The 72,089-nt window shown below is 38.7% G+C and overlaps 1 protein-coding gene across 1 annotated transcript; it reads right to left on the reverse strand.

The window, feature by feature from the left end:
- Positions 1–5,822: 5,822 nt before the first annotated feature.
- Positions 5,823–14,594, reverse strand: fzd4 (frizzled class receptor 4). Its single transcript, XM_079246381.1, has 6 exons — positions 13,974–14,594; positions 11,300–11,437; positions 10,317–10,697; positions 10,018–10,163; positions 8,874–9,121; positions 5,823–8,695 (listed from the first exon to the last, which is right to left on the reverse strand). The coding sequence occupies exons 1-6, from the start codon at positions 14,232–14,234 to the stop codon at positions 8,277–8,279; spliced, it is 1,593 nt and encodes a 530-aa protein (XP_079102507.1). The 5' UTR covers positions 14,235–14,594; the 3' UTR covers positions 5,823–8,276.
- Positions 14,595–72,089: the final 57,495 nt, after the last annotated feature.

Genomic DNA, 72,089 nt, shown 5'->3' on the forward strand with positions numbered 1-72,089 from the left:
GATAGCTTTTTAGTATGTGTATGAGGGGGTCCTCAATTAAAATAGGTTGGGAACCACTGCTGTATGCTGTAGTAACCATTACAATCACATAATTGATAAGGCCTACCAACTGCTTTGACTGACCTGGACAAAATTCATTGTGAGAACATGCCAGGATGTACTGAAAAGCTTTTTGGACCTGTAGGCTAAACTAAACAGGAAGTCAGACGTCTCAAAAGTGACATTTTTTTGGGTCCTTATTTACCTTCTTTTTTTTTTTTTAACTGCATTTAACAAACTCCCCGAACAGATTTATTGTATTTATGACAAAAAATGGTTTGAACACTCTGGAGGCATGTGTATGGATCAAAAGTTAACAAAAACTTTCTCAAAGTTGAGGTTATGTGTTGGCACCTCCTCAGAATTTGCTACTTCATTATTAAGCATGGTATCCACTAACTCTTACATTTAACACTCAGTCCTCGCCAGTGTTCCATGTTGAACACATCCATATGTCCAGATCTTGCCAACACCACCTCTCTGCCTCCTGGCAACAGGAAGTGACTCATTTTAAAACCAAAATGACCTAAATACATAAAAAAGAAACCCCTCCTACGACACTAAAACTTTCTTTTAGGAGAAATTAAGTTTTTTTTTTTCATTATCTCTAAAAGTTTGGAGTTTTAGACCCTTCCACTTTTGTAAGCTAGAGATCTGTTTAGTAATCTGATGTATATCGATGCACAGTATGTAAATGGTAAGAACCTTGTTGTACTTCAGGGTTGTTTTTTTTTATTTTTGCTCAATGTATGTAGTTACCATGGTTTCCCTGACCATCCAAGGAGGAACATGATTGGTTAACCACTGAGTTTGAATTCACAGTATGTGTGAGGCTAAACAATTGTCTGTTTTATGATAGACTGGTGACTTTTCCAGGGCGTACCCACCCCTCATCCAGTCTCAGCTGGGACAGGCACCACCATGCTCCAGTGCAGGAAAAAAAAGAAGAAAAAATAGGCAGCTGATGCACCATCGGAAGCCCAGATGCAGCCTGCATTTACAGAATAGTTGGGGGCCACCACTAATTTATCTAGTTTTATAAAGAGCCCCAAGGATCAGTCTCCCATTTCTCTGTCAGAAACTCAAGAAACCACAAGTTAGGTTGAACTTTGAAAGCCCCGTGTGTAGTGGTCTGAACAAAGTGTGCCATCTAGTGTTAACAAAGGTTAAGTAAGTAAGTAAGTAAGTAAGTAAAGTTTATTTATAAAGCGCTTTTCACAGATAAAAATCACAAAGTGCTGTACATAAAAATGGGTACAATAACACAATCAGCAACAATCAGCAAAAATTAAAATCATCCAAGAATCAACCAAAAGCTCTTCTAAACAGTAGAGTCTTTAGCTGCATTTTAAAAGAGTCCACAGAGTCAAGCACACGAAGGGACAGAGGCAGCTCATTCCAGAGTCTGGGAGCAACAGACTGGAAAGACAGGTCACCACGAGTTTTAAAACGAGTTTTTGGAACCTTCAGGAGGTTCTGGCCAGAAGACCGAAGAGAGCGTCCAGAAGAGTATGGACATAGTAAGTCGGTGATATACTGAGGGGCCTGACCATGTAACGCCTGAAAGGTCAATACTAAAATTTTAAAATCTATGCGAAATTTAACAGGAAGCCAATGAAGACGTGTCAAAACAGGGGTGATGTGGGCTGTTCTGGCTGCACCTGTCAAAAGTCTGGCAGCAGAGTTCTGCACAATTTGAAGCTTATTTAGAGTTGTCTTATTTATGTAAGTGAAAACAGAGTTACAGTAATCAATGCGACTCGAGATGAAAGCATGGATGATCATTTCAAGATCTGATTTTGACAACAACCTCCTTACTTTAGAGATGTTTCTTAGATGATAGAAACTGTTTTTGGTCAGTTGTCGGGTGTGACTCTCCAAAGACATGGCCTGATCAAACACAACCCCAAGGTTTCTGAGACTGGTTTTCACAGACGATCCCAGAGCACCAAGATAGTTTTTGATCATAGGTATCTTTTTATCAGGGGCAATGATCAGAGTTTCTGTTTTGTTAGAATTTATCTGAAGGTAATTTGAGGAGAGCCAGTTTTTAATGCAGGACACACATTCTAACAACATAGATAAAAAATAAAACTCTGAATCATTGAAGGAACAGTACAACTGAATATCATCAGCGTAAAAGTGATAAGATACATTTTCAAAACCACAAATAAGTCGGCCAAGAGGCAATAAGTACAAAAGAAACAAAACAGGTCCCAGGACAGAACCTTGGGCCACTCCACACGACAGTTTAGACACATGAGACATTATATTGTTTACCGCAACATTAAAGGTTCTACCTTTTATGTATGAGGAGAACCACTGAAGAACAGTCCCAGAAAAACCCATCTCTGATTTAAGTCGATAAATCAATAAGTCATGGTCCACTGTGTCAAAGGCAGACGTTAAATCTAGTAAAACCAAAACTGTGTAGCGACCAGAGTCAGCGGCCATCATCACATCATTTGAAACTCTCAATAAGGCAGTTTCAGTGGAGTGCTTTTTGCGGAAACCTGACTGAAATTTGTCGTAAAAATCATTTTCTTCCAAAAATGTAGTTAGCTGTTCAGCCACTACTTTCTCTAAGATCTTAGAAAGGAAAGGAAGTTTTGATATGGGCCTATAATTTCTTGGTTCCGCAGGATCTAGATTTGTTTTTTTAAGGGTGGGATTTACCACTGCATGTTTGAAGTAGTTGGGGACTGAGCCAGATTCCAATGAAAGATTGATCAATTTAACAACCCAAGGACCAACTACATCAAAAACCTTCACAAACAAAGATGTCGGTAGAATGTCTGCCAGACTTGAGGAAGGTTTCATCTTGGCACTGTAAAGGCACTGTAGTGTTGCAGTACTGTTTCAGCAACAGTTCATTTGGCATGAGAGCGTCCCATGTGAAGAGATTTGAGATGGCAGCGTACAGTGTCAGTTGTTTGAGCCACATGAAGCTTATAAAGTAATCTGACATTGTGAGGAATGCACAGCTTTAGTAAAGACACAAGTAGATAAGCATAGGACATTTTGTTTTTTGTATCATGGAGCAGCAAACCTCAAACTCTGCAGACTGGTTTTCTTCTGTACAGCCAGCGAGGTACTGAATGATTTAAATTAGTGTTTAAATACAATCAGGATTTTCCTGATTGTAACTGATCGGTTCACTACCTATGTCAAAACATACCAAAGCTTTCTCAAAAATCTCACATGACCTTCAACACTGAATACATCTTTATTTTCCACAGAATAAATTCAGTCTTTTACATACTCTGCCATGCATAAAGAGCTCTCTGTTTTAGCTTGATGGCGAATAATTCTCTAATCTCTCCCTTGGCCAGGCTTTTGGAATTCAGTCTCAGCTCGTTAACATGTTTGGCCTGAGAACCGACATTTTCAAATCCTTCTTGCACCAAATTGGCTCATAGGCCAAGACAACTACGTCACCCAGAATCCCTAGTGGCGGCCATTACTCCAAACTATCCATACAACATAGATCCTGAGCAGAATGGTTAAACGATTTCAACATTTCCGAGAAGGAACAGCTGCAGCATTCTGCTGCTGGACGATAACAGATTTCCTTTTCTTTCTTCTCTCCATGGATCCCTTTCACTTTTCTCTCTGGCCTCCATGATTTCATTTTTCTTCCACCGCTTGTCTTTTTCTTCATTTTCTCTGTCCCATGGTACACACCTCCACCTATTTTACACTGCCTCATCTACTCTGCACTTGAATCTCTTAGCTCCCCCTTGACACACACACACAACAGTACAAGCAACAACACACCTATTGCATGCTCACAATTGTGCAATAAGGAAGCTCTGCAAACAAATACCCCAGAATATTAGTCCAAGGAGTTTTAATAAGGCACTTTCACATTTCAGCTCTTAAAAAAATGAACATGTTATGCTGTCACAAAGTGGAAAAAAACTGTAAATGGGTTTGCATTCACTGCATAAAACTGCATTCAGTTTTACGATTGGTTTTGTTCAATCGAAGTGGATATTCAGAGGTATTATTACAAAGCTGTCACTTATTTCTTTTTTAATCTTTAAAGTCAATTAATTGTTTTAGCTCTTAGTTGTTAAAGACTTGCATATTACAAACTACTGTGTCTCCAACTAACCACAGAAACATCAAAATCACTGTAGAACCCTAGAGATTGAACAACCTAAAACTTCAGAAAAAAATTGGAAATTTGGTGCTTAAACACGCAGTAAAACGAAGTAAATACGCATAAAGTTACAGAAAGACATAACAACAAAACAGTGAGCAGGTTCAAAATGTTAGAACTGTTGTAACTTCCTCTCTTACTGCATGTGTGTGTATAAATGTTCCTGCCAGTTTGTGAACATGTTTCCCAAGCCTGTACTTTCTCTGCAAGAGTCCGTGTGTGTTAGTGTTGCCACATCTGGAAACAATAGACTTGTAGATGCTGTCACTTTCCCTTTACCTCAGGTTTTTTGAGCGTACCCTTAAACAAACACTCAATTTACTCAGTAAATTGCGGGAAGGCAATCGGAGCTGCACACTTAGAAATTATGACTCCATCTGCTCTGGAAGCACAGACACACACACACACACACACACACACACACACACACACACACACACACACACACACACACACACACAAACATGGGTAGAATAATGTCTTTCTCCAAAACATTTCCCTTCTATGTGTACATTACAGCCTGACTAATTTGAAAAAAAAAAAACCAAAACAAACACACATCTAAATACCTCAATGTTGAGATTTTATTATGCATACTGCAAGGTCGAAGTGATAGTTACTATTAGTGGTAAACAACCGTTTACATGGTATAATATCCATATTTCTACAGTTAATTCAAAGCAAATTTAATATTACTAGAACAAGACTTATCCTAATTTGGAGGAACTGAAAAACAAAGGATCCTTTTATATAAAATTTATCTAAATGAAGCCACAGCATTTTAAATATTCAACATTGGCACACTTATGAGAGTTTGAGTATGTGCAATCTGATGTTTAAAAACAGCTGTTTAATGAAGCACCAAAACCTAATTTGTCACCTCAGACAAAAGGTGGCAGCATTGTCAAGCTGTGAAACTGAACACGCTCTGGGGTTGCAGCAGTACATATATTACACTTGGTTCCTGTTCCTTACTTCCTGTTCTTAACTGCCTTTTGTAGCTTTTAAAATAGAATAAAAGCTTTATTGTCCTTGTACAAGAATACAAATAAATTCTGTCGGCATCTCTTATAGCATCTACACAATAAAAATATTAAAATAGTATAAATGAATCCACACCTCAATGAGGCAGAAATCCTGATTATTTCTAGTTTCTCTTGAAGGGAAATAATTTTTAGGTGATGTGTAGTTTTAGCTTTTAAAATGTGAGATCTTTTGCCTTTTTACTATTTAATTGGAAATTAATGACTTGATTGATTTAAAGGTTTAGGGGAGTGGTAGGCCAGTGGTTAGAAGTGGACTTGTGGTTGGAAGACCCAAGTTCAAGTCCATGAACTGGCCATAGATTGGTACTGGGAGGCTTTACTATCATTATTAATGGTATGGTCTGTATTCTGAGCTCTACGACAGAAGTGCTAGACTGTACTACAGTACAAATGCAACAATTTTATGGTTTTGCATTGATTAAAACTTTAAAGTTTCCACAACAAAAAAAACCAAAACATACATTTATGAATTGCCCTAATTTAGTTTCTCTCAACAAAAACAACACACACATGTACACACCCCTTCTCCAGTGCACTTGAGGATCATAGATGTAGAATCAAACAAACAAACAGGAAATCAAAAAAAGTTTTATTCATCTTCTGATACAAAAGTGTTTTAAATAAACAAGTTTTAAATTTTTGTCACTTTTTTTACAAGGATAAATTAGGTTTTTTTTTCTTTTATAATACACAAATGAAGTTGTCAGGGAACAGGAGTGTTCTACATGAGGGAGCAGTCCAGACCTTAAAGGCTACAATCCGCCCTGGCTTGCTCACGTCTGGGCTTCTCAAAAGCATTTACAAATCTATGCTGGCAGTAATGAAGGCGTTGCACACATTCGCTGTGTTTCAAGGCACATTCTGTGATTGTTTGGAAATGTCACCTGAAGCTCAGTGTGGTCATAAAATGAGAAGACAGCCAAAACATGAAGACAGTTTAAGAGGGAAACAACATTAGCTCAGAGGGGAGGTGGTCAGAGGTTAATTTAATTCACTTTAAGTGAATGTAATGTTTGTTTGACTTTGGAAATTTAATAAGTGTTCTGAGGTATGCTGGTTTTAGAAATGGTGTTTTTTTTTCCAGAGTTTTAGGTTTCACAAGAACCACCATTGCCGGATACATATTTAGGGGTAAATGTAGGATTGGAAAAAAAAACAAACCCTAAGTCGCTGTGTGAGGCACTATCTTGGTACACGCATAAGTACAAAGATTCATATTATTGCCCAGAACAAGACTTTTGAATATTCTACAAGAATATAAAAGGCCTAGAGTGACACATACCATGTAAAATACATACAAATGCTCACACACTGGACTGCAAATGTTCTGCTGTATAGATTGTCAGGCAAGTAGACAGGAGCAGTTTCAGAGTTTGGTAACTGCAGGACAGGATGAGTCAGGACCAACAAACTTATTGTATTTAAAGCTTGCACTTATTGCAAGGAACTGCTAAATTAAAATGGTGATAAAAGTCTACTATTAAAACCAACTGCCAGAGACAATAAATGGTAATCTCATCTCTAACGTCCATGAAATTTTACAAAGGTACAAATATCTCTTCCAGGGAGAACTCGATTGTCTGGGAAATGAGCCTTCATGTATCAGGCAAGGTCAGAAAGACACATGCTGGCATGTGACCAATGGCAGCAGCAGACAAACAGGTTAGCTAATAGTGGTGTCTTTTGGTGCCATCTCTGAGAAAATGCATGTCTATGTCTTCATCTTCAGAGAAAAAATACATTTATCCTCCCTTCCTCCCACTATACTGTGTGTATCAGCAAATGCATAACTCATTTTTTTTTTTTCTCCTTTTTGCATAATGTGTATTTTGGCAACTGATTGTCCCATGGCTTCTTATTCTTAAACTTGCCGAGAATGTTTGGAAAAGGGCAGGGGTAATAATTAAATTTCCTGGATTTCATGGTAACCCAAGAGGATATAAGGTACAGAGCTTCCAAGAAAACTACACACATCATTGGAAGTTAGCTGAGCTTCTCACAAACCACTGAGGTGAAACACAAAGGCATACATTTCCCAGAAGCTTTGAAGCCCTAATTTTGGGGGCCAGTACAGGCACACCATGTACTTAAAGGTACGTATATCTGCAACTGTGTTGCCTTCACAATATTTATGAGAAATGTCTACAGCGCTTATAATTACAAAAAAAAACCAAAACAAAAACCTCCCTAAACTATCCCTGGTAATGGCTCTGTGAACATCACTGTGCTGTAAAATGATTTAACAGTCCTTCCACTGCTGCTCCATCACTACACATATTAAACAATTATAGTGCATTACTACAGCTCAGAGCTCGTGTCCCAAATATTCATATCAATAAAAAATCACCTGTACTTTTTGTACTATAAAACACATATAATTCCGAAAAAATTAACATGTAAACAATTTGAGGATGCAAGGCAGTAATTAAGATTTTCATTACAGCTAATCTGCCGCTTTGATGTCTACGTTTTAATCGGGGTATCACTTGCTTTTGGGAAACTCACAGCCTACACTTGTATAAAATCAGCTCCAGTGTAAAAATTTTAAACTTCAAAAGCCCCTTAAGACACAGCAGCATTCAGGTTGACTGCGCTCCGCAGGGTCAGTCCCTTCTGCAGAGGATTCTGGAGATAAAGAGACAGAGAAGCAGGCATGGTGCCGATCAGCTTATTGGTGTGCCCTGTCTACATATTGATAAGTCTGTTCTACGTTTTCAATCTCTTTTTCCTTCATGTTTTTTGCTTTCTAACAGAGGTAGAGAAGCTACTCTTGCTGCTAGTGTATGACTCAGCCTGTTCTGGCCTTCATAACCCCTCCCAGATACACGGTGAAGAACAGTCAGGGAGCTCATGTGATGCTGTCATATCCAGTGGCTTCTTAGAGGAAGTCCGGCTACATTCCCGTGTCACTTCTGAGCCCACTCTCATCTTTTCAATCTCTCCATTCTTCATTTAGCAGAGTGAGTTTCTGTACAAGAGAAGCACGCAGAATGTCATTCCTGTCCAGTTGCATTCTGACTTTCTTTTCATACCACCGTCTCGTTGCCTTTCCCCGGTTTGATCCAGCCCTCGCCCGGTGCCCTCTTGCCACCTCGGCTCGCTCGGCTGTCTCTGAGCAGCCGGGCGGAGCAACGCTGCCAGGTGTGGAGAGTCTTTGCTGACCAGATCCACATCCCGGATGTGATGCCTACAAGCAGCGACATAAAGATTCGAAGCATCTCTGATGCAACGTATGAGTCCCGAGTGCTGGCCCTGAACTCTCCCCAGTGAGAGAGCTGGTAGAGGTAACAACCAATGACGGTGGATGCTGGGACGGTGTACAGAACAGAAAACACCCCAATTTTCACCATTAGACGCTCCAGCTTGTCCGTTTTGGCACCGTCCTTCTGCAGATTAGAGCGAATCTTGAAAAGAGCCACAAGGCCAGCGCAGATGAACAAAGTACCTGAGGGGGGAAAAAAAGGGAAGAAGTGTGATGTAAAAACAGAAAAACCATAATCAAGCTCATGAACTGAAGAATTAAAATTGGAGACGCTGAAGAAATATGATGGTAAAAGTGAGAAAAATGTCATGATGAGACATGAATAAACTATGAATAACTTATACCAGTGTGTTGTGATTACCTATGAGAAGGTATGTAGCCAAGGGTGCCACCACAAAGCCAGTGAGTGCCTCCTGCTGCTGGTTTCCAACATAACACAGCCCAGTCAGATCATCTGCATCCACCAGTCTCATGATGAGAATGACGATGGTTTTAACCGCTGGGATGGCCCAGGCTGCTATGTGGAAGTAAGAGCTGTGCATTTCAATCGCCTCGTGGCCCCACTTCAGTCCAGCCGCCAAAAACCAAGTGAGGGTTAGGATCACCCACCTGAAAGAGGCAGTGGAAAAGAGAGTGAAACAAGCTCAGGCCTACAGTCGAGTATAGTGTTATTTCAGACAGATCATGAAGTCAGTGTCAGTCCTCAATCCATGTACATCAGCTGATAGCAGCTGATCTTGATTCAAGCTGATTTGCTTCTACACAGCCACTGGTGCAGGCGGCTTGCCCCCCCGCTGCTTCCTCCACCTTCACCTTAGCTCCTCCTTCTCGCATTACTTCACATTTTAATGCCATGGCTCTTCTTTCTGCTGTCCACCCAACGACAGGCTTTCCACGTATACCCTCCCAAAACACTGCAATACATCCAGAGATGAGTCGTCACAAATGGCCATAATACTCTTCTTCTTATTTTTATAGTGAATATAAATCATGTGTTTCAGGAAACAAGACGCTAAAGCAGACTTTTAGGTCTCTGATCCCTGCTGGAGCATCTCAAAATGTTGTCATAACCAATCAGGTGGGCGCAGGCAGTCCTCTGTTGTAATTAGGTTATCATGACAGCAGATGTCACGAGCTACATAACCGGGGGCTGTTATCATACTTTGGGAGAGTGAAGTCCTTGGCCTGTTACTTATCCCAATGAGGAAGACAAACAGGAAAACAAGGGCTGAGTGAAAAGGAAGAAAAAGAGCTGCGACAGCAGTGTGTTTCCACTGCAACGTCGGTCCAGCACGCACTCGAATAGTGGCGCTTTTAGAAAGGGTACTTCTGCCTGTGTGGAAACAAATCCAACTCGTACAGGGGTTATGAGATGGGATAGCTTGATTTTAAAGAAAACAGGATGCCAGTCTCGTGTTCCAATTGTTCCAGCATTTGCCATTCACAACAGCTGATTACAACGGGAAAACTGGGACAAAGAGACGGAGGAGTGTGTTTGAACGAACCACAGAGAGGAGGCCATCCCAAAGAAGTAGAGGAGGAGGAAGACAATGGCGCAGCCCGTGCTTTTTAATCCCTCTTGTACCAGAATTGGTGCCGTGGCAACATCCAGGTCACAGGAAACACTCTCCCTCCCGAGAGTCAATCGCACCTAAAAATGAAGGTGTGGCTCAATTAATAACAGGAAAAGGCTGAGCTTTACTAAGCAGATCTTTATCTTCATTAAAAGTTTTTCTTTAGTTTTGTTTTAGCCATTTTGAGCTTGTCTGATTATTGCCAAAAACACACCAGATCGCCTACTTACCAGGTAGGCAACACTGTACAAATTACAGCACATGGAGAGAAAGATGATGGGCCTCTCGGGGTAGGAGAAACGCTGGGAATCCAAGAGAAAGGTCAGCACGGTCAGGGTGGTGGACAGGAAGCACAGAACGGCCCACACCGCCATCCAGGCATCTGTGAAGACTTTAGCCCCTCGTCGGTAGAGCCCGCTGTCGTAGCCGCACTGGAGAGCGCAGCTCTCAGTCTGTTTAAGCCAGGTGTACTGGTCGGGTGCAGATCCCAGACACTCCTCCTGATGGGGAGGGTGGCGGACTGGCTGGAAAGGAGTGTCCTCATCTCCTGGACCCTCCATACACATGTGGTTGTGGTCGTTTTGAGGTGGGAAGTGGCTGCAGTTGAGCACCTGGTGAGAAAAAATGATGGAAATGAACTTCAAATCATAAAAAAAAAATCCTTTTCATTCACATGGCTCAGCTTGCTTCAAGATCATAAAATAGAAATAAAACAGCCAAGCATAAAGATATTGTTTTCTTCTCTTTTGGTCCATTTTATGGCAGTAATACTTTTACAGAAGCAACAGTGTTTTTCTTTTTTTTTTTCTTTTTTTTTTTTAACTTTTGTATCTGGTTGAAACCAAAATGATCCCACAGTGGTGCTGTGATGTTTGGCTACGGAAGTCAACACACGGGGATTAATGTCAAAGAGGCTTATTAAAGTTTAGCTGGTCAAATAATACAAATGCCTCAAGATAAACAGCTGCTGCTGCTTATGCTCCCCTCATGCTTCACTAAACAGAAGGGAATTCAGAATTAAAAGAGCACCATACAAACCTCAAATGTAGAGAGACTGTGTTTGTTTGTTTCAGCATCGCTGTTTTATGCAGGGGATTGGAAAAATTCATGCAGCAATGGTACGAAATGATCAAAAACCTGCGACCGGGCCCATCAGCCAGACCTTGAAAACATTTTTGTGTTTTTAAGCGGTTCTCATGATGATGCTACTCACCTCCGGCCATATGAAGCCAAACTCATGGAGCACCGGGAGGCATTTTCTCTTGACAGATAGACACATGCTGCCACACGGCCCGATGGGGATGGGGACCTTGTCTGTGCACATGGGCACATAAACTGAGCAGAGAAAAAACTGGAAAGAGATAGAGATAAAATATTAACGTGCTTAAAATGTTACTTGTTTCTCTATGTTGCAAAAATGGTTGCATTCTGACAAGCTTTTTTCACTCTACATACCACAGTAGGTTTATATCAGGTGGGTTTGCATGTGGTTCCATCTACTTAAGAACACTCTCACTATCTGCTTTATCTTTCATTACAGTGTATCTTTATTTCTACTTACAGGCTTTTCATCTTTGCTTCTGGTGAGAAACCTCAACCATCACTAACCTGGTTCAAGGTTACATGTACAGCTTGTCATCTTTAGGATGTAAATTGCACATAATTACACTGAGGGTATGCGCCCTGTTGTGCTTCACAATCCCCTCAACCCCTGTGAAATAGATCCTCCAGATGTGCTTATTAAGATAGCGAACAGTTGTATGTGACTTTTGAGATGCGAGTGATGTGGGAGATGAGCCAGTCTGGGGTTGCAGAGGTCAGAAATTCTGAAGTAATTTCATGAATCCACTGTGAAATCTACCAGAAGCCGAAGTGTTAAACTGTGCCAGGCTCATGATACAGAGAGTCCGCTGCTCTTAGATAAAGCACACAAACAGATGTTTTATGTGTTTATTCTGGTGTTGGGAGGAAGGGGTTTTGCAATTCAAAACTGACTAAATATGTATCAGGTCTCGATAAAGAGTTAAATGTTAAGGGCTTGCAGCCTTGGTCCAGTGATAGACAGACTGCAGTCCTTGAGCTGAGCCCAAATGAAACATGAATCCAAGAAGTGTGTCAAGGTTGGGTAATAAATACACATGGGATGTTAAACAACACTGACTGTCTATGAGAATTAGTTTGCAAAGTAACCTAACATCGGTGATCTCAGCAGCAGCTTGTGTTTCTAACACTAAACACACAATGAAATGAGTGTATGCTGAATAAATTGAACCACTGAGCTCCTGTTATGTTTAATATCTACAAACTGATTATGCAATGAGGGGGGGGGGGGTGTTGTCATTATTAGATGTGATAAAAGCAAATACTTACTGTGTCACAGACTATGAGGAACTATCCAATGACAAAACCACTCCAACTCTATTTAAACCTGTTTTTAATCAGTGTCTGGGTTGCTGCAGAGTGACTGATCTGGAGACAGTATTTGATTTCCTTCCACAGATAATGACTATAAGTTGCCCCAAACTTACTATAAGCTACTTGTTCTCGGCCATTTATGACTGGAAATGAAATCATCAGTGTTTACAAATGAACCAAGCCGCCCCGCGTTTGAGTCTGTGGGCAGCTTTTATGTGTCGGCTTACACACTCACAAAGGTTTATACAAGCTGAGGATATTGAATTACATGCAATAGAATTTCTAATGCTTCTCACGGTGGGTTATGCATACCCAAGCAATGATGGCAATGTAACACATTCTGGGTGTTTTCCCCCCTGTAACCTGAGTGCTGGCACTTCAGTGCTAAAAGCTGCTCCGGTTACCAGTCAGGAAGCCTCCCATTAGAGCAAATGTTAGGCGATCCCATCTCTCTTTCCCCCCCTTTCTCCCTTTTTAGCTGTGTGTATGTGAATGAGAGAGAGAGAGAGAGAGAGAGAGAGAGAGAGAGAGAGAGAGATGGGTGTCAGCTAAACTTACTGGACAATTTACAACTGGTGGAAGGCAGTCTGATTTTATGCCACAGTTGCTCCTTGTTCTGCCTTCTTCTCTCACACATTGCATGTCTCCTAAGAACTATGTCAATTCAACATGCCAAAACATTAGTTACCACTGTTTCACAACAGCTGCACACCCAGATACGGCTCTAAAAAAGCTGCAGTAATGATGTAGTAGTATGTGTTGTGTGCAAATGCACTTGTCTAAATGTGTTAGTGTATTGTAATACTAACTTCTCATTTTGTCCCCAAAGGAAAAAAATTAATAAATCATGTTATGTCACTAGTTTTTCCAATTATAGTCTAAAGTAAAATCTCAGAAATGCATAATTGGACCGATCATTTTTTTCCCTACGTGAGTGCATGAGTCAAACAAGCAGCATTTGTCTTAGGACACTGAGGGCACCATTGTTTTCAAGAAGACAGTGCAGCGTAAGGCACTGAAGATTCAGCTGTTGCTGTGTGGGGCATGAACTCAGAATGTCAACAGACAGAGGGGGCATTTTCAATGAAATTAGCATGGCAGTCTGGCAAAACAGGAGAGAGGGCACGCAAGGATCCCCCCTCTCACCCCACTTACGATCTATAATATGGTTATTATTACTGGCACCATCAGTCTGAGCAGAATAGGCTGTAAAGTTATTGCTGGTAGCTTCCTGTCATGTGCTCTGGGACCACACTCTGCTCCAATGTCTCTGTGCGCACACACACACACACACACAAATATAGCACACTTTCTGGACTCAAGACAGGCTTTTAAAAAATTTTTTTTTTTTTTTTTAAGAGACCAGAACCTACATTCCTACGGCTGAACATGACAGCATAATCTTTCACGTGTACTTTACAAAGGAAAAAACACACAATATGCTGTAATGTGTTAGAAGAGCAGTCCGGTACCTTGAGCTGACTGGAGCAGCCGTACTGGATGAGCGGGGTGAACGTGGTCAGCTGCAGCTCCGCGTCCGACTGCAACACGTTGCCGACCAGATTGGGCATCTTGGTGACGTTATAGCCGAGACCTTGGCACATGCTGATCCTGATCGGGTCGCAGGTCATCTCCTCCATCTCGTCGCCGAAAGTGTTGACCACGCAGAGCGGACAGACCAGGAGGAGCACGGCGGCTACGGTGAGCGACATCCCGGGCGAGCCTCCCCCCATACCGAGCGGGTGCCCTCTCTCTCTCTCTCTCTCTCTGGAAGTTCTGGCACAGTAGTAATTATCTCCACAAACACGATGAGGTCGCCTTGGAAACGGAGACACGTGGATACGGTCCAACAGGAGTGGAGCGCGTGTAGTCCGTCCGTGCGTTAAGGAGGAGATGATATCCCACTCAGAGCCATTCAAATATCCAGAAAGCTGGGAGATCTGTATCTGCTTAAATAGTCATCAGCGTTTTCTTTAAACAGCTACATAGTGGATCGATCTTCCGTTCCTTGTTTCCACGTTCAGTCAGTCCGTGTGTTGCGGCGCAGCGCAGAACCTAGTCACATCTGCGGCTCTGATTTTGCGCCCACTGCCTGCAAGCGTCCACTGGTGAACTTTATTGTGTCTGTGAAGGGAGACTATTTTCCCTGTCCAAAAGGAGATCCGACCAATCCACGCGCAGGAGTTGGATTTCGCTGACCAACCCCTGGCCAGGAGGGCGGGAACCTAAAAGAATAAAAGAAGAGCCAGCATCGAGCTACTCCCCCTATTCTCTATCCCCTTTTCCTTTCCTTCTCTATTATTTTGCCTTCTCCTGTCTCATTTCCTTTTCATGTTTTTCCTTTCTCATTGTATTTGCTTTGTTTTGCTCTTCCTGCAAAGAGAATCATTCAGCATTCCCAAACAAATTCTGACTGAGTGTCCAAAACGTGTATGTTTTGCTACCTAATGTGGTGGCTTACATATATTTTTAGAAAACATCTATATTTATGCAGTATGTATTTATGCATGGTTATTTCATTTTATCCGCAAAGTCCCTAATGGCTTTTTAAGGCTGTCTGGAACTTCACCACAGGTTCAACTCCCCCTTTCTAAAAGCCCGTCAGCTCTAAGTGCTCATGACATTGTAATTGAAAGTAGGGCCTTAAGTGATGCTGAAGCATTGGAAATCTGTTTTGCATCGCAATGAATGCACATACTGGATAGGTTTTGTTTGCTCGTGGCACCCTGGGAGAAGGCCTCTCTTTTACAGCATGAAACTAGCAGTGAAGAGTGTTGTTTTGGCTTTTCAGCACTGGAAGTGGACTTGGGTGAGAAAGTGTTTGGGGTGGATCTGGGGGGTGGGAAGCTTGAAGGGCACTTGATTTAAGTGATAAGTACAGTTCTGAGACTCTTCAAGCATCTGCCAGGTGTAATCAAACTCAAGAACTCTGCAGAGCTTTTAAAAACACAACAGATATCTGACTTTCAAATGAGCTGCAATCTCAACCTGAAGTGAGATGCACGTAGAAAGCAGATTCTTAATATTTGAGTAGATACAAAAGTACTTCATATGTCCAAACACTAGTTACTTAAAATGAAATGTTTGATTCTTTGACCCAAATGAATATACACACTATATGTGCAATAAAGCAGAAGTTCACCTTGACTCTGAAATATATGCCCCTTTAATTTGAAGTCGAATCAGAAACATGAGCAACAAAAAAAGAAAGAAAGAGTGGGCAATAAGAAACTCCCATTTAAACAGAGTTCATAAGGAATCATCTTAATTTCATCCCAAAAATGGTTTAAATATGCTAGAGATAGAAACAATAAGCTAAAAACTGAAAATCACGAGTTTCTATTTTTCTGGGTTTTGTTGTTGAGAAGTGACTTAAAACATGAGCACATGAGTAGTGGAGTTGGGAGCTGCTGTGCTCTGTTTTCAAGATTACCCTGATTTTACGCCAAATTCAGAGTGACAATTGATTGGCAGCAGCAATGACCTCTCTAGCAGGCCACCCCAACCCCCAGCACACTATCATCTCAACACACATATATATTCGAATGACCACCATCCCCCTCCGCTGCTCCTCAACTGAACCTGAGGTCAAGACCTGAAGTAATTAGCACTGAGCTGAAACAATGGAGTGTGCCTTGGAGCTGATGGTTATCAGGGTAGCGGTGTGTGTGTGTGTGTGTGTGTGTGGGAGTGTGTGGCATGCATGCAAGGAAAGACGTGAATTGATGATAAAACATTCAGACCAAGACTGTGGCATTTAAGGTCAATACAAAGCAAAACATTGTGTGTAAAAGCAGAGAATTTGTGTTTCTGCAGCAGATTATCAGCAAGACTCACCAGCACACTCCATCCTTACATGTTTACCTTCACAGTAGAGTGTGACTAGCAGGGGGGGAGTGATACAATGTGTTGGCATTGACAGACTAATGATCATCACACTGAGTAGATAATGACCACAGTTACTGTTTTTGCTATAAAAGGCTGAGTTAGTAATAAGCGAGAATTCAAATAACATTTCTGAAATGACATTTAGCTGCTAAACAAAAAACAATGCTATGAAATTTGTTCATAGCTAAAACTGCTATATTCAGTTATAGGTAACAGTTAGCATTCATTACCAGGTAATTACATTTGGCATTTGAGTGGATGTATTCATTCTCCCCCAGTTCACTTTAAATCAGCCCAAAGAAATCAGATATAGCTGAAGGTTATAAAGGGATGTTTTTCCAGACGATATTGTCTATTACAACTCATTATGCTTTCTTGTTACAGTAGTCCATGAGATTGTTCCTGTCAGTAAAAATGTGTCCTATCGAAGGTACTGAGTTAGTGAGGGTGACCATCTTTCTTCTTGCAAAAGAAAACAAGTCAGACATCTTATTTTATGGTATCATGCTGTTAGAAAGTCTCTAGAAGGGTAGACCACCATTCTTTCATAAGACATTTCTTTTGTTGGTGTTATGATGGTGGTGTACAAAGATATCTACATTAATAGGACCAAAAAATCTCCAATAGTTTGTTGTAGTTTGTTTGTATATGTTACATCATATACATAAGAGATATAACAGGAAACTTTGATCCTGGTCCCAGAGGGCCGGTGTCCCCTCTGCAACACACCTGATTCAAATCAATGTGTATTTAGCAGACTTGTGCAGCGCTTGTCTGAGTCTGAGCTCAGGATTTACCCTGCTTGTAGTTATTTCACCTACTTCACACATTTGCTTCATAAAATAGTGTTGACCCTGTGATGGACTGCCGACCTGTCCAGGAGGTACGCTGTCTCTTACCAGGTGATTGCTGGGATAGGCCCCTGCTTTCTCGCAACCCTGAGTTGGACTAAGCGGTAGACCTTTAGAAAATGAATTAATAGTCTTGTCTTTTCTGTTTTTATATAAATGTAGGCTAAAAATCCATTGCTTGTCATTTAGCAGCTGGACATTGCCTGAAAACTCTTTACACTTAATAAGTGAACTTGTAAAATGCACTTTGGGGGTGCATTATTTTTCCAGACTGAGACTGCACTACTCAAATGAATAGGACATGTTTAACTGTCCGCTACAGCTGGTGCTGTACCAATTGCTGAAGGAGAAGATGAGACAAACAACAAAGAAGAAAACTTGTTCATCTATTGTTTAATGCCAAAAAACTGTTTTTTAGTATCCTAGCGGTCTTGAGTTGATCAGATTTCGATCAAAACTTTGACCAAATTTTTATCTGACCACAAGATATTTCTCCCATCCATAGCATATCGTCTCACATGCGCTTGTTTTGGTTGTATTTACTCGCATAGCCGTGTACTTAACCCACAATACACTTTGTTTTGTAGGCTGCCTCCTTGTGTTTGGTCTGGGACTGAGTTTGCTTCTTTGATCTGAATTAGAATTAGTTTTTACATTCACAATACCCCAAACAAATTTGACTTTTGGAGCAAACAGACTTGAATTTGAATAAAAAATGCTGGTATGGACGTGCCCAAACGGAGTACTTCCAGCTGAAACTGGACATAAAAGAATCTGTCAAAGTCAGACAAACCCACCAAGTTAAAACTGATGAAGGCTGAACAACTCTTATATGTAGTCTGCACTTTATTTTGCAGAATTTTTAATAAAACTGCTCTCATTTCCATATTTTCTTGCTTTTTTATTTTCCAAATATCCAAATGTAAGATATTGTGACTGAAAAAAGAGCTTATTAAGACCCACTGCTGAAAAGAGCTTTTTTTTTTTTGCTCTAAAAGAAAATCCTAATTTTATTACTGCAATGTCATCTGACAAACACCTCCATCGAAATTACTTGGAGATAATAACAATTTTCAGCAAATTTGGCTGAAGTTACATGTACTGTTTTGAAATATACAGCAGAGCATACAGGGTTACTCAATCTGGTCCTACAAGAGTCACAATCCACCAGGATCCAGCAGCACTTGAATCAAATTACATGGAATGAATGAACAGCCTATCAGCTGCTCAGATTTTGCAGCTGTGAAAAAGTGCTGAAACATGTAAACAACTGTCTGATGCAGAAGTGACTCGGTGTAATAAAAGGTTCTTGTTGTGGAACCTTTGATAGTTTGAGTAGCTTTAGCTTCAGTTTGCCTATTAGACAACAATTTGCCTGTCCAGCATAAGAACACATATGAAAAACAGTAACTACTCAAAAGTCATTCTTCAACATACTGAAATACTTAAGGTTGGCTTTGTAAATAATCAAGAAATATTTGATGAAAGAGTTTGCTTTTAGAACTCCAGGCAGAGTTGTCTGCAAATCCTGAAAAAGAGGGAATTAAATAGACCAGAGCTGAAATAGTTTGTTTCAGACAGATGATGAACTGCAGAGCTGCATAAAGGCCAGTAAAAGTAAAATATGTAATTTTTTAAAGCTGTGAAGCATGCAAAGCTACTCTAGTGGAGAATGGGAATAAAGATAAAGCATAATGTAACGCAATATGTGTTTGTTCCCTTTAATTTGTCACCCATCTGCACACATACATGTATTTAAGACCGCAGACATAAATATTGATAAAGCTCATATATTGCATGATGGTCAGAAATCCTGTATTTCTCTGTCTTTTCATAGTAAATTATTTTACTACTTTCATGCTGGCTTTCATTATCCATATGGAGTGCATTTTCTGGCCAGCCTACTTCTGCTCTGAAACCACTTTATAACCAAAGCAGCAATCAGCAGTGAGGAAATGAGGCTGCCAATATTTGAGTTAGCCCTGGTATAACATAAGCATTTACACTGACTAGTTATTGGATGCTGACAAAATGAAAAACAGTATTTAAAGACTTCAGTGAAGAGTCTTTTACATATATTAGGTTAAATATATTGAAAATGGGACGTCAAAGTGAGAGGTTAAGAACGTCTGATGGCAACACCAACCACCCTGAGAGCATGTTTACAAGGTGTAAAAGGGTGACTCTTTGAATATTAGTTTCTGAAAACATGCATCACAATACCTCTGTGTCATAATTTATTTCACAGTCTGGTTGTTGATTTCTATTATTGTGGGGAAAATATCTCATCGTAATGAATCTTTCTAAGCATCAAACAAAATTTTCAAATCAGTGTTGTGGTAGAAAATCTTCTATCCTTGTAATCACATCCAGTCCACGTTTCCTTGACTCTTTCCGAAATATTGTTGCAGGCAAGGCTCAAAATGATTACTCTTTTAATTGTTGGCCATCGTGGGTTGGAGATTCCTGCAGTTACCAGTCAATCAGGATTTCCATTAGGCACATTTTTTGGGGATAAAATGATTCAGATTGTAAGTGCAACTCAATGAATTTCATCATGCATTTTAAAAAAAATATTTTTTTTTGATGTTTTTCGTGAAAATGATTAATTAAAATAACAGTTAAAATAGTTAAACAGCCTGGTTGTTCACATAGTTCAATTATTTCCACAGTTTTTTTCCCACTTCTACATGTAAACGGATTGTATTTATGCAGAACTTTTCCAGTCACACGTTGACCACTCAAAGCCTTTCAGGCTACGTGTCACATTCCCCTGTTCACACATTCATACAGGGCTTCTATTGTTCAATACTAAGTGCTTTTTCCCATCACCTGCATTCATATCTTTATAGAGGCATCAAAAGACAAAGTGGGGTTCAGTGTCTTGCCCAAGGACACTTTGGCATGTAGTCAGGGGAAGCCGGGAATCAATCCACCAACTTTCCAGTTGGCAGGCTGCTTCTCCTTCTAAACTACAGCTGCATCCAGCCACAACTTTCTTTATTTTAATTTCACTTCTCATTCAATTGTGCTTTCTTCATGGAGTATGTAGACAACACTATGCATACTAATGTAAGCAGTGGATGTATGATTATGGAATGTTGATTTTCTTTGTTCATCACAGTGATGGGAGGTCTCACTCTTTTCAAAGATTTGGCTCACTTAGAAAAGCTGGCTTTCACAACTTCAAATAGCTCTTTATCTGGATTTAATTAAAAATTTAATTCTTGCCAAATTTAGCCTAATTTAGCAATTATTTGTGTCACAGTAAAATGTTATCTAATTTTGGTTTCAAAAGAAAGAGTCACTATGTGACATTTTGATCAAACCTTTAAATGAATAGCTAAACACAGGGAAAAAAAAATCTAATAAATAAAAGACAAAATACGAACAGTATGACATCAATACAGGTAAAGCGACAGCCTGTTTTTAATTTGAAAAATTCTGCTCTCAGCTTTGCAATCTCCAGTATCAATATAACACAGCAAGGGTTGCTCATGTTTAAGTTTTCATTTATTGAAAAACCAGAAACCCCCCCCAAAAAAACCCATATATTGTGTGTGTGTGTATATATATATATATATATATATATATATATATATATATATAGTACATAAATATCTTGATATGTGCGTTATGAGCATTTAAATCCAACTACCTGTTTCTGTCTTTAGTTTTGTACCTGATCTTACCATTGTCTTTGTATTTGTTCGCCCCCTTTACTCCTTTTATTTAGTGGTATAATCCAAATCTTCCCAGCATGTGATTGGCTGCACGGTGTGCTATCAAAGTAAAGACCTCCTCCTGCCTGCTGAGCGGCAGCAACTGAAGATTTGGCTCGTCCCTGAGGGAACTTGGCTCTTTACTTCAAAGACATGTCACTAGTTCAACACCTGCGGAAGTGGCTTGTATGTTTTTTTTTTTTTTTATGCCTACCAAATTTAATCTTCACCTGCCTTTAATAGAGTTGGCTGCTGGTTGCAGATGCATTTTATGCAGTAATAAGAGTGACATGCCGGTTTTCACTGCAGGACATGAGAACCAGATTTACTCCCCCCCACCACCACCAATTCAGAACATGTCAGAAAAACAAACAAACAAAAAGACAAGCAAAAAACAAAAGCAGGTGGACAGTCCAGCAAATACAAACACAAGCAATCAAGACGTGATTTACTTTTATTTTTGAAAGAGATCAGGAGGAAGTCTAAACTTATTATTCCTTTCCACATAGTACACACAGACAATTAGGCTTCCAACAAGCCCATTAGCTACCTACTCAATAAATGTACATAATATAAATACTAATACGACTATAATTAGTATACATAGGCCTACATAAACAAGCATACCCCGCCAGTCAAAAGCATCAGAAATACATGCAGAAAATGACAGTCAGTGATCTAAACTGTTTCAAGGTTATACTTTATTAACTCCACATTCATACTGTTCCACAGTTCAATTCCACAAACTAAAACACAAAAACTCCTTTTTGTTATGTAGGCATGCAGAGGTTTTTGTAAGTTTACTCTTTAAATCATGGCCCTCTTCTACAATAAACAGGATTAGTACAGAGAAGGCAACTTGTTGCTGGCATTTAATCAATGCACTGGTTTGGTGAAGTTATGGTCAGTAATGTATGTTCTTTCATGGTGGTATTGTGTTGACTTAGGCAGATTTGTTTTGGCTGAAAGAAAGAAGAAATTGCTGTTGTGGTGTGAAAGTTATGATTTACAGTCTGAGGTTGAACAACTATGTCATATGAAAATGTCTTGAAATCCTCTGTGAAAGTGGAGATTCTGAGTGGACAGCTCCCAACTCTTTAACCGTCACGTACTGTCGGCTTTCGCACGGAGCACATTGACACGTTATATATGCAAAAACAATCATGTTTGATTGGCCACATCTCTGCATAGGCAAACGTGGTCTTGCCACGGGAATGTAACCATTCTAACCTTTCAACTTGGCAAGCAGAGTGAAAGGTAGCACCCTGAGGACAGAAAGGGAGACACAAGTGCGTATCTGTCACCAGATAGCATCTTATGGCTCAATGCCCAATCCTGTAGTCCTTGAAGTGTGGTATTAATAGGCCTGCCAACTCCTTGGAATGGTGAGAGTATGCGTAACTGCACATGTTGTGTGTACACCAGTGTGATGGGGATGTTGGATAGCTTAACCTTCATGAATTTGGTATTTTAAATTTCTATGCATACAAATGTAGGTGGAGAAAAGGTGTAGGGAGGGTTTATTATGCATAAGTTGGTTTCAGAGCTTACGTTGTTTTGGGTTTGAGGGAGTTTAAAATCAGAGAGTAGGTCTTTGTATTGGTTACTCTGCTGTGAAGCAGCTTAAGCATATACACGTACAACAGAACACCTATATCTGCTCTCCATCACAATTTGGTATTTTATACCTATAGAGTCTTATTTATGTCACTGCATCACTGCCACTGCCAGCTTTCTACTGTCAGTCATCTGCTCCTCCCATTTGCCTCCCATAACTGAATCTTGCAACTGTGATTAGAGACTGTGATAAGACTGGAATTCATGTTGAATTTCAGCTAAGCAAAAATTGTCCAGTGGGCTTTGTGCTTGTTTTTACTAAAAACACACTGCACACTGGTTTTTACCAGGCTCCAAATTATATGTGACAGTAGATAAAAGCATGAAATTCTCCATCAGGACAACCTTTGTGCCAACAGTTATATCTACAAGATAATTGCTGACTCTAACTGCCAACATCTTCCCTTGCACATGCCAGTGTGTTTACATGTGTAAAGCTGTGGAAGGCTTTCGAATTAGCGTGTAATTGTAACTCAATCAAATAAAATTGTAGCCAATCAAATAAATGTCTGTTTGCAACATTGTACAAGGTAATCATATAATAAGTGGAGACCCAGTTTCCAAATATAAGGTGCCTTTTTTGGACACTGCCTTCATTAGCAGTGTGGAGATATCACTGCTTGTAAATAAAAATAGTTAGCTTTTGCTTGCCAGTGGTTCAGTTTGTAAGGTGGACTGGACATACAGTACCAGTCAAAAGTTTGGACACATACTGTATACCCATTAGATTGGTATGTGGGTCCAAACTCTTCAACAGCCTGTTAAAATTTTGCCCCAGCATGTTGATCCCGGTGCTGCCAATTTAGCAATTTTGTCGCTATATTTAGCGAGTTGTCAGACCCTAGAATTTTTTTTTTTTTTTTTTTCAAATGCAACTAGCAACAAATCTAGCAACTTTTGGGGACTGATGGGAAAGTACACATTACCTTTTATGCTACCTTTAAGTAAGTATAAAATATTCAGTCCTTGCACACCAGCAGTTTGTTTTTCATTTTGCTTACAATATATCTAACATACTAGGAAGAAAACACCAAACAAATGGTCATATAAGTAAGGGATGAACACAAACGTTTGTGACTATAGGATAAAATGAATAATAAAAAGAACTGGAATACATTTTTCTGTTTTGTTTTTCAGCTGTGGACAATTTAACCATATAAAAGATCTCAAATGGAACCTTTTGACAGAAAACTTAAACTTGTTTGTTTCTTTAATCAAAAGTTCACAGAAAAATATAAAGAAATAGCTTTCTACAGTTACTGTTTTATTCCAAATAAAATTAATTCAGTAGCGTCACTATTATGATCCCTCATTGGCAGGTCACTACCATGCACCAGCAAGTGTCATGTTCGTTCATGTTTATTATATAAAGTCACTTTTATTAAGTGGTGACTTTGGCTCAAGGCGGCTCTGTTTGGCTTGTTTGGTGACAGGCAACAAAGTGCTGATAGATGGTTCCTGTCCATGGCTGTAAATCGGCCTCTTGTTGGAGAGTTAACCCCTGTAACCCCGCTCATCTGTAACAGCTAGAAGACTCCCGTCTCTCAGCCTAGGGCAGCTGATGAGTTGTTCCCAGAAAACTGATGAGCAGGTGGTACAGCGGTCCAGTTGGGTAGCGGACGGATGTGTTTGCTTCGTAAACTATGCCCCCATTGCAGTGTATGTCTGTGTGGGAGAGACTCTGGCTCATTAAGGGCAAAAAAAGGAAAATCATCTCTCATCATGTGAACATCTGTACAACCAGCTGAAGGCAGCTTCCTGTGATTGTAGAAATAATTCATGGAGAAAGTCAAGAGTGTGTTAGTGGATGTGTCTCCTTTTGCTTTGGGTGGTTATCTTTTACAATTAATCAGAAGGAAAATCTATTGTGTAGAAGCTAAAAATCCAATAGAATGTGACCACATGCTTGCTCACTGAGAATTAGGGAGTAATTCTCCTCCTCCTCCTGACCTTCTGTAGACGCAGCTGTTTCTCCTCTCCTCTGACTTGTGACTGGGACGAGTTTTGTTAATGTGCTGTAACTAAGTAACCACATAATATGGATCTCTGTAGCCCTGCTCACAGACTGATTTATCTTCCTGCGTGGGTGGGTGTGCATGCATTCGCTATCTGACTGTGCAGTATTTCATATAAAGTTACATGTCTTCTTTACCAACTGGGCAGTGTAGATATGTTGTGGCAAATTACTTAATTTGTTCAATGAAGAACACGCAGCTCTTATACAGAGCTGAGACGACAAGGTCCAGTTGCTAGGTTTTGATTGGTGCAAGTCATTCTTATGGAATTTGGCATGCAAGTAAATGTTGCAGTTTGTGTACGTCAAACAAAATCAACATGCTATAGGATCATGACTTAAGATAACTTTTGGGAAGCATTTTAGCTGGATTGTGTGTCACACTGAAGTCTGCAGAACTGCCATTGAAACTGAAAGATGAGGATTTCTAGCTTCCTGTCCATGTGTGCACATTGTGCATATAACACAAAAGGTGTGTGTAGTCTGTGTACGGACTGTCCTTGGCCAGAACAGTTACATTTTAAAGCCCTGGAAAAATTGATCACAGCCGTGATGAGGGATTTAAACACTCATAAGCACATATACTCACACACATGTGAAGTATCAGTGTGAATTAGGATGTGTGTGCGCTTTCACTGACAATGAAATGGAAATGTTCTGTCAACTGCTGTGTTAAAAATGTGAAGGGCTGACATCCAGCATGCAGCTGTGCATCAGAAGAGAGGGAAAGTGCAAAGGAGAGAGTGATTTACAGCTTTTCGAGCAGGGAGGTGGGCGCTTTTCTGATGTGTGAAATGTCTGGAGAGGAAAGACGTTGGAAAGCTGGAACGAGATGGGACAGTGCAGGCGCAGAGAGACAAGAAAAAAAGCAGGGGAAATATTTATCAATAGCTTTTTATTCAAACCAACTGAAAAAGTCACAGAGTCAAAAGGGATGTGTTGTTTTCCTAGTGTTGTGTTGTCTATGTGCTGCTATCTGTTTTAAACACACTATCATCTGATTCTCCTTCAGTTTGTTATTCATAGGCCTCTGCACTGACTTCCTTGGCACCTGTCTTTTCCCCGTCTTGTTGCTCCACTCCCTTAAATAGAACTTATGTCTCCAGAGGAAGAGTAAACACTGGCCCTGCCGTGGGAATATAAAGCAACACACACATGGATGTCTCTATGGTAATATACTCGGTTCATTTCTCACCACACACACACAGCATGTCTGTGGCATATCAAATAACACTGACTATTAACAGATGGTTCAAATTATATACAATGTGCCACTCTATGAAATGAAAGAAATCAGATTAAACTGGCTTAAACTTGATTAAATTTGATCCCTTAAATTATTTAGTCTTGTCCAAGTTCAACTGGTGTACATTTTTTATTGGTGAATTTGACTTGATTTGCCAAACAGCAGTCTCCAGATCTGCAAAATGAAGCCAAAAGCACCATAAACTCCAATTCTTGGAACCGATTCTCAGAGCTGGCCCCAAAAATGTCTACTCCACCGCATTAAAATGCTTCAACTTTACAGCAGAAAGTCACGTCAGGCCAAAGTTTTAGATAACTTACCTGTTGAAACTGTGTCAAGCTGCATGAATCTACTTAGGATTACGTAAAGCTTAAGCGTGGGCCACACTGAGAGTACAGTGGTCATTAGCCAGTAAATTTGTATCCAGATCCATCTGTTGCACATGACGGGTTGCTTCAAGGCGATGATGGACAACTGAAGGCTTCAAAGACTTTATAATGACTTCTACAGCTGATAACAAAGGGGTGCATCCTGCTTGCATAAAAAAATTCCCCTTTGGGAACAATAAAGTTTACCTCTTACCTTTAAACTGGTATCAACACAACATTGACATTTCAGCCTTTTAATATCAGTTCTCATCAATACTTTTTTTTTTTTTTTTTTTTTTAGAAAATCTCAACACCCTTTATAAGTATATTTACTGCTGTGTTAGTAATTATAGAGGGAAAGTCCTGAACCAACAAAGATGTAAAGGATGTTTAAAAAGTGTAAAATGGATGGAAAGCATTAAATATAGCCATATTAGTGCTTATGTTCAACCCATTAGGTCATGCCACCTCAAAGAGGCCAACAGAGCCCAGAAACAAGCAGTTTTGGTTTGCCTGAAAGCTGCACTGGCATCCTGCACGGACTTCTGTGACCAAACCACTGTAAAAAAATATACTTATAGAGCAAACAGAAACACACACCCTGAAGAGGAACAAGTCCAAATAAATGGGCTAACCAGACATACTCACACTGTTTGATATGTGGTGTTTTCATGACACACTGTCCCCTCCCTTAGTGTGCTGCTCTCTCTCTCTCACACACACACACACACACACACACACACACACACACACACACACACACACACACACACACACACACACACACACACAAACAAACTCACACATTTCATTCAACAGCCAGGTTCCTGTTTTCTTGCCGCTCATTCAGAGACTCCCAACAAGAATAGCCAGTACAAAAAAAAACAGGCTTGCACGCTCATTCACTTGCAAAATCTTTCAGTATATCATTCCTCAGCACCACAGAGTGTTACTTAAGTTTAACAAGAAGAGGACAAAGATTTTTTCACATCTGAACTGTTTAATGTCAGGGATGATTTATAGTACAACTTTTAAGATATGCGTGTGACTACTGCTGTTAGTTTTAATATGCCTACTTAAGCATGTAATGCTTGTGCGTACAGTGTAAGCTTATGTGTGTTTAGGTTTGATACCCAGTGTCGGTTTGCAGTCATATGTCATCCAGCATATGGTGTGTGCGTGAGTTTGTGCTTGGAAAAAGCATTATACGAATGGCTTATTCATGTCTGTTGCAGCAGTGGGCGCCCACCGTGAGCATTCTCACCATACCAGGTCCGTGCAAACCAGCTGTGGTTTGATTTGTGTGTGTGTGTGTTTATGTGTTCATGTGTCCTGTCTTTGTGTCACGACAGCTAGCTTTAACCACAGACAGTGAATGACAGACATAATCTACATATGCATCGGAATCATTCTCTGCACACATACGTGCATGCACACATGCACAGGCTGGAAGACAAACGGACCTTGCTGACACACAGACAGAGATGCGGACAAGCTGCTTTTCCATTTGAATGCTCTGCCAAACCACAAGCCACAATTACACTTGTCCCTGTCTGTTTTACTGCAGCAGAGATAGTGTGCTGTTTAATCAGTGTGCAGAATGACGAAGAGAGACAGTAGGGGTGTGTCACTCTGGACTGAGGTATGCACGCTATTCCTTACGTCATTGTATGTATGAACAATTGCAGGACGTAAGTAACTTTGAAACTGGTTGTTTCGGATACAGAAAGATTAGTTCGATATATATTATTCCAGTATTTAAATGTAAGAGTTTTCATCACCTCATAGATAAGAAAAAAAAAAACTAAACAAAACATAAAACCTGGCATTTTCTTTTTTTCTCTTTTCTCAGGAGCTATAAAAGACAAAGTGATCAGGCTATGTGGAATGTGTTAGAATTTTGCGTAAGGCGTTTTTGCTTGTTTTATAGTGCTGTTGACTCCTACCAGTGTTTCCTGGAAGTAATTGCAAACATCTTATCTTAAAACAGGAATGTAAGATTAGCACAAAGGCGTTTTGGATGGACAAGAAAAGAAAGAAAACATGAAACAAAATAACGAAATTTCAGGTAAAACATATAAATTATGTTTATTTTAGTGTATTTTGTGGAGATGAGGTCAAGCGATCTGGTTCCCGGTTTTAAAAGTTAACATGAAGTGCTTCAGGACCAAATGATTTTAGAAAACTGTTGAATGAAAGATAGATGAAGAGTTTCACCATGGGCTATGTATCTTAAGGTTTTTTTTTCAGGTTCATTGGCTCCTCCAATAAGAATGATGAAGTGAAGTAAAAGTCAAATGGGAACTGGTGGATGAAATATTCTCATGATTTCTTCACAAAGACTGGGCTTCAACATAAGTCAGTTCCTTTTTGATATCCTTTTAATAAAGTTTTTTAGCGCGGGTGGGGTTTCTGGTGAGTCATCTAAACCAGTCTCTTTACAGGTCTATCAGAAATCCTTCCTTTTTGAAGGGAAAGACCCAACACATGGATTTCTATGAACTGTTTGTCTACATTGCATACATGAATAGCAGGCGCACAACCTCCACCACACGCTTCGGTTACTTTGACAGAGTTTGACATGGTGCTCTGAGGTTCATCACAATCCACAAAGCTCTTATGGATTACTGTTTTTATTAAGCCTGTATTGCTTGGTCTGACTCGTCTACTGAAGCATTGGTATCTTTTAAATGATACATAGTAACAGTGTCTACTTTTTGTGAAAAAACCGTACTAGACGTCTCGCTGTTAGTTGCTTTAAAGGTCAGAACAGTGAATGGAAAAAGATTTTCAAATATGCTGCTTCTGCTCCAGGAACGACGCAGGGAAAGATCTTGGACTGAAAGAGCAGATCTTCCAACATGCTTTTACAGACAAGTTCAAATAATGGTCAAGTAGTAATTCAGTGTAGATAACGTGTTTAACAAGTTGTTTTAGATCTCTTTTTGTGTGTATTTATCCATGTTATTGTGTGTGGGTTTTGCTTGCAATGTCCTGTGTATGTTTAGTGTATTATCAATATGCACAATTTTTCTTTTGTTCTTTATGCTGCTGCAGTCTTGACCAGAATAGACTTGTGAAATAAGAATAAAAGAAAAAAGAAAAAAAGAAAACATTTATTATGCCCACAGTGGGGAACTTGCAAAGCTATAACAGTATAAGTAAAGCTAGTGGTAGCACACAGCTGATGTCAAGCAAGAACACAAAAGCGTACAAAAAGCATCAGAGGCCAAAGAGAAACTAAACTTAACTACAAGTTAAGTTAAACTAGCTAAAATAGGCTATGGCGAAGTTAAATACACCATAATAAATATGTACAGAATATGGTCTGTCAGTGAGTGTGTATGGATACGATGAGTGAAGAGTGTAAACCTGAAAGCGCTGCATAGAAATAAATATTGAACATATAGTAGAAAACACATGGTTTTTAAAAAAGATGGTTATAGAAAGATTGCACAGGTGTAATTGTTTACATGTGTTTTTGTAGAGTCTGAGAGCACCAGAGATAAAACAAAAAACAAAAAAAAAAAACAACCTGTAGCATTCTTTCTTTTGCATTGTCTGTCACTGAAGCTGCTCTCCAGAGCAGAAAGAGCATCTTGCAGTGGGCAGGACTCGTGATCCAGCATGGAAGTCAGTTTTGCCAGAACCCTTTTGTCACCAACCTCCTACGCTGAGTCTAGAGTACAGCCCAGGACTGAAGAGGACTCACTGATGGCTTGGTCCAGCTACTTCCGGGCCGCTCTGTAATGCTGCTGTGATGCCTGAGTCAAGAGGTCCTCAGGAGTTCAACCTTTACTCCAAAAGACACAGAAGATATTTAAGCTCAAGGAGTCAATTTTCATAGTTTGATTAACGTTAAACAAATTTGAAAAAGTAAAAAAGTTAAGCAAACATGAAAATTCTGCAGTCTAATCCATGTTCTTCTTTTTTCTTTTTTTCTTCTTTTTTACAGAAATAAAAGTCGTAAGCATCAATAACTCACTGCAGACACTGATGTCCTATAACTAAAGCTAAATAAGATGTTGGTGTATCAGAAATGGTAAATAATGTGATTGGTTAAAAAAAACCTCACACTGAGATATAAAGCCAATTTATTACTCATCTTAAACGTAGAACAGATATTTTACTGTCTAGCCCCCTCTGCCTCCCCTATCCTCCTTCCTTTTCCTCCTTTCTGCTTTTTCTCAGGGTTCCTGACCTTCGACCTTGATGAGGTCACCCATGGCAAGTCAGCTTCTTGTTTTTCTGGCTGCTGTCAACAGCCCTGATAAATTTATATTTTTCCACATCCCTCTTTTCCCCTCCAAGGACAAAGAGAAGTCAACCTATATGTATTTCAGGATGTAGAGTTTTCAATGTAAAAAAAAAAAAAAAAAACCCTCAGCAGACAGCCAAGGATGACTTTGTGCATGTGTTTGCATGTGGTGTGTGTGAATGTGTGCATGCGTGTGTGGGTTGTTGTGTGCAGAAGCCCAGAGGGACTTTCGGACCACAGATGTAAAAGTCATTTCTGTGCTGTTTCCCTTCTGTTTCTTGATCTTTCCTCGATCCATCTCATCCTGCTCTGCTCCTCATTCCTCATCTCGTTCCCCCCAAATTTTTTCTCATTTTGTTCCTTCACTTTTTTTATTGCACAATTTTTTTTTACACCACCGTCATTCTTTACCACCCACACCTATGGACCCATTTTGTTCCTTTCACTGCTCTTTGTTAAATTATTACTGGCTTTATTTAACTTGTTTACCTTTATTCTCCTAATGGCTCACCGCCCTTCCATCTCTGTTTTTCATCTTTCCCCCCTGCTCTGTTTCTCTCTCTCTCTCTCTCTCTCTCTCTCTCTCTCTCTCTCTCTCCAAGGTCTAGTATAAGAGTATGTACCTGGCAGAGTATTTTATTGCACTGTCAGGGGGCTGGAAGAACTAATTTCACCCATAAAAGCAGCTCGGAACAAGAAAAAAGGGGCGGCAAATGGGGGTTGGGGGCAGATTTATTGGAATAGTTTGTTTTTTTTAAACTGTGAACAGCTATTATTTTCCCTCTCCCCCTTTTCTTTTTCAATCCCGGCAGTCGAGTTTGGCCCAAACAGTCTTTTACTTACACTTCTGCCCACATACACACATCTCATGCTGGAGAGTCGGAAAACTGTTAATACACAGAAACGCACAAACATTTGATTATGTGTTAACAAATATGCACACACCATACATACCACAGTCTTTACTGCAGTTGTGGCCCAATATGTTTATTTATCTCAGTGAATGCTACCGCTTTCACAGACCAGTGTATTAGAAAGACTGTAGACATGCTGTCTGACTGCAATTTGGCAGATAGCCACTAATTCTCAACTTGGACCTCACAGATGTATGTGTGTGTGTGTAGTCCATTAACTGAGTTCCCATAAATTAGTGTTACCATAGGCTAAGCTGAAAGGAACTCCACACCCATCAGAATAAGCTGTGTGAATTGGGTAAGGCATTGTCAATTGTTAGTATATATTTGAGACACATTGTCTTGATTTATATATCAGTTTATGCCCACAAATCTGTCTCTGTTCAGGACTGCGGACAATGGTTTCATTCTGCTGACAACACAGTGGCATTTTACTGGGCATTGTGCATCCATCAATACTTATTAACTTCATTAGCTTATGTCAGATTTGCCTGTGAGATCCACATCTCATATGTTAAAGTTTAAGATATTTGAAGTAAACGATCAGCCGCAATATTATGTAGAAATAATCAATGAAACATTAAAAAGAAGTTGCACATAAATAATTAACATAAGTGGGTTTAAAATAACTTGATTAGAAGCAGATAAGTGTTTAGGTCAAAATACCATAAAGTTTAGCAGTACAATCTGATTTAGAAATTATTCTTCCATTATAAGTACATGATTATTCTATATGATGATACTATATATGGTAGTCTAATTTTATAAAACATTATGTAACTGAAACACATACAATTAAAAAATAAAAACAATCATGCAATTATTATGTGCCAGTAGTGGCAGCCTGTTGCAGACAATACTGTATCTTCCTCTGTATCTTCTTGCAAGTTTCTCTTAAGATTTACTTCTGCAGAAAATACATTTCTTTTAAAAAAAGGTTTTCTATGCTGGTTTGGATCCTGTGCTGCTGGGATAATTTCTGCTGTTAATTCAGGTGCTTTTTCATGTTTATTCTGATGAGCTACCATGCTGACCACAAAGGTGTTTGCAGGTGGGGACTGCAGACTGAGCTATGCACATGTAATACCTGAAATGAAACCTTAAATACAGATGAGTGGATGAAGAGATGTCAAGCATGTTAAACATGAGCAATAAGAAGGACGTTTAAAAATGGCTTCCCTTATATACCAATTCTTAAATTTTAGGCCAACAACAATACCAGTCTAAATACAATAATTATTCGTGGATTGTTTTTGGAATTTATTTTTTCTTTTTACATTAGACAAGTGTAAGTATGAGTGAATACACTTCATTAAAGATAACAAAACAATTTGTAATGATTCATCACACAACTTTAAATGAGCAAAAAGAATCTAAAAAGAATCTAATCTAAAAGAAACTAATCTAAAACTTTATTAAACTTTACACACAAAAAGCTCCTTTGTATATAATGCATGTGTGGTCACTTTTAAACATTTCATTTTTGACATGCTGCATCTTTTCTGTTGTCAAGGTAACGATAATCGTTCATTAGTTATTTATCCGAATTCATGTTGCTATTTCCACACTGTTTCAACTTAAGGTACCGAAGTCAGGACTCCAGAACTGCTGAGTGCATTTATACCACTAGTAAATGAGAATACTTTTGAAGGATGAGAGCTTTCAAATGAAACTATGCAATGCAACCATGGTAGTTTTTTGCAGGTTATGTGAATGAAAAAATATGTCTGACCCTGCCAATTGGAAATGAAATTAGGAAAATACCATCCAACCATTACACTACTTTTTAATAACTTTTTTTTTTTAATGTATCTATATTTTTTAAGTAAAACAGCACTATGTACCAGTATGGATAGTTATAAAAATCCATTTGGAGGGGTTAGTGAGAGAAAGAAAGCCACATATGCCAGAGCTGAGTGTCAGTTCTGTGCATTTGCCCAGTTGTCAAGCCACCCAGAAGCAGGAGTGTTGTTCTCACCATAAACCAGTGTGTGCAAACAAGCATGAACTTGTATCAAGCGGGTCTGTGATAATTTTAGCTTCAATTTTACAAATAAATTACTTGTATTAAGTGGGTATAAAAGAACACATGGACTTACTTCAGTTTTGATGTACAATTTTAATTCCAATGACGTTGGGTTGTTGTGTAAAACTCCAAGACAAACAGAATACAATGATTTTCAAATCCTTTATAACCTATGTTTAGTTGGATACACTACAAAGACATGACATCTAGTGTTGAAAACAGAGAAACTTTATTGTCTTTGTTTGCAAGTATTCAGTGATTTTGAATTTGAAGCCTGCATCACAGTCCAAAGAAGCTACAAAGATATGTTTACCACATGGTTTTACAACACTCAGTTAGTGTTTGGTAACTGAAGACAGAAATTATTGAGGCTTTTTAGGTGGAATTCTTTCCCATTCTTCCTTATTGTACAAGTTCTGTTCTACAGCAGTCTCGGGCATCTTTTGTCGGGTTTTGCGCTTCATAATGCGCTTTACATGTTCAGTGGGAGACAAGTCTGGATTCCATGCAGGCCAGTCTTGCATCAGTACTCTCTTACTTCGATGCTGCGTTGTTGTAACATGTGCAGCATGTGGCTTGGCATTGTCTTGCTAAATATGCAGGGATGTCTCAGAAAAAGACGTGAAAGAGTTCTTGTACTCTTAGCCTACGAGCTGCATGCTTTCTGTAAAAAATGTTGTTGAAATACTTTTTTCTTTCAACTTAAACTCAAACTTAACTCACCCAGAAGTGAAAACTTTTTTGCAGTGAAGGTTTTAGGTTAACTCATGCATAACTGTAATGTCGCTGTTTCCATGTTTCTATTATTACAGCTGGTTCAGTAAAACAGATCCATTATTCTGTCCATAACTTATGTTGTTTTGGTGTTAACTATTTGGTCAAATCTGCAAAAATCATAAATTACACTGAAAGTTTAATTTATCTCACAGCAGAGCTGCTAACCAGGCTGATTAGGGGGTCCCTTGCAGCTCCTTCTAACAAGGGAGTTTTGCTGTTTAGTTAATGATCAATGTCTGTTTTTCCTTCTACACTGGGTTGTAGAAATTGGTTTGATGTTTTTTTTTCTCCTCTGCCTCCTTTGTAAATGGTTTAAAAAGCAAGCTCTGTCATTATCTACTTATGGAAACACAGTGAAAGCACAGCACACCTCTGTACTATGCCAATAATTCTTTGAAATATGGAAAATAAAGCCTGATTTTATCCTCCTGCAAATTACTTCAAAGCCTGGGCTAAGCTGCTGCCTTCGGCCTCTTTCTGAATGTGAGTATGCCTGCGCCTGCCTGGGGATGGAAGTGAAAGAGGATATCTTTAGCTGCATAGAAGTTTCAGGAAATGCCACTATAGGAGCCTGATGTAGCTGCAGGGTATTACTCAGTGTTCACACACACAAGCTTGCACAGCTATCCTTGTTAGGACATGACATTACCTCCTTACATTATGGAAAGCTTAACCATAAGCATTTTTTGCTGAACCCTAACTATCAGACTTCAGTTCACAGCTCAAAGCTAATCCTAACCAGAACTTAAGAAATCACACTCTGCCTCATTACGAGCAGCTTTGCTCCCCCTACTAGTGCAGACAAGGTCAGTGTTTACTGGAAATCACTCAGTTGGGAAACAGAAATAAGTATATACTCAGTTTGACAACCTGATGTTTTATGTTCACTAGTTGGCCTTGCTTCTTTTTCCTTTACATGAATCATTGGTTAATTTGTTAAGTGCAGCCATTTTTTCCTTTTTCCTTTACATAAATCAGTGTACGTGTGGGAGTTTGCGTGTGTGAATGCAAATGAGGTCATTAGGAGCAATTAGCTGTGGCACTGTGCAGGGCTAGCGAGGATCCTGGTGGTGGATTGGAAATATTCACAAGGCAAACTCACACTTCTTCAGTTACATGGTCTTCTGTTTTTCCTTTTTCCCATTTTGCACACCACACAACAATAACTTTTGCTGAGCTCCTATTTGAGTATGTGTGTCAATTATTTTGGCTAAAGGTGTGTCGTTGTATAGCTGCTGGCTGATGAGTGTGTATTGTTTTTGTGTGGTTGTAAGTGGATTTGATTTCAAAGGTATGTCTTAGGCCCATTTGAATCATTAAGTGTGATTAGTGGAACAGGAGAGGGAAGGGGGCCACCTACTTTACCCACAGAGAGAAAAAGTACCAGCGATGCTTGAGCCAAAAAATGGAATCAGCTCTTTCTCTCACTGTCTGGCTTGATTTCTCTTGTCCTTTTTTCCCATTTCTATTTCTGTTGTTCCACCTCAGTATACTTTAAATATCTTCCAGTTTTATTCAACAGTAAAAGCTGATTCAGGCTGATTTAGGTCTACCTGACGTTATTATGTACATGTTGCTTTCATTGTGACAGTCTGAGTTCCAAACTGAATTGTATGTAACAGTATAACAATGATTCAATTAAAAGTCATAAAGGCTACAAGCAAAGGCTTTAAAGGCTAATCCCGTAGATTTCAGCACTAAGACCTCCGATCACATGAGTATTTATGCTTACAACAGAAGCACAGGCTGTGTGTCAAAATGACTTATTGTATAACCGTTAATATATTCATATAAAAAGAAATTTAAGAGAAAGTTAGATTTTTGGCAGTTTGGGTAGCCATTTTATTTTTGTGCATCTTAAAAATTCTGGTGTATTTTAATTTCTTCTTCTTTTTAAAAGTTTTATTTAAGCCAGTCTGGCTATTGCTTGAACACGCTTGGAATCAAGCCAAGTCACGGCTTTGTGCTTTAGGTTCTTGTAGTTTAGGGATGCACAATATTCTGTCTGGAGAGGCTACTGCTGTCAGACACTGCTGTTATCCTAGGAGGGTGTACCTGGTTTTTAACAAGGTTTAGCCAGATGGGAAGTGTGAAATTAGTGTTTGCATTAACTAAAGTTCCCCCCTCAGAACATTGTGTTTTTGTAATATGATCCATGTTTCACTTATCAGTAGTTTTAATTTGGTGGCTAATGACTGTAAAGTATATGTTCCTGTGATTGATGGGAAACATCTGCCACAGGATAAATGAACAATTATGACTGCATTTAATAGCACAGAAGTAATAAAGCATGCACTTGCTTTATATATATATGTATACTGACTTTTTCTCTGGATCTTGCCTCAAACTTTCAGCTCTCCAACCTTTCTTTTCTAGATTAGATGGGACTTTCCTCTCTGTATTTTTCTCACATTCACCTACTGAAGTATTTATGGCCTGAGCCTGCTAGTAGTGACAGAAACCCATTCTTCTTTGCATCCTACCACTGTTGGTTGGGGGTGTATACCGGTATGTTTTTTTTTCCAAAAACTGACAATCCAACACTCACGCCCACTACATACTGTAATGCCCCTGCACTCACTGGTAAGTAACCAGCTGACTCTGATCTCTTTGGGTTGCTTTATTAACAGTTTTTTAGAACAAGAGCAGGTGTTTCAGCCACAGCTCATGCTAAACTCTCATAAACAGTCTTCCTCATCCTCCACAATTTCCGCTTCTGCTCCCAGAGCTCACCCATCACAACGTGAGTAACGTTCGAACCTAACCCTTCATGCACATCACAGCACATCACAAAAGGCAAATAAGAACAATAACACTACAGCTATCACACTATTAGTAATGGACAGCTATACAAAGATTAGAAAAAAACACTTATGTCTGTAATGTACTATGATCTTTGACATAAACCACTGATATACACACAAACTCAAGTGCCACAGCTAGCTGGTTTATCACCGAAAAAGCACTTATAGCAAAACGTGTCAAGCTGAAAATACCAGCATGTCAGCATGAATGTAAATCATACTTTATCTTAAATATATATATATATATATATATATATATATATATATATATATATATATATATATATATATATTTTTTTTTTTTTTTTTTTTTTTTTTTTTTTTTTTTTTTTTTTGTTTGTTTTTTTTTTTTTGTTATATGTGACTACAGGACATATTAGGTGCATAATATTGTTACGGTGTTAACAATGACACCACTGACTTATCTAACATGAATTTGGACTGTGGGAGGAAGCTGGAGTACCTGGATAGACCCTGCTCAGAGGACGTCATGATAAATGTATAAAACCATTTAAACACTCATTATATTCTTTTATTTTTATTTATTTCTATCTTTTGCTGCTTACATAACATTATAAAAAACTATGAAGTTTCATTCCAACTACATCCTCATCCGCTGTGTAAATACAAATCAGTTCGCTCACTCACTGGATCTCTGTCAGAGAAAACAGATCGAAAAGGTTACAGGTACTCTTCTTAGACTTGGAAGGCTTATTTTTTAAAACTACATTATAAATATGGTTTTAAACGCTTCTTTTCAAACCTAGAAGAGTATTTTGAAACACAGGAAAAAGAAGCATCCAGTGAGATTTGACTTTCAGCTGTCCTTTAGCCGAATAGCAGTTGCTTGACACATAAATGATACGAGAAATAAATAAACAAGACAAAACATCTGGAATTAGACGATTTATTTTCCAGACTGACTATTGCACACTGAGGACTAAAGAAGAGGCGGGAAAATGATACGTTGTAGTTGCCTCAGATTTCTGTGTGGCCAAGTGTATGTGATGTAATTAAGAGGTAGCTGCCCGATCCAGTTGCTAAAACTGGGAGAAAAATGAATGCATCCAAAAATAGCTTGTTTTTTTTTATTCCTAAAACAGGAAGAATGGCAACTGCTATGGCAAGAGCTAATAGGGATCTAGATAAACAAACAAACAAAACAAGAGACTGATGCCCAATCAGAACATTCTCTGTTTTTTTTCTTTGTTTTTTTGGCTTATATGTGGGTTTTAGACCATCAATACTTTAAAGTATTTAAGTGTATGATGAATGTAAAAAAAAGGATCAATATTTAGTTTCATGCTTATAAATGATGTGTTCACAGTCCTATTATAACTTGAATTTACATCCCTGATCTGTAACATAAACAATAACTACTTTTGTAATAATAATAATAATAATAATAATAATAATTTTAGTTATGCTGACAGAATTTGCACACTAAATGAGCTTGTCACAAAATGGACTCAGTGCTCTTCTCCCTGAAGGAGATGTTCTTTTCTTCTCAACTCTTTCCTGTCCTGTGTGTGGTGTTCACTGTTTAGAGTTTGTTTTAGGCAAAAGTCATCACTTCTCAGCACTTATCCCACACCACACACCACAAGTAATAGTTGTTTTAAGATGTTATCTGGCTGCACTTAGGCTTGTGTGTTTCTGCAACAACAACACGAGAGCATGTATGTTTTCTTTTTTCTACTGTGGAAGTGTGTGTTTATGTGTCAACAGCCACAAAGTTGTATTCCCTCTGTGGTTTGCCTGAGCTTTGGAAAATGGCTCTCTGTGGAAGCTAAAAGATGGGTTGGAATAGTGAAGACTGAGTGTGTGTGCATGGCTGCTGCATTCTGTTTTAACCTTCTGTTTTAACCTGATCTGCACTCATGTAAAACTGTGAATGCTGAGAAATCAGGGAAGGAGTGAGGTCATACTGTGCTTTGGGCCAAACTTGCAATATCAATAACATACTCAGGCACATCAATACACACACACACACACACACACACACACACACACACACACACACACACACACACACACACACACACACACACACTCCATGTTCTAAATTTCTCACCTGCTTATTTAATTTGTCTTTTGGCAGAAAATATAGTCCTGTCTTGCTCTCTCTCTCTCTCTCTCTCTCTCTTTCTCTCTCTCCACTAATATGTCATCCCGCCCCCAAATGAGTTAAAGTTTATGAAAGAAAAATTAACCTTGTGCATTTTAAACAAGATATATCTATGCCCATCAATGTGCGTGGCACTTATTAAGGTGTGTGAAGGATTAACAAAAGCTACTTTGTTTGGTTACTAGAGAAAGGCATATACAGTGGAAAAAAAAACAAACTTTTACAGCATGTTGATGGATTTCTGTTTTTACAGCCTTGTTATAAGGAGTAATTCTGTTGCCCATGCTGAGTCTGCTGAGCTGCTGCTGGTGGGCCTGAGCAAAGGCTGTGGGTTACAGAAAATGGAAAGCAAAACAGAGATGTGGTTGCAGAGCTAAATGAAACACAGGCAAGGTCTTGAGTATTGTGTTTATGTTAATGCATGTGAACATGTGTTTCAGTTGCATGTCATTGCTGCTTCATCTGGTCTTTATTTGGGACAATGTTTAGCTGCTTCTGTATGTCACTACCTGAATGCGTTTGTCACACACAGATAATGGTGGGTTATTGGAGGTGGGTGTAAAGATCTGTGTATCACAGAACCAAGTGCAGTAAATGCAGCATTCTGCAGCTTATTTTAAAACAATATTTTATTGAAGAAAAACAAAACAAAACAAAAAAAAGGCCCAATTATCCTCATCTTAATGTTGACATCCATTTCATGCTTCCATCCATCTCTTACGTTGCCATTGTTGTTAATTTAGTTCATCCATTTGTGGGCAGCGCCGAGTTCAGAGTTAATGTCTGCATTTGGACACCAGAAGTTGGATTTTCCAACTTCCCAGTTGGAAATACAACATAAATGCCACTTGAAGTTGGAAAGTCGGGTCAGAAGCACCAACCCTGACTTCGCCCAATAAATATAGCTGCTCACAAATCAACAAAAAGTTGTATGGCTGTTAAGTATTTGTTTTTTTATCTAAACTTTATTATCAAAGTGTGTACAAATGTTAAATGTAGTCATTTTCAATTGTTACCTGTACACTAATTTTGTAAATTGTGTCTACGTTTAAACTTCGTAAGTGACGTTTTCTGCGAACAACAGGAACTAACCGGGTTAGCCTGTGGATCCCTCTTTCTGAGAACTGAAAACAGAAAAAAAGAAATAGAGGTTTGTCCCATTATGGCCTGAAATTCCCTTGGTCTATGAGTACATTTTTCGAGTACTTTTTTTTCTTCATTGAAGCTTATTTGACAAAAACACAAATACATCACAACATACTGTTAAGCAAATGTGCTTTATGGGACATTGTTTAAATGAAAAGTAAACTTGTTTACTTATTTTAGCCATGAAATATATAATTTTATCTTCAACTGATACAATATAATGAATATAATTCTGTGTAAACAGACAGAGCAGGCAAAACAAAGTTTCCTGGTGGCATCCATATTGGTATTCTGACATTTCCGATTTCTAATACAGGACACAAAAAAAAAAAAAAAACTGTCAATCCATCTACATATCCGTCTTATGCATTTTGTATAAATGTACCTTTAGCTGCTAACCTCAGTCAATCAGTCATTGGTTGCTATGTGCTACAACTTTGCACCTGCAACTTGTTGGATACAGTGAACTGTTGCTATTAAGGACCTAAAATTTATAATATAGTCAAGATAATAAGTAAAGAAAATTCTATATTCCTTAGTCATGCAGCAACGAAACTGACTTGCATATTGTGTAAAGTCATTTAAATTAAATTGCAGGCACTGTAACTTCCTGTTTTCTACAAGCAAGCATAGTTATGTTCATACACCAGTCAAATGTTTGTGTACTTACTCAAAATGTTCTGGGTAGAAGACAGGCTGGAGTTTGTTAGTTCCACTTTGTCTACTTCTTCCTAAAATTGCATACACTGAGCTGTAATGTATAATGATCATGCATGTGCCATAATGTATGACTAACACATCTGAAAGCTATTATTATATCTGAATGCATGCGTCTGTCACTAAGGTATATGAGCACTGGTGTAAATTGCTGCATTTCACCTCTGCATACATGCCTAGTACCCACACATGCTTGCAGAGAACAGGACTGGTTCTCATGCTCTGCAATAATTTGGGGTCAGAGTTTGGCCCCCCGTCAATCGGCAGGTCATTAGAGTTCTTTAATGACCCCTTCCTCCTCCTACTCTCCCTTCATTTTCTCCTCTCTTTTCCTCTCACCGCTTTTCCTTTGTGTCTCCGTTCCCTCACTGCATGATAATCTGATCCTTCTCATCAACTTCACCTTGACCTTATCTTCTTATGTGCTCCATTTGGTTTTGTCTCCTTCGAGAGGATTCAACAGTTAACCCAAACCCCCAACACAAGACTAAAAGACAACATGGCCAAGGTCTAATAAGCATTGTTATTTGGTTAAAAAGTGAAATTGAAAAAATTTCTTATTCACAACTCGTAAATAAGTTTATATAAAATAAGCCCCTGCACTGTTTAACCGTGTTCTTTTCCTGTGTTCTTTTTTCTTGATATTGCCATCGTTGGTGACATCAACCACAACAGCTTTCTTTGCTGTTAATCCATGATATCGTTTGGTTTGCCAAAACCTCAGGATCGAGTTCTCTCATTCTCCACTCACCTTGGAAGGTGTTTCCTGTTACTTGTGGGTTTCCATAACCCTATGCAATGAGAAGCTTTTATGTTTTGACATCTGGGTTCCACAGAACATCCTCCTTTGTCCAGCTTATTGTCCCATTAGGGTACAGGGTACATTATCACTGGCAGGGCATGTTAACAGCGCGAATATTGTTCTTGCCAATCTCAGGACTTACCTTACTCAGTGCAGGTATGTGACGTTGCTGCTAGCCTCTTTATGTTTTCCATTTGACTGTGCTATGTCATGTTACTTGTGTTTCTCCTAAACTTCCAATATTTTGGTCTTTTAAGTGCAAGGCTCTCTGCATGGACTACCTTCCCTTCCAATGACAACATTTGACCAGATTTCCCCAGTCCAAATCACATGTTTCTGCAGTAGATCTTGGTGGTGTGGATCACAGGGTTGATGTCTTCCTATTGCTATAGTCATGTGAGCTGAGAGTGAAATTGAGTTTGTTTTATGGAAGGAAATCAAAAAATCTAATTTGAACTAAATAAGTAAAATTAAATAGATTCATCATAGGATTTTCTTGAAACTGACTTAATTTATTTCACATTTTTCCCCCTGACATTATTTGACACCCATTTACCATTAAAAATATTAATCAGCTTTTCCAGTTTCTGGTTTAAAACAATACTTCAACTTCATTTAGGTGTGGTCATAATGAGGAGTTAGTGTGGCATTAGCAGCAGACAATATTCAAGGCACAATTGTCAGATTTTGGCCAAAAGTCATTAACTATTTGTAACTTAGTTTAACTTTGGTCTAAATCTGGTCCATGTCGAACGTCTAAAGACGGCCGAGACTTAAAAGTCTTCTTTTAGGGATAAATTTGATGTGTGTTGGATATATAAATATGGCCCACATTTCAACATACTTTCCTGATTTGATTTAACCAGAAAATCAGCATCCACGGATGTCTGGCGTTTGGCCGGATGTACTCATGTTTTTCTCCAATATTATCTATAACTCTCGTTTTCTTGTCACTACATTTTTTTTCCTCATTGCCCTATATTTATATCTTCTCCAAGGCAAGTGAACTAGCAGGGGGGATTTAGGTCTGCACTATTTCATATGTCTCAGAGTGTGATTGTCTGCATTCTTTCAGATAACAAAAAAGACAGTTTCCATACCTTCTTTCTCCACTTACTTATCTTCCTCTCACTTTCCTTTCCCCCTACTCATTTTTTCTTATTCTTTCTCCTTATCTTCTTATCTCAACTTCTCCCTTTCAGCTACCCATGCCTTTTTCTGTCATTCCTCTTTGACAGTGAATGGTTTTTCAACACATCCTATCCATCAGTCATGTGTGTGTCAGATTAAAGACTTTTTATCATTTGTCAAATGAAAGAACTTTCTATGTGACCTCCAAAACTCAACCCCCACAAAACACCAATTTATAGTTCTGAACGACGTCTGCTCTGAAAATTTTCTTGTTGATCCTTGAATTATTGGCTGTCAGAAGACTTGTGATATAAGACAGACAACTGTCTTGCATTTTATCTAAAAAAAAAAAACAAAAACAAAAACACATGCAGTTTTTCTCTTTATAGATGCACTGCCTCAATCCAATGGCATGACAATGAGCATGACTTGTATATTTTACACCCAGTGGGAGGGTATTTTAGCTCAAAAAATGGTGTTTTCAGCTGTTTTAATGGAAACCATAACGTCTTTCATAGACTTTGAATATATTTGTTTAGGATCTGTTGTTGGGGCACATCAACATGTTATGGAATTTTGCCATCACCTTGTGGCAGTATCACAAATATGTGAAGCAGTATAAGTTGTGGGCTTCTGTTACTCTTTTGCTCTGTGTTTGTGCTTTTGTTCGTGCCCTAGCTTTTTAGTATTTTTTTTGTTGTTGTTGTTGATCTGTTCATGTCTTTTGGCACTTCTTGCTCTGTGTGATGAAACTGCTTGTTGTTGGCCATTGCCAAACGTAACTGACTTTCAATCGATCAACATTTGGTTAATATTTTTACTGAGAAAAATACCTACTCAGAAACTGAGCTGGGCTTTTCTGTCCAGAGTTTGGATGTTCTCCACATGGTTTCTCTCTGGGTAACTCAGTGACCTTCCACAGTCCAAAGAAATTCATATTCATATCCCTAAGCTTGAGTGCAAGTGATTCTCTGCCATTCTGTGTTGGCTCCGCGATGGACTGGTAACCTATCCAGGGGGTAGCATGCCTCTCAACAAGTTGCTGCTGGGATAGATTCCTGGCAACACTGATTGGAATAAAATGAAGAATAAGTGCATTGTTGAAAAACCAATTCATGGTAAACATGATCACTGTTAGCACAAAATACTTTAATAGAGTAGAAGAGATGACTTAGGACCGCTTATTTCACAAATTTCTACTTCCAAAAGTTACAGTATAGCACTGCAAAGCCGCCGGCGCCCTTTTACTACCCCTTAAAGCAGGGGTGTCCAAAGTTGGTTCTCAAGGACGGCTCTCCTGCATAATTTCCACGTATCCCTGTTCCAACTCAACTGGCTCACATTAAATTGATCCAGCAGCCAATGAAGTTGAACACAATGACTGATTCTTTTGAGTTAGGCGTGTCGGAGCAGAGATGCATGGAAAACCTGCAAGATTATGACCCTTGAGGACCTGAGCTGGACACCCCTGCCTTAAAGGATTTAATAGCTAAAAGCTTTTTAATATTTATTGTTAAAGGCAGAATTAGGGACTCTGCATAAATACCAGATCTAAGTAAAAGCCCGTAATAAATACCTTTCTAAGACCCGCGCTTCAGTTGATAATGGACCTTGATTAAAAACACAGGTTTAGTCTGTAGAGTCAATTTTTTTCTGTTTCCTGTGCAGAATATGCTGGTCTGAATAATGCACTGAATCAAATAGAGCCTTCTAAATGCAGAGCAGAATGAGTACTACTGAGAGTGTAAACATTGATAGAATAAACAGTTTAGGTTATTTTATCAATTAGTTCATTATATCCACAATAAAGGAAACAACTTATGCTGTATCAGAAAGCTACACTTTATTCAAGTTTTTCAGTTCAGCTTTATTTGTGTAGCGCCACTTCACAACAATGTTGTCACAGGGCACTTTGCATACACATCATTTCAAGTCAATTCATAAATTAGCCTAGCTAATAGAAACCAACTGATTGCATGAAGCCAATCCCTCATCCTGAGCATGCATGAGGCAACAGTGGGAAGGAAAAAAAAACAAACCCTCCCTTTTAACAGGAAGAAAAGCTCCGGTTTAGGCAGAGCAGCCATCTGCCTCGACTGGTTGGGGTGGAAAGGACAGGAAAGACAGATTAACATACAGGATTTTTTATTTAGGAAGACCTGCGGAAAAAAGGAGAAATATGTTAGAGATGGCAATACTGGCATGTATTTATACACTTATACATTAGAAAAATGGAGCAAGGTACTACTTAGTGCATCAGGGGATGTCCCCATTGCTGCACAAGTAATGGATGTCTAGACTGCCCCGAACAATAAGAGCATAAGAGCATAAACTGGACCGTTGGGTCCCGTACATGCAGACTCCAACTCCACTTAAATTAGCCTCCCAATTACCTCCATTCTCAGGACTTCTAAAAACAAAACAAAGCAAAACAAATACAAAAACAAACAAAAAAGGGAGCGCAAAGGTCCATTGTGTACATGAAGTGAATGATGTCTGCTTTTGAGTGTTCTTGCCCCCCCCCCACCACACACACACACACACACACACACAAATGCACACACACAGACTTCTCTACAGCATGTGGAAGTAATATCAGCTTAAATCTGTTCCTCATTAAAGCAGCACCAGCAGCACATATGAACATGGTCAGTATACACAGACAAATTAGCCCATTTCCCTCAAACATGCACTTGTGAGGCTAAACACACACGCGCAGATGTATTCCAGCACACTTGCATGGAGATCAAAACCAAGCATTCATATCTGTTTTTCCCCTTTCACAGCAAACTTTAGTGAAGTCAGAGAGAAAGTTGCTACATGATGGGTTGTGTCAGTCCATGATGCATGTTTGTGCGCCTGTATGAGCATGAGGGTCATGTAGAACCAGGCACAAAGGACTTGGTTTAAAAGATTATAAGAATCACAACCTACTTCTGCTCTGCTCAGTTTCCAGCTGGGTGTGTGCATACGTCTAGGTTAGTATATTTGAACGGAAGGGTTTGGTTTCCTGTGGCCCGATTGGACAAAGTCTGAGGAAACCCGCCCGCCCCCTCCGGTCTCATTCAGTGTTGTCACACTTTTCCTCCATAAACCTGCTTATAGATATCACATGATTTGTACTGAATGCAGGCAGAAAGTAGAACTGGTAAAGGAGAGCTAATGTGCGTGAATGCATTTGTGTGTATGTGTGAGATAGAGAGAGAAAGAGAGAGAGAGACTGTGAAAAGAGGAAAGAAGCTGTCTTGGGATATTTAACATTTATAGACTGTTTATAAAAGCTGGAATTTACGTGTCATGCTTTAAACATCTTTGGTATGGTTTTCACATTAAGTAGAGATATTTACATGGATTTATTTGAGTAAATGAGGCATTTACTATAAATTTGCTTTCATAATATTAAACCTGGCACGCACTCACTCACTGTTGGCCCTGTCACGATCACTGGTGATCCTGGTTCTGATCTGCTCAGGGTGACGGATGTTTGGACAACTTGTGAACAATGGTAAGAGACATAAGCTGGAGTAGATATTCTTAAAATGTGTGTGTGCGTTTACATGTGTGTTTGGCAGGTTGTTTATGTAAGTATATTTGTGCTTGTGGTGAGATGTAACCTTGGCCAAAGCTGCTGAAAAAAAGAGAGAAAGATTAATGACTTTAATAAATGTCCATTTAAGGTCTGGAGTCTTTTCAGGTTTTGAGGAGGGCAAACTGGGAGAACTTTTAAAACAGAGAATATAAGTGATCAAAACCAGTACTGTTTGGCCACAGTGTTTTAAAAGTTTGTCAGTTTCCATATGTTGCTCTTACATGAAATAGTTGCAAAAAAAAGCTATGTAAGAAGTGAACCAGAGGCAGGGAGGTTCAAACTGTCACACTGATGTTGTTAGGTTACTTTCTGTAGAAGTAGCCACCTAAACATCTGCCTTTATCTTACACTGAGACATTTTTACTCTAAAAATAAATCAAAACCAGTCGTGCTTTCATGCAGGAAATGAAGAATTCTAATTATCTTAAGTAAAAAAGCAAGTTTGCATGGTTGTGAGAACAACAGCATCTAAAGAGTCAAAATAACATTCTTATACAAATAATCTATAACCCTAACAATGTGATGTTATTGCCTCAACTCACCCAAAAAGCGACACAGTGGTGATATCAGTAAAGGTATTGGTAAAGTTTTTAAAAAAGAAAAAAGTAAGTATATCTGGGTGTCAAACTACCACCACATTGTAATCTCACCGCTCACCCCTTAAAAGGATTTTGTGTCTTCTTAAGGAAACACTTGAGACTTGTATTCGAGCCAATGTGCAGAAGCTCATATGAGTCATGTTTTCACATGTTTTACACAAAGCCCTTCTGAGTTGTTTTTTAAGATTACTGTATGGGCAAATTGCATCATTGACTGTTTTATTTGGATGATTTGTTTGACAGCTTTGAAAAGAAATGACTATGAGACTGTTTCAACCTCAACTGCTTACTCTCAACACAAAATCATCATTAAAAAAAAGTGGTGAAATTATAAAAAAGATAAATGTAAATGGTCAACTTGGAGTTAAAACTAGAGAATGTGTTTTTATTGCTGCTGCTATTATTGTATATTAAAAGATATAACAACATAAACTGTCAAGAAAGCTGAGCAAAGATCAGTTTTCAGATTTTGCCACTGAGCTGAAACATGTAGATTAAAATGTAAATTATTCAGCAATTCTTTAAACTGTTTAAGCAAAACCTGAAAGCAAACTAATCACTATACTCTGCTTCCAGAAATGTGCTTGAGTTTTCCCATGTCCTCTGTGACGCTAACAAAGCTTTCTTGCGATCTAACTAATTCTGCTGATGTCATTGAGGCTTGAAGGTGACACATCATTTCAAGCAGATGGTGTGGACCTCATATCGGCAGCAGCTTCTAACAAGATGTTACTGTTGGCTGTATAATGTATTTCTTTGACTAATACATGGAATAAAAGCCAAGATATCTGGACCTCCTCTGTACTGATTTGGCCTCTGGGGGTCATATTCCATGTGTTGCAGGTTGTGCTGTAATGTACAGATATCCAGATTACAGATGTCTGGACCAGGACTCCTTGTTCATGCTTTTGTCATGTTATGAATGCAGACAACTTCAAAAAAAAAAATTCAAGAAATTATCTGATAATATCTGGTATGTTTTTAACATTATCTGCTCTCTAATTCATTGTTCTCCAAATATTTTTTTCCAGTGTAATTTAGTTACTGGCCAGGAAATACTATGATATTATTACTTAATAATAGGGATGCACCGATAACGATATCAGTATTGGTATCGGCTCAATACCTTGTGTGTACGCGTACTCGGTATTATTTAAAGTGTTCCAATACCACAACCGATACTCGATACCACACTAGTCAAGCCAGCGCAGATGTGTTTGATGACATGCTTCGGACGTGTTGTAAAAGAAAACAAAGCCTTAAATGTTAAAATCTGATTTTTTTTTTGTTACACTAAAAGTGAGATATTTGTTTCAAAATTGCACGTGCATAGTTGTATTTGGGTAAAATGTGCCAAATCAAAATAAAACTTGAAATTGTTAGCTCTGTAATGTTATTATATTTGTGTTGGTGGGGTAACTTAAGAAAACATGGGTAACTTATCACGACCTAATGAAATCTTACACAGTTATAACAGCATTAATAACCATAGTCACAAACAGATTTGGTATCGGCAAATACCCGTATCTGCAAATTTTCAAATTTCAGATATCGATATTGGATCAGAACTCCCAAAAAGTGAATCGGTGCATCCCTATAACATTGGAGTACGATTATATTGATCTTTGTATAGTTTGTACAAAATTCTTTTGTGATAACATAATTAATTCCTTTCATTTTTTTTCCTGTCTCTGTTTGTTTTTATCTCCGTGTTGCTGTAGTAATGCCAATTTCCCCACTGAGGGACCAATAATAGATTATTCTCTTCTATTCTACAAACTTGCCAAAACTCGTCATGTCATTCAGCTGACCTGATTAGAGATGACAACATGTAGAATCAGCTTTGGAGTGTAATGGAACCACTGTTGAGAGGTTGGAAGGAAGAGCACTATCTCACTTTTGGGAGTTTTCTGTGGAGTGCAGAGAAAACTAAACACACACACACACACACACACACACACACACACACACACACACACACACACACACACACACACATTCACAGACACACAAGTAATAGAAATTTAATGGTGATAGCAGGGACCTGTAAGTCTGCCTGGTTTCCTAATCTTAAAGAGTCCCCTAACACATGTTTAATCTGTGTCACTGTATTGGTTTGAAAGGGGGTATTAATCACAACTGGGAACCATGCCCAAATCCTTCTGTCCTTCTTCTCTCTCTCCTGCTTTCTATCTGTACCTCATAACCCTTTTAATCCTTTCCCTTCTCTGCCTGTCTCAAGTTCATTAGTCTTCCTAGAAACGTGTGATTTTTCTTTTTTTTTTTGTCTCATTTGTCCCATTCAGTTTTAACTTACCCCTAAATAAACAGTACATTTTGTGATTTTATGTTTGTGTAATAATATATCACCACACATAATCTCCTTTTGACAGTCTCCTGTGTTTAACACAGTGACAAGCAGTGAAATCTTACTCCACTTCTCCTATAGCTTCTTGTGGCTGTATAGACGTAGCAGGGGGTGGGGAGGAGGGGTGAATGTCTTTGTGCTTCTATGTGTGTGAACAGTAAGCAGCAGCTGAGTGGTGTACCTTATGGTCACTGTTGAAAGAGAAAGACAAGACTGACAAGTTCGCCGGCAAAAACAAATAAAAGTCAAGGACTCAATAATTATGAAAGGGCACACAAAAAGAGAGAAAAAAAAGGGGAGGCGGCAGTTTTTATGGCTCTGTCTGGTTGACAGTGAGTTAATGATCAAACAGATGCTGGTGTCCCACTCTAACAAGACAGGGGCACTCAGCCCAGACTAATGCTGCTTTTCTGCCTTTCTATTCGTTCCTTTTTCAATGTATTGAAGGAGCTCTGTGCTCTGACGGAGGGAGGAAAAGAAAAGCAGCGTAAGTGAGAAAACACTGTGATTACTTGCTAACAGACGAGTAAACTTGTCACTGCTCCACCCTCTTCTCTTCGGTGCATGTGCCTTCTTCTTGTCTTAAATCTTCACGGTGTTTGCAATACACACCTGTTAACAGGTTTTTCTTTTGTGAAAAGTAGCAGACAAATAGTCAGGTAAATCCCCATTTGATCATTCGCTGTGTGGGATGTGACTGTTACATAATGCTATCATGTCAGCCTGGAGAGAGAAGCTGAAACCACATTTTCTTCTTAACAACAATGTGAACACAACTGATTGAACTGATTTTAGTGCAGTGAAAAAGTATAATTATGATATTATCCAAAAGACTGGATTAATCATAAGACCTGAACCCTCATCGTTTTCTAAACCTACCAATGTTTTTTTAAACCTATATAAAATATCTTTAAAGTATCTCTTTAGACTATGCACAAGTCATTTTGCTGCCTATAACGTGCTGAACAGAAGGTACAAATAAAAATAAAGGACGAGGTAGTGAAAGACGATCTCGTGTCAGGCAGTCATATTGTTGATTGACATCTTTTTTCACTATCCCTCTTCCATCTAATTTCTTCCTCCCAGGCTTGTTACTCATCTATCTGTAAACACTGAATTGAGACATCCTGCTCATGCATCTACAAAGGTGGTTTTCTTGGATTGCATCTATGATAAATACATTTACTCAAAGAAGCACACAAACTTGATTAGTGTAACCATGATCTACCAAGTCTGAATCTTCCACATGAACTTGACTGTTTTAAACAATATGGACATAATAACAACTAGATTTCTGTTTAGATATGTCATAGAAATATTTACTTACTTTAAAAAAAACTAAAAACAAAACAAAGTTGTCCTCTTTTAGACTCACTATACACTATATGAAAGGCTTCATTTAAACACAAAAACACATTTAATATGTCACAGATGGCACAGACACCTGGGATTTCATTTACACTGGTTGTGCTTGATCTAGGAAGGCACTAAAGCATTAAGCATTAAGAAACGAATGCTTGCTCTGAGTTTCTGAAGTTAAGTCGCCCTGATTGTGTAACTCAAGATGACATGGAGTCACTGAGTCATGACAGCTCGACATGATTATAATTGAGATAAAGTTGCTCCCCAGGTTGTCAGCTAAGTCAGGCCAGGATTATAACTAGTGAGGAGGTCTGGTGCACTGAACTGTATTCTGGTTCTACAATGTGAGACAACTTTACGTGGGGTTTGCTAAACAGTTGAGGTTAAAGATCGTCTATTTTTGGGTGTAGTGTTGTTGTCTTGTGACTTCATGCCAAGCCTGGTCTGTAATCATTTTATATTTGGTATAAATCAAGGAAGTAGGTACAGTAGATATAAAGTAAAAATTTGTGTAATACACAATAGTTTTCACATGTTAGGTTGTCATAAAACCTTGCTGTGGTTCTGCTCTACAGAACCACGACTGTCCAGGACTGATGGTCAGTCCTGGATTTACTTAACAGAGCTATGAAACACAGATCCGCTCCACAGTGTGAGTTTAAGAACCTGAGAGACAAGCTGGTGGTTTGAGAGTAAATTATTTGGGGTAAACCATAATCTTATGAGTCTGTTCACTGCTTTCACTTATTCACCACCCTTCATCCTCCCATCTCTTTCTCCCTTTTACTTTTCCGCTCTGCAGGACACCAATTGGTCAGACCACCTGTTGCTGTTGGCGACGGGACCCTGGCAGGAGAATGTGATTGGACGGCAAGGTCGTTAACCTCCACATACAGAGAGAGGTGAACCCTGGCAGAAGGGGGTGATGAGGACACGCATCGTCTCAATGGATGTGCACACACATACATGCAGATACCCCCACTGACACACATAAATACCCCGTCAAACCAACATTAACCCACACCACGAACGCACAAACACACATTTGAAAGCCCTCCCCTATGCACCCCCTCCCTCTCCCTCCCCTTCTGAAGGAGCGTTTAGTAAAACAGCAATCAGCTCTATTGAGGACCAGTCTCTTTTCTCTTCTTCTCTTTGTCCTCAGCTGATTGGCAATTTGTCTGGAGATGAATTAGTTAGCTGGTTTCACAGGGGAGCCTGAATGGACAAAAGTCCCAGAAGCCAGAGAACCGGAGAGCTAGTTAAGAAATAGAGAATGAGAGAAAGAAGAGGGGAAGCTGGAGAAAAATAGTAGAGGAAAAATGAAAAGAGTGAATGAAAGTTTTGATTGAAATTCTGGATATGGTCCTCTAAAAGGCTGAAGCATGGACTGAGTGCTTGAGGCAATTAAAAAGGCTCGCCGCTTCTTGGGTCCTTTTGTCATGGATGCAAAGCGTTTGAATACTTCAGTGCTCCAACTAGATTTTCTGTGGCTACATGGAGCAAATTTTCTCTGCGGCTCACAAACAAGTGTTATAATCTGAGCTCAGTTAAAAGCAAAGTGAAGACTGCTTGTGACGTTATGTTGAAATTGCTTTTATTCTGCTGGATTAAACACCAAATTAAATGTAGGAACAAAATGCCATTTCAGAAATGTTCTTTTTATCAGTGTAACTACTTTTACAATAAGATTATGCAAAGCCTGCAATCTTTTAACTTCAGGTTTTTTGCACCATTGTTTTCATCTGAATCAGAAGTTTGAAAACACTTGTTTTGGTTTACTTGTATTACTTACATAACCTTGTTTCTGACATCACAAGGCAAGAATTTGATTGAAAATGTGCTAAAAACTCACTTTGCACTACGTTCTCAGTACATACCAAGCAGGGACGTCAGGCTACTCGCTGATGAAGCATCTATCATTTGAATTAGCTATGAAAGACCACAGTGAAGACCGAAAGACAAATCACTGTTAACTATTTAATAAGTATTTATCATCTGTACCATTTCTCTGGATCCGAGGCAGCTTTAGAGATATATCTAATTTATTGATGCTGATAAGTTATGTTTTTAATCATTAGTATACTAATGCTCATTTTCTTCTTCCAAGACCTTATTAGTTTATTTTAAGTAGATGAGCTATACAGACAGACACAAACACACACACACTTTAATAGGATGTCCCGTATTTTATCTTGTTGCCACTGTTGATAATAAACATTCCAGACAGACAACAGCTCTTCCTGAAAGGCTGCATGTGATACCCTGCATTTCTTTTACACTCACAGGTACTGTCACACAGACATGACACACACACTTCTGCTGGGATGTCATCCTTTTTTTGTTTTGCACAAGTTGAGACTGTAAACCTTCTTATAGACTTGCTGAAAGGCTAGACATGACATCATGCCACAAACATACAGTTGCATGCATGATATAGCAACAACATACTGTAATGCTAGCATAGCAATGTTACATACGCAGCGTAGCCTAAAATCTGCTGATATACTATACATCTTTATTTATAAACAAAGAAAGAATGAGTAAGTAAAATAAGTACAGATGAAAACCACAAGGGTTTTATTTTTTCCTGATGTTCACTATCCAAGCAAAGCTCAAAGTCATGAACGTTTAAGAGTTCAAGACAAGTGGAGAATTAGTGCAACCGTGCATGTAGACACATTTTTGTCTTGTGTTTAGATCATATTATGTGTGTTTTTGTTTGAACACAGCCACTCATTGACAGGTATTGTCTCTCCTTTTGACAGCATTTATCCGCTGTCTGTGCTTAATGTGTCTTTTAGTATGCTCACATGTTAAGTGTTGAAACTCTAAATACACGTTTCTCCATGTTGGAATTTCTTAGTGTTTGTGTGTGTGTGTGCCTTTGTCTATATAGGAGCAGTAATAATTGCACAAGTACATTTTTCAGATGTCTGCCAGTGGACCACCTCATTGGGGCTGTCAGCACAGAAGAAAGCCTGAAAACGTACAGCAAGCGCAACGAGGGGATTTTGGGGGCTGCAATGTTAGATGAGTACGATGTTTAAGGAGGTTATATTAAAAGACTAAGCGCTGAAACAATGACCAAAAAAGATGGACAGGTGGATAAGCAATAGATGGCAAAGGAGAACGATGGGAGCAGAAACAGACAGGTGGAACAGCGGAGGTGAACTGAAGGAGAAAAAGAAAGTATAAAAAACGAGACAGGATAGTAAATGGCAAAGCACTTCTGTCATCAAGGCTAAAGCCCAAGAAATATCACACATCCCTCATTATCTATGGATTAAGCACAAACACACACAAGCACACACACAGCCTACAAAAAAGCATCTATGCTCATATCCACATGCTTAGAAAATGTGCTTAGCGCTCAAGCAGGCAAGTGAACACTGCAGCACACATGGGAAAGTACTCATGGTCAAGTTTTGATGGTATTTCCCTTTTTTGGTGACCTCTACCCCTCTGTCTCTGGGGCATGTTTACCAAAAAAGTTCCACAGTCAGCTGAGCCTACAGATTTATGAGAGGTAAACATCTAAACCACATCTCATGTTGTTTTCTACAACATATAAACGTGTCTCAAGCAAACAAACTTTTACACTCACTCTGAACTTTCTGATTGTCCACATTAAAACATCGCTATCTTTAGGAATTATTGCATTAATGCAGTTTTACATGCTGTCTGAGTCTTTTTTGTCACACTGTTCATTTTCTTTCCTCTGTAACAAAAGCAGCTTTTACTGTTACCTGCTGTTATCACAAGCATACCTCCTGTAGGACAAAAATAAACACACAGTAGGCAAGCAGATACTGAACTAGACATAGTTTTTTATTTGGGATGTGCATTTATTTGGCCGCTGTGTTACCATGTAGAAGCCACAATCTGAGTGTACAAGTGTTAATGGAAGAAAAAACAGGGTAAAGCAAGAAAGAAAACCATTATTTGAAAAGTAAAATATTATTTGGACACCAGGGACAGGCTCCTTCCCCTGAGACAAATATTGTGTAGACAATGAGGACACATTCACATCAGCTTTCCTGATCCTAATCCGAGTCCATTTGCTGGGAAAGTCCGCTTTGTTTGGGAAAATGTGAATGCACCCAACAAGTTCTGCTTCGGATCAAAGAAGCGAACTCAGCCCACCTACAAATGTAGGATTCGCTCCGTTTTAAACGAACCAAATACAGGAAGTGGAATACAAAAAAAAAGTCCCTTTCTGCATTTGTCTGTTGTTCATACTATGTCCATATTTGCAGTGTATTTCTGCAGTAAAATTGCATTAGACAAAATAAAAAACCTAAAACAGCGATAGTTTTGTCTCCATGTTTAGCTTGCAAGTGGAAAAAACAAAGTTTTCTTCTTCACCTCGTCCTCTTCTTCGTCTTGTCCTCTCTTTTGCTAAATACTAGTGTAACACCACCTTTGGTGGGAATGGGGATATATTGTTCTAATGGTTTGGCTCGTTTGACCAAAGTGCAACATGAATGCAATCTTGGTCCGCATGGATACACCCCCCTACAACTGAGCCGAGTCCCCAATCGGACCGAGTCTAGCGGACTATCCTGATGTGAATGCCCCCTGAACCAGTAAGTACTATCATTTATTGATATTTAAACCTGAAGGGTAATTAACATTTCAAGTTCTTTACAAAACAGTTTTACTTGGCAGAATATCAGGAAGATGCTTGTACATTATTTTACAGGCACACAATATATAATTTATTCCAAATCATTTACAACTCGATTTCCCAAAAAGACAAGCTGTGTAAAAGTTTTATTTGGAAAAAGAGTAAAGGGAGTGATTTCTCAGTCTTACAAACCTTAACAGAAATGTGAACTTAATATATATGTATATTTTTTAAATCTAGATTCAAGGAACTTTTTCCTTCTGTCATGTATTTTGACAATGCAACTACATCTAGAGAAACACATTTTGTACATTAAGTCACCCCCATAGTCTTGTTACTGTAATCAACAAAAGACCTTTGTAGTAAAATCCTATAAATCTCTCACAGTGGACTTAATAACTCCCTCTATTCTTATTTTCCCTTCAACTGAGAGGATTAGACCTGGAGTTGAATAGACTTCTACTATCCTCCTACTGTTGCAGCTGCCTGACCTCCATACTAATATTTATATAATGCAAAAATGCCGTAGACCAGTGGTAATGATGTTTATGGCCTATTGTTATCATAATATTGAGGCAGGAACTGTTAAGGCAGACAAACATGCTTCAGATTTATGGATAATATTAGCAAACATTCTACAAGTTTCTAAGAGTTTCTTCCTTTTCCCATTTTACATAACTGCCTTCATCAATTATATACAAATCTAAGCCCAAAATCAGTTGGTAGGGGATTCAAATTTAATGGTGACATTTCATAACTACCTATAGCAGCACAGTTTTTCCCAACCGGTCAAAAGCAGGTTTCAGTCTTGCACCGGTTCCTACTTAATAAAGCAATAGTCAACAAATATGAGGCACATAAAACAGCTTAAAATCAGCAGACAACTCATGGTATGCTTGTCTATCAAGAAAAGCTTGTGCCAGGTTAAAAATTAAGTTTGAAATAGTTTTCTTTTTTAAAATAAGACCAATTTATGGTTTTTTATTTTTTTCTTTCTTTCTCTTTGGATGGTACATTCAGTTTAGTTTTTGCAAAGTCCTCAACATGTGATGGCACTCCAGACTTCATGGTGACCTAAAGTTGCCCTGTTTTCTTTTAGCTATAAATTAAAAACACAGAAGGAAATACAAAGTGTTGAAAAGGGAAAGAAAAGTGCAGAAAGCTATGTGGCTTGTCTCCATGTGTCCTGTGTATTTTCTTGGTGCATGGAGTGCAGTCAGATCAGATAATCTCTGTCACTGGCTCTTCTCCTGTTTCTCACATTATCATCCATTATCCCTCCGTCACTCCTCTTCTGCTTTCAGACCCTTTGTCACGTGTTCCCCCTCCCCTTTGTCTGTCTGCCGGACTCTCTGTCTTAGAAAAACTCTTTCACATTCTACTGCACAATATGCAACACGCAAGCCTGTCCTGTCTCCTTAAAGTACACACACCTATCTGCTACCTTGCTTTGTTTTATTCTCTCACATGCAGACAGAGACTCTCACACACAGAGATGGACTCCTTGTCTTTGCAGCCTCAGTAGGAAACAATGTACAGGAATGGGTGTGCAGGGTGTGTGTGAGTGTGTGTGTTTGTGTTGGGGGGGGTAACATAGCTTTTAAGAGATGTCAGGAAAATCCTGTTACACAAATATAAACACACAAAGAGGATGTTGGCCTGACAATGGACATGTAGGTGTCTGGAGTGTTGAGGGGAAAAAGGGACCCTTCTGTTCCTTGCCTTACTTTCCCTTTACACCACATTTTTTGCATCATCTGTGCTTAAAGTATTTATTTTCAGCTTCCATATGCCGTGTGTTTAACACATGCAGTGTTTTATTTACAAATAATTTATAGCATCATGGATGTAAAAGACTGCATGATCCCCTAATGTCCCTGGGACCTTAATTAAGGCAAGAGAGAAGACTTCTTCTGGGAGCTCATATGGAAGGGTGTGTGCTTGAATACAGGTCAGGTGTACGAGTGTGTGAATGAGTCTTTGTGTGATCTGTGTGGGGAGGCAAAGCAGAGTCAGAAGTACAACGACGGGGTGAAGAGTTCAGATTGAAAGAGCAAGAAAAAAGCAAGAGGGGAGATGAAAGAAAAAAATGAAAGAAATAAAAACAGATTCCTCTGAAACGTTCAAAGTAATGACTTTGTCCTAAGCAGCCAGGTCATTCCCAACATATGTGCTACAAAGAGGAAAAGCATTTTTGAAAAGGGGAGGAATTGATGCTCTGTTGATGAGCGGCCTTTTTTCCAGAAACTCAAATTTCTTTACAGAAAAAAATGCCTCAGCTATGAACTCTCCCCATCAGCTATAGGAATTCTCCGAGGGAGCAGGAACTTTTGTAATGGGGAAATGTTTTTCCTGCTCAAGATATGAGGCTGCCATAAGAGCCAGGTACTTTATTCACTATTGCAATTTTCCTGAATTCATTTCCGGAATTCAGGAAAATTGTTAGAATAACCTTAATGGACCTTAACTGGACCTTCCTAGAGCTTCCTAGCTTGACCCTGTGATATATTGGTAGCCTGTCCAGTGTGAAACCTGCTTCTTGCCTTCAACAACACTGCATTGGACTGGTATAGACAATGGATGGATGGATGGATGGATGGATGGATGGCTTCTTATTTTTATATAGACCAATGGTATCAGCCCCAGAGAGGAGCACTGACAGTGAGCCGCTTACTGTCTTTCAGATAAACAAAATCAATCACATCAGTTGTTGCTGTAAGTTTTGGAGTGTCTGTATAAGATGAAAGTCTAGAGCACAGTGAAACTTGCAGAAAACCTGAAAAAGAAACAAAAAGAAAGAATGAATAAGGGAAGAAAGTAGTGATTGTCACAATAATGGACAAAAAAGTGAAATTTGGAAATAGTTTTTTCCCCTGATTGTTTCACATTAATGTCTATTTAAAACTAAAATAACATCAAATACTTCAGTACAGCCATGTGTTACATTCTCCCAAGGTGTAACTCTCTATGTCTGTGTGTTGTAGAGACTGACATATAAATGCAGGTCTGTCACAGAAACAGCCAAACATGAATTATAAAGCTAAAACAATAAAAACTGCAAAGTGCAATTATGCAACGTAAGTAATGAGTCTCAAAGCATGTTGCTTCTGCAAACATTCATATATGTGGCCTTGCCAGGTGTGGAAATGAACCTGGTTCTGTTGTTCATATCATAGTGATAGTTTTAGATAAAAAAAAACAAAAAACCCAAGAAATGTCTTTTTTTGCTCAAATGTAGTTTTGCATTTTAAACAATAAATTTAAAAAGCATAGTAATGCAAGCGTTTGTATTTGTTTATCTATCTATTCATTTAACAGTCACGTATGGCACCAAAATAATAGTGGAAACTTGGATGTAAGAGCTATCGAAGCAAATAGTTGCCAAAGCATTTTATTATTAGGTTTTATTTAAAACTTCCAGCATGTGAGACAACATAGAGCTGCAGAGAGTGAGAGAGAAGCGGAGAATGTAGTTTTCTGAGGGGAGGAGCAATGCAGAGAGAGAGAAGGAGCAGTGCCCAGTGCTATTGTCCTGTCTGTCAGTTGCTGGAGAGGAAGAACAAAGAAAACTGGTGGGCTGTGGCGTATCACATGTCTGTCTCACTCTTTCTGACTCTTTGCTCTGCTATTCACTCAGACTCGGTATATTCACTCCAGGAGATGTGTGACCTCTCTGCATCTGTCCTGTCTCCCAACCCCCCCACCCCCCCCACCACCCTTCCCTTCATTCTTCTTATTCTTGATGTTTCCCCCCAGTCCCCTCCTACTGCCTCCCTTGTTTACCTTCTCCAGAACCAAACTGCCTTCTTAAAAGCAGGTGGGATTTCAGCAGGTGTAAAGCAGGCCTCTAGGTGGGTGCTGGAGGAAAAGAATGAGACCCTTGACTATTCCATAGGAAAAGAGGTCATTGTAAGGCCAATACACCCCACACCTGTCCCTTGGCGCCAGGGAGGGGTGGACTGAGAGGAAGGAGTAGAGCGACACACCTGTCCCCTGAGGAACTTGCTCCTGGATGAATCGGGGGGGATGAACTGAAAAGGGGAAAAAATAGAAAAACACACTTGTCCCTTCACCTTTAAGCGAATGTGAAAGATATTTGTGTTTATGGCTCATGCAAAGAAGAGAAAAGCAGCATCAGGGACATAAAACCAGTTTATTAAAGTAACTTTAAAGTGGTGAGAAAGTATGAAAATATTTACAAACCCCCCCTTTCCGCAGACAACGTTTCTTGTTAAATAGGTAATAATGGGGTTCGTTGCACATAAAAGCATACATCGTTGCCTGCAGTGGTCACTGCCCTGTTTCAGACCAAGTATGAATGGATGAAAAATAGTTTTTTTCTTGTTTTTGCACCCTCGCTTCTCATGAGTTTGTAACAAGTATAACGGTTTCACATCTGATTATATAATGTTTACCTGCAGCTTCCACTTTAGTCCTGCACCTCTATACTGAAAAATGTATGTAATGAAATGTTTAGTCAAAGAAGTCCATCGTTATGGTAACAAATCAGTGCTTGGAGACTGATCAACTGCACTTCTGCTAATTTCCATGACATAAGTATGCAGCACTCTGCAGCAGCTTTCACAGCTAAATGGTCTATGAAGAGGGGCTATTTGAATGGAAATTCCCATTTGTTTGACTCTGATGCCAACTTATTCAGAGGTTAGAGGTCCCATCTCTGCTTTGCTTATTTTGGGCTTTACACTGAAAGAGCTTTGTGGGAGAATTTTTCCTTGTAAATGTGAGTGAACATGTGCAGCTTCCAGTAACAATCCAATAAAAACAGACCTCTGCCTCACTATCTGTCATTGCTTGCTTTTGTTTCCCCGTCTTATTTTCTGACCACATATGTCATTTTTTTTAGAAAAGATCTTCTATTTTATTTTGTTTCATACTCTCTCGGCAAGCGAGGAGACTTTATTTTGAAGAATTATAAAGATAAACTAAAATTAACCAATAAGATGGATGTATATCATGATGGGACCGTGGATTATGTTTCTGTTTAAATATCTTATGTATGGGTTCAGTCAAATTATCATTAAGAGTTTAGGTTAAAAAAGAAATAAAATGCAGTTTTGTTATAATGTTGAGTATCAGGTTTCACAGTAAAGTAACTGAACATATCTTAAACTAAATCCATTATCCAGCTAATACTAGTTGTGTAATGACACATGATGTGATAAACTTTGATTTTTCTTTCATTACCTGTAATATTTTTTTTATACTTTCAAAGCATTTAATTTGTTTTTAAAAGTCTATTGTCGCTTTTAAATTTTCATAATTGTGTCTTTATATTTTGTCACCATATAGACAAGAACTGAGCAGAACTTTATTTTTACATTTGCTGATACTGTAATCATTGTGCACAGTTTGTGTACACATGTCTTCAGTAAAATGTAAAGGCTTAGATATCCAATGATAATAATGAGCTACATTGATACCACATACCTGTACAGACACTTCACATGTTATATGTAAAATTGTGATAATAAGGTGGATGGACCACCAAATGCTGCCAGAACAGCTCCATTCTGTATTTCCACTAGTCGTTTGTCACCTGTCTGCATGTTGCGTCTCTTTACAAACATAATCTGGTTTAATGTGAGTTGTTTGAGGATTACTTCTTTCCTATCTGGTCTTTCTTTGAGGATCACAGCAGGTCTTTGTCATGTTAATCCAGTAATTCCTGCCATTTTGTTACCAGGGTTGGATCAGAGTGGGCACACAGGGGGGCACCTATTTCTGTGTTAATTACTTGAAATTACTTGGGCCTCTTGACACGTGTTTGATGAGAACAGTACTTAAATATTATATCCCACCACACCCCACTGAACCCTGTTCAATATTTTAGTCACTCCCAGAATCACCAGTGAAGTCAAATATCTAAAACATTACGTGATGCTTTAATAAGGTGCTTTCAAACACAGTGAGTTGTTCTTTCATCTGTGGATTTATTTAGCTTGGGAAGATTTTCTAGAAATGTTTTTATATAAAACCCATACATACCAGTTTCCGTTCTTCCAGCCAGGCAGCCAGCTACAGATTGATTTATTTAAATACGGCCTGTCCATCACATTTTCACAAGGACTATTCATACAATCATCAATTCCACAACAATTCTAGTATAGACATAATAATAAACCCAGTCCTCCAATCTGTCAAACATGCTGAAAATGGTTGTAGTGTAAGCAAAAGCAAAATTATCCTCATGTAATATATCTGTAAACTATTCCCCATCAGCAGTCATTATAATCTAATTTGTTATTTCATTTTGTGAGAATTCCCATACAGTTTCTGTATTTTTTGTCATGTTTGAGAGACACGTTTCTATATCACAATTTCTGTATGCATAAGTGTGAATGTATTCGATGATAAATTAATTATGTCTTCTTCCATAGAAACTGACTCATAACCCTGTCCACGCTCAGTTTAGTAGTCGACATAAGATGTTTTGAAAATGTGTGCAGCTGGTTTTATTTGTGAAAATGTTTGCACGCTGGTGTCCAAATACTCTGACCATATTCTGTGATCTCAGAGCTGAACTTTAACTTCAGTGGAGGATAGCTCTGCTAGCTTTGGTTTGTTTTGCGCTAACTGAAAACTTCTCTGTCTGTAATGTTGACTGTTTAGATTCTCAGATGTTTTAGAGGCGATCCACTTCAAGCCCAGACTATTACATCAATACCTATATTTTTAGAAAAGTAATTTTTATCAGTTTGTCAGCAAAGCTCCTGCTCTCTGTCCTCCCCAACAATTAATAAAATCTCCCAAATTACAGGTTTCCACATGTGTGCATTTAGATGTACTGTACATGAATGCAAACCAGAGGATTATGGAGTGTGAATAAGGGAGTGTGTGTTCTCATGACAACCATTACAGTAACTTACAGAGCTGAAATAGTTAACTTGAATATATGTCTCTGTATGTGTGTGTGCAGGGTGTATTAGGGCTCTAATTATTTCTGCTGGGAGTGATTAGGCTGCTATAGTGAGAATACAGGAATCCAGGGGTCATATAGGTTACCTCTCCATACTCCCGTATCCCACACACAAACACTTATGCAAACATTCTTTCCCCCAATAACTCAATGTTTTGTCTCTAAAACTACAAAGTGGCATACTTACTGCTGCTCTCAAAATCTAAGAAAAACAAAAGCAAAAGGATAAGAATGGATACTGTTTCCTTAGCAACTAATCCTCCAGCACCTCACTGTGGCAACATACAGTTGGGGGAGGTGGTCAGCTGAGGGGTCGGCTGGCGGGTCAGCAGGTCCTGGTCCTGTTTGGAGTGATACTGTGGGAGACGATGATTGAAGAAGTGACATGAAGGGGAGGACGTCTTCCCCTTTTTTCTTACAAGGAGAAAATCAGGAGTGAATGGCTACCCTCACCATTATTGTTCCTCACAGTACCTCCTGTTGAGAGGACAAACTGCTTATTTTCAGATGGGATTTGAAAGTAAGTAGGGAGGAAAAAGAAGGGAGACAGGAGGAATCAGAGAAGTGAGTGGTATGACTGAGCTGGGATGAACAAAAGAATGGAGAAACACGAGAAACCTGTCCTGAGCACGTTGTAATGCTATTAGCAAGCTCAGGGAGACTCATTTCTGAGATTACATCTGTGACTGTCACTTTGAGCTTATTTATGTCTGACCACCTTTCAAATTTTTCCATGTATTCCATCAACTCTGTATATTTTTTTTAACTTTAAATTTATATCTCCTTATTCGCTCAACTAGTTCAAGCACCAGGGTTTGACTGATGGTTGGGTTGGGAGTGGTACATAGTTTGCAATTTACAGGTTTGGCGATGTAATCTTTCTTTGGGCTGTTGGTAACAATTCGGGAGAACAAGGGTGACATAGATGATCATAGTTTCCATGGAGATGAGTTGAAAATAAAATTGACAAAGAGCTATGGCACAACAACAGGATCATTCATGCACCGTGTGAAATCTCTTGTTTTTCATTTGATCTCAGTTTGCTTGCTCCTGCAGGTGTTGATGATGAAGTGGCTGTCTTTATTGTAGACGTGATGGTATGACCTGTAATCAGCCTGTTAACCTCACATCTAGTGAAGTGATGAGAGCTCAGAGACACTGGTCAGTCCAGTTAGTTTAGGGACAGTATGTAATTCTGAAAAACAAGTTAAAAAATTTGCAGGGATTCTTTCTGGGATGTGCTCTGATGCTTTGGCGACTCTCTTGTGCTTGTGTAGAGTTCTGGTTCAAGTTTCTTTACAGTTGCAGTTAGGTTGTATCTGCTACTTTGATTGGTGATCATTTGTGAAAAGTTTGAGAGCCTCCATAAACAAAATATAGCTGTTTATTAAAAGCTACATTTAAAAAGTATTTTGGTTGGACTTTTGCCATATAGCAACCACCTTTTTAAAGAATACTTTGAGTCAAAGTCTCTGCTATGTTGCCATGCCAAATATTTAGCGTCTTGTATCTCCATGCAACCTTTGGCAGAGTTTCCAGTATTAAGTCATGATGATGTGACTGGAGAGTGAGAGCGATTAAGGGTAGAAGTGTCAACATGTCCAGTCACACACCAGTGGTTAGATTCAAAGGCAGAGCGTCGTAAAATAAGGATGTGATTTGTTTGGCACACGCAACCACTGTTGCTAGGATGAACAGATGCACACACACACACACACACGTGCGCACATAAACTGTGAATATTGCTCAAAGCAGTTGACATCAGAGGCATAAAATGTTGAGGAAAAGGGAACTTGTGGTTAAATGAAAGAAAATGAGTTGAAGAAAAGTGTCTGTTGGTTTGGGTATGTGATACTAGAAAATATTCCATAATACTTTAACTTTTCCATTTTCTGTTGCTGTCTCACTTTGTCTCATTTGAATATATTAAAATAAAAAAGCGTTTGAGGTCATCAGGATTCACATGATGACAGCTTGAGTGAAGTGAGATGTTTTACAAGAATTTGTCATAACCCCACATTGTGACTGGTTGAAGCTTGAGGCGCATCTGTTTAGTGGTTTGAAGGTACAAAGATGACTAGGTTTTAATGTTCACATTGTTTACAAAAAAAAATACTAATAATTATTTACAGCATAAAATGTAAACAGAATGATATTGTTGTTAAAAATGAAAGAAACAAACTTTGAAGCTGTTCACAGTGCTAGTGAGAGTATGAGGATGAGGAGATTGGAGCCTCCCATACTTTACCTGCAGGTATACTCTCTCTTCTCTTTTCAGGTCTTCACACTCTCTCTCTGTCTGCCTTGTGGCTGTGAGACGCTGTCGGTCTGCCTGTCATGTCAGGACGGAAAAGGGGATGACTAAGTAATATTATACGTGAAAGTTAATACAGGTTTAGGTCATAGCAGTTTTTCATGTGTCTGTCACGCTGAACAAGGGCTGCAGGACAAAAGAAAGAGCATCAAATACAGTCATATTTTTATGTTGAATAAAACTTGTGATTCAGCCCCATTGTGCAAATTTCTAGATCTGGCTTTCAGAGTAACTGGACCTCTTTCACTGTGCATACTAGTATTTTAATAAGAGCTTATCTTAATTTGTGGCATAAGAAATATAAATCTTCTTTCTTTCTTTTTTTTTAAAAAATAATTTCTTTCAGCTATTTTTCCCTTGTTTCACTTGTGAGGGCTGTACTTACAGGACACTATTATGGGTTGTATTAAATGGCATGAAAAAAATAATTATATGATTATTGGAGCACAGGATGAAGCATCTGTCCTGACCATTAGTGGTTTCAAGTCTGTTTTTTTTTTATATGGGTTAAAGTGTTTTCAGCAGCATTGGTTTGTCTGTCTGTCTGTCTGTTAGCAACATAATTCAAGAGATAGCAATAGCCTGAAAGAGTTGTCAGGATGCTGAAATGGTCTATATATTCTGATTGAAAGATTTGTACAGATCATTTTTCTCTAATTTAAATATTGTAATGAAAGAGCCATCAATGTTTTGTAGATTAAAGACAGTCAGTGGACAACACCAAGGAAAAACCACTTGAGTCAGCTACAAACTGAAGAAAGCTGAATAACTTTCCATCCATATTTCCCACTCATTGATAAATTGGGCTCCAGCCTAATCCTGAATTGGATTAAACAGTACAGAAAATTAATGAATACCTTATCGTAGTTTATAGTTGATCAGTAATAATTTTTACTCAAGTTCTCAGCCCACTTTAAACAAGTCGCCTGAGTTCTTTTCACCAGCCAGTCTGGTCTGTAGTCACGTCAGAAGTTTTATTGCCAGCTGTTGGCCATAACACATGATCAGTAATGACGTTTTGCTTAAAACACTTAGAAAAAACAGTATTTGTATTCATTGTGTATATTCTCAGCTAAAATGAAAAACATTAGGAATTGAAGCAATTTGATCCAACTTTGCTGGTGACAGAACTGCTTCATTATCCACACCGCTTGATCCAATGAAGGGTCGTGGGGGTGATAGATCTGCCTCTCCAACATGGCTTTTCAGTAACTCTAATAGACTCCCAGGTATGTCAATCAAGTCAACACACTTCATTCTAAAACCTAATACCTTCTTAATTTATTAATTGATTATTTTTAAAGGCTGATCAAAATCAAGCGTTCAGTTGTTGACTTCACAATTAGTATTTCACAAGACAATTTTATGTTTATTTTTACTGGGAAGCCAACTGTGGGAACAGATTTTTTGTTTTAACCAGCACCTAACCACCACCGAGTGGGTTTACCTTCCCAGTCTGGCGACTACAGCCAACTTATATGTCATGTAGGACTTTTAGAGGTGCATTATAATGGTGATGCAAGTGCTTCACTCTTTGAAAACAAACAAAATTATTTCTGACTTCAACAGATGAGATGAAGTGTTTTATGTGGTCCTAATGAAATTTTGGCGAAGATGTAGATTTTTAATAATTGAAGTTGATCCAGGTGGCTGATCTGTTCCAGAAACAGTTTAAATACATTTTTTTCTTTCCCATTTGGGTTTACCATTAAGATTTTTGACAACCTGTTTGCTTGTTTGGCTGATTTATGACCCTGTCATGTTTCTCATTTACTATATTTAAGCAAATTGGTTGTGAGTTATTCACCTTTATTTCTTCTGTACTCGGTGTTGACTCACTAAAGTCCATATTATATCTGACATCTGGATTCAGTCTTAAAAGATTGTGAAAAAATGACAAAGCAAAATAAGCAGACATTCGGAGTTAGTCACTTGTTAGATCAACCAAGGAAAGTGTGGATAAAAACTGAGGCAGATGAATGTGTGTTTAGGAGAGACGAGGAGGAGAGGGAAGAGAAAGTGGAAAAGGAGAAAGAAAGGAGCTAATAGTGGTGGAAAATGATAAGAGGTGTGTCGAGTCATCTGTGGTTCCCATGGTCCAGAGAAAGAGCTGTTTGTCCTCACATGGTTGGATATGTGTGTGTGTGCGTGTGCAAGCAAGTGCATTTGTGTGAGTGTGTCATTAGAGTCCCCCCAGAGCGCGAAGACCAAAGGGGTCTCACTGTGACACCTATTATCCCCCGAAACATGACACACCACAAGAGAGAGGCAGAAAGATAGAAGACACTGGAGCCCACATTTCACTTGAGTGTCTGTGTGATCCTGCACGTGTGTGTATGTTTGGGAGTGTTTCAGCTTTTACCAGCATCTGCTGTGTGTGTTAATGCGCACTTACTGGGTGAAACTGAGACCGAACTGTAGTATGAGTTTATGTCTGAGCATATGAACTCCCTGAGTGCATATTTCTGTGGTAGAAGGTGAAATGTAGCAAATCACTGTGTGCTGCCAGGTGTTTGCCTTGGCCACACTTCTGAGGCTCTGACACACACTTTACAGAGTCCATGGGGAAATGGCGCAGGGCTTTAGGGGGCTTGGGTGTTTTGAATGAGGAGAAAAAATGGCCTAAAGGAAGAGAACAGCTAATTTTTCTTTTGCATGCATTTCAATCTCTGGATTGTTCTAAAGTCATGAAACTATTTTAAATACACTAAAGCCCAGTTGTGCAATCCTTTAACAACCTTTACTCGCCATAACAGTAAAAGAAGAAAAATAGAGGGAAATAGTCTTTTAACTCCCTGGTTTTTACTTTTCTCTTCAGCTTAGTGAAGAATCATTTCACAGTAATGTTAAATTTCCATCAGCCTCATTAGCAATTTATGAGTCTCACATAAAAATTGTGTTAAAAGTTCAAAATACAAGTGAATCCAAATACATGGATACATAAAGTAATTGTATTTTGGAACAACTCATACTTTTCTTTATTCATCTGTTCACACATCCACTTACCAGTGGAAAGTTTCAACTATGAACAGTTACATTGATAAAAACAAGATTATATCTGTGTAATTATATTAAAAGTACCAATGTTGTCACTGTATGCTTTTAGAATAATCAAATATTAATGCTTCTGAGTTGCATAATTTCAAAATTTGTTTCAATTTCCACATAAAGATAGTTTCACGGAAATAAGGAAACGGGAAAAAAACATCTTAAAAAATGGTTTTTCATGCTCAACATGCAGCTAAGCCAGCTGAAACTACCTTGAGATGAAGTGCATGATGGTGGAAATATTGACTTACAAGGTCATTCAGAGCTGTTTTGAGAACTCATCCAAAAGCAAATAATAATTGTTCAGAATCTGCACATTCCAATACCCACTGTGTTCATGTTAATTTAATTTAATTTATATGCATTTGTGTAATTTACATTTGCTTGTTTAATCACATTAGCTTATTATCTTCTTCTGCTGCAGTTCTAAACAGATAACTAGAACCAGATGTTGTAGATAAAGAAAAAAGATAGTTATTTGAGCATAATATTCCTTTTTGCGTTTGATGATTTTATTAAATATTTAAGACATCTTACAATAGGTTTGGAATTTTGGCTTTTGATGTTTTTTAAGGCAAATGCCATGGATGTATTCCACATAAGCATGCTGAACTTTTCCAAATAATAAAAACTCAATGTTTTATTGAGTTGTTTGTTGAACTGTTTATGAAATTGTTGCTTGTAGCTAACCATATAGTGATAATGAAAGTGCAAACCAACAGCAGGAAACTGTAACAACATTGTGTCGCATTCAAATGTACCACATAAAGGCCTTCAGGTGTATTTCACAAGCCAACCCTCCTATATCTGAGGATAAAATTGATTGCTGTTTCTTAAGCAATTAACTTCTGTGCATGCTGCCAGTATTACCATGGCAACTGACTGACAGTTCTCAAACTATATATCAAAGTTAGTTTAGTGTTTTGGGCTGTATGACTGCAAGACGTTTTACTTTGTAGTTTTCTTTGAAGATATTTAAGATTAATAACACTTTATAGAAATAGAGTTTATCTTTATAAATTCCTATATGATATTTAAGTGAATTGGTTTGATTGGATAATATATTTATGGAGGATATTAGGCACAGTTGATCTTTTTTTTTTTTTTTGAGTGTATTTACCTTTACATGACCTCTGAAGTTTCAGACATTTGTGTGTACGCTTAAAACACACGCTTAAAAAACTATAAAACAAGGAGTTGTTATGGTGTTTATTGGCCATTTTTCTTTGCATTCCCAAACATAAAGACACAAATTACAACACAGCTGTTATGTGATCATGATCAGAGTTGCACCTTCATGTCCACATGTGGATATAATAGATAAAAGAGGGAAGACTTTTGGGTTTACAGAATACTGAGACTGATTGAATCAAAAGATTTTTTTTCAAGTGTTATGAAGTAAACATCTAGCTACTGCTCCCACATGTAGAACTGTGCAACAAGAGATGGAAGGCAGGAAAAACACTGTTGATGCAAAGATGCTGTGGGAGTTGGCTAGAGGGGGAAGTGTGGAGCTTGCAGGGTCTCAGGGTGCTGGAAGGCCAGATTTGGGAGAAGTGTGTGTGTGTGTGCATGTATATACGTGTGTTTGGGTGGGGTGGGTTTTCGGCTGATATATAAGTAGAGGCTGTTTGGCGGGGGTGAGGGTACTGGGATCGACTTGAGACATTTTAAACCCTGGCTCCTTTCTTTCTATAGGCCTTATCGGGTTTCCAAAAAGGCTGCCAGCAACAAAGCAACACAGAGCCAAAAAGAGATGGTGCAGTAGTCAGGGGGGGTGGAGAGTGGCTGCAGGGGTATGAAACAAGGGGAAGGGGGGGCAATGGGGGATGGCGGGGAAGTCTGGAGGGAGAGGGAAGGAGGAAAGGGGGGAGAAAATATAAAGACATGGAGAGTAGAGGGAGAAGAGGGCAGAGATGGTGAAGAAAAATGGTGAGCCAAGAGGGAAATGAAGAGAATATGAAGGGAGGAAGATCGATTAACAAAGTAATTAAGAGGAATTAAGGAATTTTTTTTTTTGGTTTGTTTTTTTAAAGGGGGCCCACGACTGAAAGTCAAAACATTGCCCATTTTTTATGCTTCTTTCTTTCTCTGGGGGCCGTCAAAATAATGGATTGTCACGCTAAATGGCCGGATACAAGAGGGCAAAGGGTTGCCTGACAGGGGGGAGCTGTGAAGGAGGGGGTAATTGTAGGAGGCAGGGTGGAGGAGGGAAGTTTGGATAGACGGGGAGTGGGGCAGACAGACTGGCTGGTTGGGTGTGCTCCCAAGTCAATTTATTCCTTATTAAGGTTCACTGCCAGAAACAACATGGAAGACTGATAATCATTCTGACTTTGTGATTCTTTCTTTCCTTACATTATAAATTCTGAAAACAGCGGTAACCCACTAAAACCTCACAGTGGCATGTGAGACTTTGGAAACCACTGTTTTGTTTTTGTTTTTTTCTATTTTTCCTGACTTATGAGGATGATACTTTGATGTGTGCTGATGCATTTTCGATGGCTTGGCTCATGCATGCACTATTTGACATTCACATTGTATCCCATGTTTTTAAAAAAAAGTGGTGTTAATGGAGTTGCAAACGCTTTTGCACAACACCATGAGAGTCTTCAGTTTCAATCACAATTCTAAGGACCCCTCTCTTCTTTAGAGTATTATTTGGCCGAATTCTGTAATATTTTTCTTACATGTAAAAATGTGTTTTGGCTGTGTCAGTGGTTGGAGCATGTTTTTCCTGGCTGAACTGTACATTTCTCATTTTATGAATTTATACTGTTTTGCAGGAAGACTGGCTGTGAGGATAAACTACTAACTTGACGACACAAAGTCTCTTTGTCTTTTTTAAATCAGTTGTTGAATTTAATGAACAAATGATGTCTGATCCAGATACTTGTCAATTTCACACATTGCCATGTCATACTGTCACTCAGTTGACTTCTTGGCTCTCTTATGGCATTTCTGGTTTAAAAAAAAAACTGAGCTTCCTTGCTCACAATTAGAGCATTCCTCTCTATGTAATAACAAAAACAATAAGCATGTCTGTGAATAAAATACATTTGTATTGCAGACAGCACCATTTTGCAGAAAGGTGCATGGTTTTCATGAGTTCCACTCATATTTTTTTCTCCTTCTGCCACCCTTTCAAGACTTCCAATCGATCTGGCCTTTTGATGTATATTTGATGCATATCAATACCCAAACGTCAAAATATCTCTGTTGTTAGTGGTAACTGACAGTACAAAAGAGAGTGTGTGTTTGTGTACATGTGTGCAAATGTACAAATGTAGAAGTATTAAGAGAACAAAACATTCATGATGTGATGATAAACTGTAAAGAGGTGCAGGATGGGAAACAAAAATTAAATATGAGTATTAAAAGTAAATTAATTTAACTGCAACAGCATGTGAGAGAACAAAACAAGAAATTTTGGCAGGTGGGTGAGTGGGGCAGGTGGGGGGGGGGGGGGGGGGGGGGTCGACCCAGACCAGTAGAGATGTGATTCCTATTATTACTCAACATTTGATTTATTGGAAAGGCATGAAGTTCATTTTTACTTCTTTCTCCCACTTCGCACAAATGGAAAGAAAGAAAACAAAGGAAGAGAGCTGAGGAAAGAAGATTTAAAAAGAAAAACATATAACATGAGCAGAGATGAAAAATGAGATTCTGGAAAACTCACAGCAGTATAAACAAGAGCTTTCATGTAACAGATAATCGTGTCTGGATGGAAATCATGCAGACACTTGCATCACTGGTGCCTGGAATCTTGCACAAGCATATATAAACACAGATTTTAACAAAACTACACAGTACTGAAGACCAAGTTTAGTTTTTACAAAAATGACTTGAAATTATCAATTTAACTTCTCCTCACTTCTGGATTTGTGTCACATATTTTCCTCCGCTTCCTTTTTTTTTTTTTTTTTTTTTTTTGTACTTTGTTAAAGTGTTACCCCAGCTTTTCACGGCCACAGAAAATAACCTAAATGTACCTTTTGTACTGAGACACTTGGGCTCAAACCAACATTCTGACTGAAAAGAACATATGTAGATTTTCTCAGTGATTATTGGCGAATAATCCAAGCACCCTAACTGTACTGTGAGCTCTGTTCAGCCAGAAATAGACAATCCTATCTTGATTTTTTTCTTTAATCTCTTGCTCTGTTGCTCTTTTGTTGTTTTCCTCCACTAATGTCTTATTGCATTTCTTTTCTGAATCAACCATGGCGCAAGTGGAAAACTGTGTTGATATTCATTTGCTTGTGTGTGATGCAGTGTTTAAAGCAAAGCTTTGTACAAACTTTTTACAAAACGTGGTAGATTACAGTA

This window comes from Telmatherina bonti (assembly GCF_933228915.1).
Source record: "Telmatherina bonti genome assembly, chromosome: 9".
Taxonomy (NCBI): Eukaryota; Metazoa; Chordata; class Actinopteri; order Atheriniformes; family Telmatherinidae; genus Telmatherina; species Telmatherina bonti.

Excerpts from the sequence above, each read along its gene's own strand:
- fzd4 (XM_079246381.1), bottom strand. The coding sequence starts at position 14,234 with ATGGGGGGAGGCTCGCCCGGGATGTCGCTCACCGTAGCCGCCGTGCTC. Across the intron at positions 10,698-11,299 it reads TTGGCTTCATATGGCCGGAG|GTGCTCAACTGCAGCCACTT; the intron begins GTGAGTAGCATC and ends TTTTCTCACCAG. Across the intron at positions 8,696-8,873 it reads GGCTACATACCTTCTCATAG|GTACTTTGTTCATCTGCGCT; the intron begins GTAATCACAACA and ends TTCCCCCCTCAG.